The sequence below is a fragment of the Castor canadensis genome, chromosome 7, assembly GCF_047511655.1.
Source record: "Castor canadensis chromosome 7, mCasCan1.hap1v2, whole genome shotgun sequence".
Lineage (NCBI taxonomy): Eukaryota > Metazoa > Chordata > Mammalia > Rodentia > Castoridae > Castor > Castor canadensis.
In genome coordinates, this window is record NC_133392.1 from 13,376,895 (window position 1) to 13,448,983 (window position 72,089).

A 72,089-nucleotide genomic window follows, 5' to 3' on the forward strand; every position below is an offset into this window, starting at 1 on the left:
GGGGTATTGTTAAAGAGCATTGAAGGTCAACATGTTCCTTAACAGTGTCTTCAACATGTATCATGATAGTGTGGGCATGAACGTTAGAAGACATGCATACAAACTTACAGTGTTCAATTTATATCCTCTTCAAGGCACTCACTCAACCTTTCCTCACTCTAGACATGACTCAAGGAACTTGGAATGGGAAGGCAGCTTGTTCTTCTATTTAAACAGAGGTGAGACAAGAAGGTCAGGGGTGAGACAGGAAGGGAGGGGCATGTAGTTTGATATGTTCCTCAACCCCCCTCTGAAGACCTAACACCACCAGCAGGAGCAAGGATCATCTTGGGTAACTGGTCACAAGCCAGCAGAGTGAGGAATTCTTTGTCATTATCTGCTGTGGCTACTTCCATAAGTCCTTATCTCCACCAGTATGGTGGTCCCCTGTCCAGGTGGATATCTCTTTCTCTTGGCATGGTCAAGAGTTTCTTAGAGACTCATTCTCTGCAACAGTTCATGCCTTCTGAGACTTTTCTTGGTGTAGTGTTGCCCTGCTGTAGCTCCTTCTTCATAGAGAGCCACAGGAACCCTGGAGGCATAAAAAATGATAACAAAACATTGTATTGGAATTAAATACACTGCTAAAATACGTGACACAAAACCAGTAAGTGGTCATTTTCATTTTTCCCCTTCCATGCAATACATTGTTGGTGACATTGCCTTATAATTAAGAGTGAAAATATAAGAATATTATATAAGTGTACTATTTTTAAGTATGTAGAAAAAGGTTCGCAAACATTTATACTTTGCTGTGTTTTTTGTCTTTTTTTCTTTTGTGGCACTGGGGATCCAAAACCTTACACATGCTAGGCAAGTGCTTGACTATTGAGCTACCCCCAAGCCCACATTCATACTTCAAAACTAAAAACTAACTCACTGGTATTTCATTAAACTATAAACTGATGTAAATTTATCATCAAGTTCTTTAAAATTCTAGTCAAGACCAATAAGGAATGAAATGTTGAAACCAGAGTGATATTCTATTTTGACTTTTTTGTTGTTGCCTCTCAATAATTTTTAATTTGTTGTTTTAAAAGTAGATGCTTAATTATTGATGCAGTTTGATTCTATTTAAGGTGTGAAATTTGTATGTGCCAACGCAAAAGGGGGATATTCCTCTTAACATTTTCCATAACATGTCTTAAAGACTTTGCTATTTGGGGGAGATCCAAAGAGCAGAGTGAGAAATATTTATAGCATCTGAGTATAATAAAAACTGTAATCATGAACTAACAATACATTAAACTGATAGGACATAGTTTACATTAGATCATAGGAATGAATATCAAAAATACAGGCAATATTTTTGAAAAAACAACCAGCAGTGAAAAATTTATTTATAATACAAACCAGACACTCCAAAATAATTTGTGGTTTACTTAATTCTTACCGTTCATCCTATACTCTTTTGAATAGGCTGAAGGAAGGCACCCAAGTAACTACTTCAGCTGTTTTTGATTTTGATTCTGAATTTTCTGTGAGATGAAAACTCTAGTCTATATAACAAAAAGATGGCATGTCGGTTTTAGAAATTTAGATTTTTTTCTTCAATGTAGATACATATTAAAAAGAAATGTATTACAATAAATTGCTATATTTCCAAATTGTCTTATTGTTTCTGGGCAAATAATAATTTCATTTAAATTCTGAAAAAAGGAATATCACATTGCATCTTATGTGTTCTGCAATGTGCACTTGCAGGAAATCATTACAGTAACAAAACCAGCTGCATGTAATGGAAAGCAAATGATTTACAATGTTACTATGAGAAACTACTTTATTTCATATTATCATAAAAAGAACAGAGCTGAATATTTGCATGACAAACAGAAGAATCCAGAAATTCCAAATGTAACTCAGTGTTTTTTTTTTAATTTAAATAGCTATTAATGCTGCAAGGTGATCTGAAAAGACTCTGATACAGAAAATCTTAGCAATTACAATTTGCAAAGTCATTATTAGTCCAACAATTGAAAGAAGAAAATCTGTGAACATTAATGGGATATAGGAAGAAATACTTGGAGTAATGTGTGCATTTGTCATAAACAGCTATGTTATAAAGTCTTCCATTTTGTGATTTTGAACTTTCTCTTACACTGAGAAGTAGAATGCATTTTTGTTCCTATGTGAGGCTTGACCCTGAAATTTGAATGACACCAAAAGCCTTCGATGTTTGCATTTTAATATGTTTTATATATTTATCGATCTTCACATATGCCTTCCAACAGTGCAGTCCAAGGGAACTGGGCCCCTTCATATTCCTACTCGACCAGAAAACTCCTTCTCTGCTGACGCGGAGCCCCAGATCTCTCCCTCCACCCAGGCACAGTCACAGGTCATGGAACTTGAGCAACTGTGATGGCTTGCCTCAAGAAAAAGTTGATCTGAGCCCATGAGACTCCTTCTCAGCCACGTAAGTGAAAGCTAAAAGCTGAAAGTCAATGCCAGAAGGAGTCCTGGCAAGAAGAGGGAGTGTTAAGATGAACAGAATGGGAACAGGGAAGAGCTGGGGGGTAGAGAGGAGACAAGGAGTACCCAATGACAGCGAATAGGTAGTGATACAGGGAAGAGAAGAACCTGAGACACAGCAGTGGTGGATTGCTCATGCCAGCCATGAACTCCTGCTGCCAAGAGCCCCCAAGCTCCAGCTCTGGGCTCCAAGATATATAGCCCAGGATTGGCTCTTAGGCTTAATAACCGTGAAATTCTGTGTCTCTAATTTTTCTCTACATATATCAATATAACAAAACCATTCTAAACAAATTAACTGCTCTGAGTCTAAAGTTCTGTAGCCAAAGAACCCATAATTATATACATATGTATAAAAATCAAACATATTAATTATATGTAGTCTATATATAACTGTAATAATATGTTGTATTATTATATAATTATGTATTTGTGAATTATATTATAATATAGTAGCATACAATATATTTATATATTTATAATAATATATAATGCTAAACATATACAAATTACATATAGCATTTATGTTGCATATTATACCCTATGTTTATAAAATTAACATTCTTATATATGTCACTAGATCAGAGAAAGGTTCCAGGATACAAATATTTATGCCTGAAGACCCAAGCTTTTTTTAAGAGCTATCAAATTAGTGTTGCTTTAGCAGTCATGTTTCTTAGAGAAGCAACTAATTCAAGTTACCTAATAAATTTTATGGTGGGTACATTGGATGAATATAAAGCATATTTTAAACATAATTGAAAAAATATACTAAACGAGCATAGTAAACCAGCTTTTGGTTTCTGTCTTCATTATTTATTGCCACATGTCTTAATGACACCACACCATAATACACCAAATACTACAACAAAGTGGGTCATCGCTCTGAACCTGGGGACTCTTCTAAGATGTCTTTGTTTTATAAATTTAAATGTCAATTTTACCAATGGATGAAAAATAACGACCATATAGGATGGGAACTAAAAATTGGCCCTGGTCATAGGTAGGTGTATAATGGTAAAGACAAAAATCTGATTGGGTGTGTTCAAGAGACAATGGTACAGACGGTAAGTATACACAAGTCTTTCAAGAAGTTTTGCTCTAAAAAGAAGCGGAGAAGTATCTGGATGGGATGCATGATCAAGTAAGTTTTTCTCTCTCTCTTTTTTAAATACGAGAAATATTAGAGGATATTGGTTGTGTTGATGAGATTGATCCAGAGAGGAAAGCATGTGAACCTGTAGGATGGAGAAAGGATAATGGCAGATGTAAACTCCTGGAGAAGACAGAGAAGGATGAGATCCAGAACCTGTGTAGAGGAACTGTCCTCAGACAGGAACAAAGAGGTGAATTGGGGCAACTTCATGAAATATAGTTCTATTATTGCTCCCCACATTTGCATTACGTTTGCAAGCATCCTCACCACGAATCATTTTCCCTGTAGGTACAATCTACCAAGACCCTAGACCTGTTTTCCACATGTATACTGTTGTAGGTCATTCAATCCACATGCAGTTCACTAGAGACATCACATCAAGTTTACATTAATGCAGTTGTGACATTTAGTCCTAACGAATCATCAAACACAGAAGAGGGACCCACCACCACCTCATGACATCATGGGAAAGCCCTCAAATTGCTGGGTGTGGCCATCTCTCCACCACTTACAATATATTCTCCCTCATGATGGGGATAACAGTTCAGGCCACATACCAAGGTCACAGATAAGATAGACAAGAAAATGTAACTATTTTTTTGTTACCTAACACAATCTCTATTTTGATTCATTTCTACTCCTATCAAAATTTATCCAGAAAATGTCAATTTGGATAAGTTGAATCATTTCTTGATTTAAACTATGATTTATTTTGGTGGCACTGGGGTTTGAACTCAGGACTTTGTGCTTTGCTTTACCCAATTGAGCGATGGTCTCAGTCCTTTTTTGCTTTAGTTATTTTTCAGGTAGAGTCTCACACTTTTTTTCCCAGTCTGGCATTGGACTGCGATCCTCTTACTGTGTCTGTCCTATAAACATTAATAGAAATAATGGTTTGGGTAAGAATTTTCTCCTTCTTGTCCTTTTCTCTAGGGCAAAACTAAGATTTAAGGGCAGGACTGAAGTCAAGGTCCCAGGGAGAAGCCCAGGCAGGCTTATGGCTGTCAGCGTCTGCTCCCACTAGCAACCAATTGTGAGAAGCAATGTGTGGAGCTACCACCATGGTTATTCCCTGATCCTTAATCCATGGACTCTGAATCTTCCCAGTCTCCATCTGGAGGATATTTTAGGTCAATCAGCCCTTCTTGACCATTTCCATACCCACTGGGAGACAGAATTTTCAGAAGTTCTCTATGCCTTTTTGATAGCAGACCCTGTGTGCTTGAGTCCTCCTTGTCCCTACCTGCTACTCTACTGCTGCTATGCTTGCCTGAAGCCAATATGATGCATCAGATTGGGGAGCTGTGGGACTTAGCTCCCTTTCAAGGTCCCTCCTGGGAAAGCAACATATGGGGACATCTGCTTAGGATGCTCACATCTATCTGGAGTCTCCCATCAATTTACCCAGTCCTCACACTCCACAGTGCTGGGTAAGAGGTGTGTGTTCAGTAGAAACATCTTGGAGACATTTCACTTGTCCATCCTTCTTGACCTTCTGCATGAAAGTCCTTCCTCTCACCAGTGACATCTTTGTCTAGCCTACCTCTTGTGTCACTTGTATTCCTCCCACATTAAGTACTACATAAACTTTGACTTTTGTTACCTCTTCCCCTATTGTCTACTTTGATTATTTTTTTTTTTTGGTGGCACAGGGATTTGAACTCAGGGTCTCACACTTGCTCAGAAGGTGCTCTTACCACTTAAGCCACCAGCTTATTGTCTACTTTGAGATGGGAAAGCTAAGAATTGAGTCTTTTGTATATCTAGGTTTCTCTGGAGTGGTTAAGTGTGGCTTTCCTAGCTGTTGCCTGGAACTAGGTGGAAGGTCACAAAGTGAATTGCAATTACTAGCAATTAGAAATTCGTAAGTTCTTATTAAGATATTACTAATCTTCCAACCACATGAGTTTGGTAAGGCATGTTTTTCCAAGAAGGCACTGAGTTTGCCCTTGCATAGTAAATTTAAATTTTCCCTGCTTTAATGCAATATATTTTTTGTTCTACAATTGTAAATCAGTTTTGGCCCTCACATGTACTTATCTATGTAGCTATTCTTTGCAAGTGCCATGCCTTATAAAGTTAAGCTGGCTTTTTGAATGATGGGAGACTAGAATTGTCCTGCTTTTAAATCTGTTCAACTCTTATCATTTTAAGCAAACAATGATGCTAGAGAAAAAAGTGTGAATGCCAATATATACACATTTAATAGATACAAGCCTAAAACTATGATAAAATTTCACATTTGTGAAATTCTTTACTGTTTACAAAAGGCTTTTGCAGCTGGGCACTGGTGGTCATGCCTGTAATCCTAGCAACATAGGAGGTAGAGATCAAGGGGATCAAGGTTTGAAACCAGCCCGGGCAAATAGTTCACAAGACCCTATCTTGAAAAAAGCCCTTCACAAAAATAGGGCTGGTAGAGTGACTCAAGATGAAGGCCCTGAGTTCAAGCCCCAGTACTGCAAAACAAAACCAAAAACAATACAAAAGACTTTTGCACACATTATTTTAAAAAAAGATTTTTGCATACATTATTTTTAAAAAAAAGCCTTTTGCATACATTTGTGCTCTACTCTTCAGCAAATGTCTAATGAGGTCTTGTGTGAGCTTTGGTCTCCTGAATGAAAACCCAACATATTTCCACAAGGACAGTCTATTAGCAATTTTTTTTCTTTTGTCATGAAAGCAGAAGAGTTCAGTGATGCCCTCAATGACTCTTTTTCCATGTTCAAGGTTCAGTGGCACATTTCATCCCCCCTGTCATTTTTGGATGCCAAACACCACAGTAAAGATTGCTGCTTACCTGAGAAGTCATGAGTTGTGAAATAGATCGATTCTCTTTTGCTTGTTTCTGTGGTTTCTCTAAAGCAGTGTTAGGCCCTCGCATCATGTCAAGAATGCTCTGATAATGCTTAAAGCCAATTGAAGTTCAAGAGTTGTTCAAAGGATGCAGAGGACCTGCTGTCTAAGTGTCCTGCCACATTCCGGTGGGAGCACTGCCTGAGGATGGTCCTGTGCTTACTTTTGCCTATCCAGAGAGTCCACGGTTATTCCAATAGGTAGAAAATGATTATAACTCAGGTTCAGGATGGTCTTTCTCTAACTTGTAGGTGCTGAAGGTGACCTAACCCAAAACAGGTAAAAGATAAGCACATACATCTAAGCCAAAAATACTTTTGTTATCAGATATTCAGATAGACTAAGACATTGTTTAGACCTATTGAAAATTGCATTCAGAGAAAGGGCTTAAAATTGATCATGGAACAAGGAGAGTTTGATCTATCTCTCACTATGCCATTTTCCCCTCGAGGCTTCATACAAAACACATAAAATACAACAAATAAGACTAAATATGACAAATGCTTTAAAATTCCTTTTCTTTGTTTAATGTAGATCAAATAAGTAAAAATGCAGGAAGGACCAGATCTCATGTAGGGGAGAAACATCACCACCAAATGTTTTTTGCCAGAAGCCCACCAGTTTAATGCTCTACAAATGAACATATATTCCAGAAACATTATCTCAGAATGTTATATATTCCAGAACATTCCAGAAATATAATGAAAATCTCTCATTACCTGTTTAAAGAAATCCCATTCTGGATTTTAACTATGCATAAAAAATAACAAAAGTTTACAAAGCATGAGGATGACAAGTTTATGTGACTCTGATAATCATATCTTTTAGTGATAATAATTAAGATTCTCTAGTCCTCTTCAACTTTCACTTAAATCTGCACAAGTAGCAAGGTTCCAGAAGATTTCAGAAAGACTCATGATGAGACAATTGAAATTTGAAGACAAACACCTATGCATTCACAAACTCTTCTCCCAAGACAACCTCCTCTGCTTGTCAGTAAATATAATGAAAGAACTCTGAGAATTTTGGAGTTTGAAAGGGGTCACTGAGGAACAGACAGGTAGACTGTGGCTTGCCAGGTCTGTAGTTCTTTGGTTTGTAGAGTTAGGATTAGAACTCAGATTTTTTGATGCATGGGCCCATAGCTCTTCTACACTATCACTCACAAGCCTCAAAAAGAGGTATCATTGGGAGGTACCATCTCAACCAATAGTTGGTTGTGGTAGCACACACCTGTCATTCTAGCTATGATGGGAAGCATAAAAAAGGAGGATCCAGTCTCAGGCCAGGTAGAAAGTGAGACATGATTTCTGAAATAGCCAGACCAAAAGGGCTATAGCATGGCTCAAACACCTGCCTAGCAAGGGTAAAGACCTGAGTTCAACCCCCAGTACTGCCAAAAAAAAAAAAAAACTCTGCGCATGTACAGAGACTTAAATTGTATGTCTATGCCCCATTGTTTATGATAGTTGAAAAATTGGAAACAATTTAAAGTTTCTTTGGAAGAACAAAGGATTAAATGGGGCTTATTCATGTTATCCAATACCATATAACAGTTAAAGAAAATAAATTCCTGCTCTATGCATTAATATGCATTGATTTTGTTGCATGAACAAAAAATCCTACAACATAATAGTATGATACCATAAACAAGAAATGGCAAGACAGCCACATGAAACATTCTTATGTGCAAATATGAATTCTGTTCCACAAATTCTTACTCTCCTCAGTTCAAACAAGCTACAGATAATATGAATAGAAATTCTGTTTATTATACAAGTGAAAAGTTTAAGGCGTTTCAAAATCACTTGCATTTGCATGTAATTTCCTCCCAATCTTGAGCGGTTGGTGTCAATTTCCTCATGCAGGGCCTATTAATAAAAGTTATATTTACTTCCTCGCTGAGATAATTAATTACTTTCATTTGGGAGAGAGAACACTCAGGACATCTTGAGTATATTTTTTTCTTCTGAATTAGAGGATCCTTCATTAATAAGTTACATAAAAAGGAAATCTGCTTTAGTATATTTTCTGAATTCAATTAGATAATTACAATGCACTTTGCTTCTTTGTATTGTGGATATACTACTTAGAATCACTAAATGTTGGAGGATGCTTTAGTAGCTGCTATTATAGACTCTTATTTTATAGATGGCCCCAAGAAGAAAAATTACTTCCCTAATGACACATAGCTAGTAATAGGCAAATGTAGGATTAAGACCCAGCCTGCTGACTAAGAGCTTTCTAGACTACATACCACATTACTGCTCATGCGTCACAGCCTGCATCCTCAGGTTGCCCAATCCCAGTAGACAAATTAATCAGCCCAATGATGAAAACAAAATAAAACAATTGCTTAAATCCCTCAATACAAGTTTGTTGCTATCATAACTTCAGATAAGTTGCTGAGTACGTTTTTACTTTTTGATTGGCTCTGTAGAGATTGATCTATGTGTCTCCAACATAACTCTGGGTCTTTGCCAGATGAATAGGTGTATGAGACTACTATGCATTTCAGTTGGGAGAGGAGTGCATGTATCTGAAGTCTTAAAATTGTAATGATACCTTGGGAAAGCTTCTTGCTGACCTTATGTTTCTACATCTCCATCTGGAAAATAACATCCATTACATAATATGGGAGCATTAGCACTCTTGACCCAGTGGGCTGTTTAAACATTGTCCTATCAGAGATGTACAAGGCATGGTTTTAGAGAGGCTGCTATTCAACAGGAAAATCTTCCACAGCTTGGAATAAATCCCCTTTTGGGACTTTACTGAGAGGGCCCATTACTTAGCGAATGCTTTTATCTGTGAAATCTTTCTCTCTTGGGGAGTCATGTTGACTACTTTAACTTTCTGGTCAAACTATTTCATTGCCACAAGTATTATAACAGTTTAAAATTAGAATTTTCATCATTTTCCTTCAATAGAATGTGTTTTCCCAAGCCCTTGATTTTGGAATTGTGCCAACTATTTCTGGACATATCATTACTAATAAGATAATAAAAAAAATAGTGGTTGTCTTTGGTTCTGGCATGTTATCCTTATGCACACACTGCTTTTTCCTTTCAAAATACTGCCCACAGATATCTTAAAATTAGAAAAAATAATTTTTAAAGCTGTAAGACAAAAAATATTTTGGCAGAACCAGTTTGATCTCAGGTCTTATGTAATTGCCATTATTATTATTATTATTATTACAACTATGAACCAACCATATACTTGGCCCAACTGACATGTTTTTATTCTCCTAATGTAATAAAAAAAAAGCAACATTCTAGGAAATTACTTCTGTTCTATAATGTAATTCCAGATTCTATTTAGCTTATTTGGTGTTTTTTTTTTATTTGCTTCCCCCATGGGCAAAAAATATGCCGTTTTTCTTATTCTGGCTTAAAAACATTAAGTCATAACTTCTGATCTTGCCAGTTAGTAAGTCTAAACAATTTTGGCTGTAGTCAGGTTGTGGGGCAACTCAAAAGAACATATAGGTGTGACAGGAAGAGAAGTTAAGTTAGAGACTCCAGTTGTTCAGCTCTTGCCTTCAGAGTATTCTTTGGATTGTGTTAGAGTCTGTTACTGCATTTCCGTGAATGGCTGCTGCCAGCTTCTACCCTAGAGATGGCTATATTTCAGAGATGAGTGAAATGATACTTGTAAACAAGTTTATAATCATTAATAAAGCTTACCAAACAATTTAAGCTCTTTAGCAACACACATCCACTCTTATAATTAATTGCCTATTGTTTATTTAATTACAACATTTAATAGAGACATGAAGTCTTTAAAAATGCAATTTATAAAACTTTTAAACTTTATTAAATTGGATTTCATGATGCTTATTTTATTTTTTCAAGTTTCAGGTGTCAAATTATTTCTCCCTAGAGATCCTGATGAAATTCCACCACTGACTGTTTCATTGTACTCTTTAAAAATCCCTAAGAATATTTTTCTTTCAAGTTGACAACTGCCCACTCTGGGATCCAGATGCTGTATGTGCAGTGCAATGTTTTTTGCTCTGCTTTCCACACATGGCCTTTTCCTATGCTGTCTCCCAGGGATGAAAAATTCTGCCTTAACAGGAGAGTTTTAAACGTGGCCTGAAAATCATAAATACAATACTGAATAGTTTCTGGCCATCTTAAGTTGAAAAACAGTGCACTCACAGCTATCATATTGTTTTACTTTAAAAATTAAGCAGGTAGAGGGAGAAAAGACATTAACGATTCAGTAAGTTAGCTAGCTTGCCTACTGAATGCTTAGCTCAATGAAAGCTCAACCTGATATACAAAATAGTTCAAAGAACTTAGAACTTCCCTGGGAAGACAAGACATGGATGCAAATAAAGGCAACAGAAACAGTAAAAGAAATAGAGGGGGAAAGGGAGACTGTGCTGAGAAGTCCTTGTGTCATCTCCTGATAGTCTTCCAACCCTTTCTGAGAGCACAGGGGTGTTCTGAGGTGGACCCCATGGTCGTGGCAGCGTTGGAGACACAATGGAGACCTGTTTTACCCTTGTAAAATCGGAGGCCTAGGAAGGGGAAATGACTTGACTAAGGTCACACAGACTGATGGCAGCAGAGGTGATCAAAACAAGGTCTTGTGACGCCAGGCCAGCTACTCCTGTGGTCTTTACTAACTCCTGTGTTAGTGTTGGCCTTTTTATCAGCTTCCTCCTCCCTTCTTCTGTGTGAAGGATGCCATTTGTTGTCAGATGATAGGCTCATGTCTTTTCCAAAAGGATGGGTAAGGGCTGGAAAAGAAACCGTGTTTCTGTTACTAAAGAGGGCCGATGTGTTGCATCCCCATTTGTGGATGTGCCCAAGCACCAGGCATCCAAGGCCCAGCAAGGACAGATGCCCTTCCCTTGGCCACTGAAATTGGGGTCTCCCTCCTTCAGGCGGTCTGCCGGGCCTTGCGACCTCCTCAGGTGCAGTCTCCAGCCCTCCCCAGGGCTCGCATGTTCCCAGGCCTCAGTAGCAGCCCTAGAAACCCGTAGAAGCTCCTGGCTTAGGTATCCAGCGCTGCGCGCCCCCGTCGTCACGGCAACCAGGGAGGCGCTGACCCCTGACCCCGCCCGGCCCCGCCCCTCGCGCTGCCGAGATCAACATGGAGAAGGCCAACCCGGAAGTGCCGCGGCCGCCGCTCGCCCGGTACTAGGAGCCCCGTCCCGGCCAGGCCGAGCCCCGCGCCCGCTGCTCTGCGACTCAAGGCCTGCCCCGTGTCCCGCCGGCGCCCGTGCGGCGCGTCCCCCGCCCCGGGCCACTCCACCCGCGGGTGACCCGGCCCCGCCCGGGGGGAGGGGGAGGGAGGAGCCGAATTGAGGTGGGGGGAGGCGGGAAGCTTGGCGAGAGCGAGCGAGGCCGCGCGAGCCGCCGGCGGTTCGTATTAGCGGGGTCGGAGGAGGAGCCGGGTCAGGCCCGCGGGTGGAGCGGCGCGGAGGCCGGGGGACAGCGTCGGGCGGGGCGTCCTCCCACCTCCGCAGCCGTCGGCCCGGCCCGGCGGGCGGCCAGGCCTCACCTGCCATCCCCTAGGCCGCGGAGGGAACCGCCCGCCCGCCCGCCAGCCATCGAGGCCGATCTCCCCCCCCCCCGCCCCGCCCGGGGCCGGCGGGCGCCGGGACGGTGGAGACGCGGGTCCGCGCGGACGCTGGACGGCGCGGCCAGGTGATGTGGGCCCCGGTGCTGGTGCAGAGGAAGGGGACCCCCAGAGCAGCCGCGCCCCCGGGCTGTCCGCCGGAGGCCTTTTGACCTCCGCCCCCGGGACGTTGGGCGGCCGAGGGTGCCTGGCTCCGCGCACGATGCTGTGATTAGGGAACCCGGTTGTCCCTGCGGGCGGGGCACTGCCTGCGCTCCTGAACGCGGTGAGGAGCCGAGGGCCAGGATGATGCTGTCCGAGCAAGCCCAAAAGTGGTTTCCAACCCACGTGCAGGTCACAGTGCTCCAAGCCAAAGATCTGAAGCCGAAAGGCAAAAGTGGCACCAATGACACATACACTATAATTCAGCTGGGCAAGGAGAAATACTCCACGTCTGTAGCCGAGAAAACCCTTGAGCCGGTCTGGAAGGAAGAGGCCTCCTTTGAGCTGCCTGGCTTGCTCATGCAGGGGAACCCAGAAAAGTACATTCTCTTCCTGATAGTTATGCACAGGTCCCTGGTGGGGCTGGATAAATTTTTAGGGCAGGTGGCAATCAATCTCAATGACATCTTTGAGGACAAACAAAGAAGGAAAACAGAGTAAGTTATGCAATTCATTTTGAATTTGGGGGAGCTTAACTATGGTATTTATGGATTTGCTGTTTTTGGAAGTTGTATTCTTGGGGTATTGGTTTTTGGCCTGAAATATGACCCATTGGTAAGCACCCTTATTTGCATGACTCGGAAGTAAAAAAAGCCCTTGGGATGAGACATTTTTCTCAGTGGACTGATAACAATCTATTATTTGCTCGTTTTTGTCTATTAAATAATAGAATATTTTGCACTGGGTTTTAAGACAACCTTTCACTTTTTATAAGAAGCCTGGATCTCAGTGTTAACCAACTAAAACTACTATAAGCAGAAGTTATGATCTTTAAACATTGTAGTTTTCCCTGAGATGGGAAATCAGAATTAAATCTGCCAATGTAATGTTTATATGTATGTTGAACTCTGTGGCTGTCAAAAAATAAATCACCAAGTTTAAACTTGATGTTTCATTTCAGCATAATAAACCCAGTTGGCCTTTATTTTAGCTCAACCATTATTCAGGGTCAGTACATCTTGATTCAGTAGAGAGTTGTTAAAAGAAAAAAACAAAGTTTTGAGAGTACCCACAAACAACCTCAGTCTTGAACCCACTAAGGTTGTCTTTTGAATTTGCAGGATAGTGGAGCTGTTGTTTCCTTCAGAATGAGTTCAGCAAAGCTAGTGTGTTTAGGCCATAGTAACTGCTGCAGGATTGGAGACTGTGATGAAAGTCTTGTGATGAAGCGATTTAATGACTTCGTCAATGAAAACATGGCCCTTTTAGTATGACTTTGAAGCTTGAGTTGGGTGTATTTTAATTAAAACGATCATAATACAAATGAACACTAGGATGTTATGTCTTAATTGAAAAAATTGTGTGTTTTTAGAGCTAGATTTACTCAGCCCAGCCTTCAACTTCAGTTTTTCCAGTCTGAGAGAATGTTAAGATCTTTGAAATTTATGGGAGAAAAATGGGTCGAACTTGTAAGAGGACTTCAAATTCCAAAATAACTGTGATGTTTTCTTTCAGTCATAACTGAATTTAATTTACCTTTTAAAACGTTTTTACAAGGATAATTTTCCTTAAGCTTATTTTTTTTATGTTTTAAAATAATTCTTGCTTTTTTCTGTGCATTTTTGCCAGCAGACTTGTCTTGATTGACTTTTTTTGTTCATTTTGTTTTGAGTCAGATCTTTACCTAACATTTAATATATGTAGGGTAAAAGGGTTGAGAGATAAGAAATACTGGGAGTATGAGAGGAAGAATGGTAAATATTTAAAATAATTGAGGAAGAAAATATTTTAAAAGGGAAGAAAATTTTTTTTAAAAAAAGTGTAAAATTGCATACTTAGCAATGATTTTAGTAATGGAGCTGTTTGATCCTTAAAACGTGGCATTCAGTTTTCTCTGAAGGGTTCTTCATCAAATTTAAAAGGAAAAAAATGAATATTTACCAAACAATTCATTTCAAACTGTCAGTTTTGGGCAACTTAGTATATACTGTGTAGAGTATTTTGAGTGTAAACTTTTAAGTATTTTGTAGCTTCAGATTTTTTCCTGTGCTTTAATAATACTTTTAATATTAATGAATAATATATCACAGGCCTCCTTAAACCCAAAGACTCAGAGGACAAAATAACCTTTTAAAGTTTCTTCTTGTTTTATTCCTGTCTTTGGCAGCATCACAATTATAGTAAATTTGGCAATGAGCAATGCTCTAATATTGTAGTGTCTATATAAAATTGATTAGAACTTTTGGGGGGAGAAATGCTTTGAAACGTTATCAGCAGGGCTTGTGATGTTACGGAATTCAGAGTGGTTTTCATATGCCGTTAAACCCTTCACATTTTCTTTGTGGACAAACAGGCACCACATATTTGATGAGGTATCTTTATTGGTAATATTTCTAGATTTTTAATATATTTAATAGCTTCCTTTTCCAGCACAGCTGTGCATGTGGCACAGTAAGAGACAGACTCACCACCAGTGTATTGCAACAAAGATATTTAATATTCTGCACATTGCTAAACCTCGTCAGCATATTTATTCCCAAGTGCTTTTTAGAGGCGGGCATGAGTGATGAAGGCTACCAGCTGATCTAGAAGTCCCATGAAACTGCTGGGTGTGACACTTTTTACTTTTTGACACTGAAGACGACAAGTATTTATATCTTGTCATCCAGTTGTGTCATGAAAGGCAAAGAAGTGTGATTGTTGAAACTACTATTTTATTTATTGTTATACATTGAAAAAATACATTTTTTTCTTCTAAGGAAATGGGAAAAAAGGGCCTGAGCTGGAATCCTTTGAGTGGAAAGAACTTCTGTGTCTCGCCCTGTAATGGATGTCTGGGTTGGTTCTGGCAGGAGATTTAAGGAAATAATACAATGTTTAATAATACAATGGTAAAATCATTTATGCTATTATGTAATAGCCATTGATTTTTTTTACAACAGAAGTACGTGATGTTGATTTTTTTTTTCAATGCTTAATGAAAAGTAGTAACAATCAGAGTCCCTGGAGTTAGGTATGACTCACACATGTAGATTTTAGGACTTTTGTGTGGGTCTCTGTGGTGCACCTGCCTCCTGGCCTCTGGCACTCTTTCTGCCAGTCTTGTCCCATTTCTGACCACACAGCACCAATTGCTTGGGAATTGTTCCCACATGTGTGGTGGTTTTTGAACATGGACCTGTGCCCACTAAAAATTGAACAGAGGCCATATACAGTTTAAATCAGCACTCCAGAGGTGAAAAAGAATCAGCATTAATCCAGTAAGCCCCGAATGCTGTGTCTTCCTTTTATCTTTTTGAAGCCTGGGAAAACAGATGCTGTCTCAGGAATGATTCTTGAAGGTCTCATTAAGACTTCCCACTTATATCAGTTTCAAAACAAAGCAGTTAATGTTACTTGTCATGCCTACTTTCGAAACTAGTGTATTTGTTAGCATTCTTTGTAGTTGTTTTTGTTTTTGGTTGGGGATAGAAAAATACACTATATTTACAGTTTGCACTCAAACTCAAGGGTTGCTTTACTTTGGTCTTTTGAGTTCCTGAGTACAAAAGAAAACAGTACATGACATACATGCACCAAGTTGTAGCTTGGTTTTTAAAAGAATACTGTTCTAGAAATAAAAATGGAGTGAACATTTATTTAGCGCAAGGCAAACTGCCTTCAAGGAGCTTAAACTCTAGCATTACAAAATCTGTGTCATCTTCCTTTTTGCATCTCGTGTCTCCTGAATAAATCCAGTATCCTGTAATGTGTGCAGGCACGTGGTTAACCTTATTAACAGACGTGGTTCATCAAATATGGCAGAGCTTCTGTTTTTCTGCAGATGTTATTCTTTAGGTTTAGATTTTTCCTTACTTTAATTTGACATTGGAAGTTACATTGGGAAACCATGCCTCAGTTTCTTCATCTGTGAAATAATGATGTTAAAATAGATGATTTTATTTGATCTTATTTCATAAATTCTGTGAATTTTGACTCTCTTCACCCCTTCCATTTTTGGAGTTATTGGTATATTCTCAGATTTGCTGCAATTTGTTATATATAGGGAATCCTAGATGCTTGTTTTGTTTGTTTAGGGCATACTTCTTGCAAAGTGTATTCACCTATTTTCTGTATAATGTCACATTGTATTTCTCCTGCCATTGAAAATGGGAGGATTTGTTTCCCAAATCTGTGAGGTAATTACTAGACATATAACTTTGTTTTATTTCCAGACATTTGGAGAGCTCAATTTTATATTGGTCAAGGTTCTCTATTCCACAGTTTATTGCTGTCATTTTTTATTTCTAGCCCCAGTTCAGATTTCACTGCCTACCTTATATAAGGGATTTTCTCAGTTTAGGGTCTCAGAGTAACATTCCCTGTTATAAAATATTCTATTCTAAGAAATGGCTTGTTTTGGTACCTGCATATGTTGATTGAATTGTTCCAATTTAATCAAGAAAACATTCCTTTTGCATGCTACTTGTTTGGATCTGGGATCTGTATTATGTGCCAGTTCTCTATCCTTCCTAGAAAAGCCTGTGAGCCAGTCTTCCACTTGATATATAGTAAATGCAATCTTCTCTTGTCGTATCCAGTTGGTAACAATGAAAGAAAGAACTAATGTAAAATTAAATCAGTGTTCCTTTGTAGCTAAGAAAATTTGTTATACTCTGTTAGAGCTATATTTAAATAATACCATGTCTGCAAGAGTGGATCTCCTGCTTCATTGCTAAGTAATATGAAAACACTAAGGAAGCTCTTCTAGACTTGATTTTGCTGTTTCTTTTGGCTGTTTGCCCTGTCAGATGACCACTTGTGACACCAACAATTGGAGAATTTCCCATAGATAAAAATACTGTAAACAGAACCAAAATAACTTTGCTTCTCGTACATCATTTAAAAATGGGCTCTGTGATACACTGAAGTTTGGTACATCGGTAGTCCTTTTTGTTTGGTAGCATTGCAGTAGCAGTAGTAAGTGAGGCAAATAGATTCTGACAGAAGTATTTGAGCCTTTTTTTCCTCTTTGAAAACTTCGCAAGATTTGTTGTCCCTTCTTGTGATTTACTCATTTGGCATATATTATTCAGGAAAAGACTCTTCCATTTTATATGAATCTAAATTATATCATTTGCAGTTTTAATTAGCAAACTGTATGTAGTAGTCTCTAATGTTAACATATCTTTTAAATAGTATTTTGGAATGGGACTAAGTATTATTTTATTAAAATTAATCATTTGTCATTTTATAGACTCAGAAATAATTTGAATTGATGAATTCTTTCAATCTTTGCCTCACTGTCTTTTAATGCTACAAGTGCCCTTAGGTCATGAGTCCTATGAGGGAGAGATTATCTAAAAACCTTTTCATGCTGGACAAATTCCAGTGTATTTAATAGAAACTGATCAGTTTTTAAGTTAAACAGTGACTTAAGCATGTCTGGTTAGGTTCTCATTTGGTGCTGGATTGCCTCTGTGTGTGGCAGCTTCACCTAAAAAGCTACTGGTATATAACAAAGCTTGATGTTTTCTCTTCATGTTACAACAGATTTTTTTCTTCTCTTTAAGGTGGTTTAGGTTAGAATCCAAACAAGGAAAAAGAGTCAAAAACAGGGGTGAGATAAAGGTCAATATTCAATTTATGAGGAACAATATGACAGCGAGTATGTTTGACTTATCAATGAAGGACAAAACAAGATCTCCTTTTGCAAAATTAAAAGATAAGATGAAAGGTAGAAAAAATGACGGGACATTTTCTGATACTTCTTCTGCGATCATTTCAAGTACTCCCATGCCTGATGCCAATATTGAATTTTCAAGTGGAACCCAGATGAAACCCAAACCAAAAAAGCCTTTTCTCTTGGGTCCTCAGCGGCTCTCTTCCGCGCACTCAATGTCTGATTTAACTGGGTCCCACATTTCTTCTGAGAAACTGAAGTCTGGTGCCATAGGTCAAACATATCTTCTCAGTCGCCAGGTAGATTCCTTTGGAGCAGTGCCAGAAAGTGGTAAGTGTCACCTCCTTTCTTGTTGTACCCTCAGTTGCTTCAACAGCCCTTTTGTTCTTATAGTCTAAGTTCTAAAGTTAGACAATAAAAATTGTGGTTTCTTGGTAGTATTTTCTACAGGTAGTCACTTACCAAACATTGATTAAGTGCCTCCTATACTCCAAATTGATGGGTTTATTGAAGGCAATACTTGTCTGCATTTGGATTTTTATTATTAGACGATCATAAAACGAGTCCCAGTCTCCTTTCATGGTCTTGCCTCCCCGCCTCCTTTTTTTTTTTACTGCTGTTTCTCCTGTCTCAAAAGGCTGAAGTCTAAATGGACATCCCATTTTATCCTAAACTCCCGTCCAAAAACTTTTATATTTAGAAGGAAGAAAGGAAATTTAATGCTAATGATGAAAAAAAAGTCTTTTGAGAATTTCCAGCATTATCATGCCAGTAGATCCTCTAGTTTTGACATTGTAGTTTTTTATGTGGTGGTTTGTAAGCTGAGTAATTACTAATTGTCGAATGGTACACTAATTGTTAGTAGCATAGATACTTCAGACTGCTATACCTTACCATTTTAAGGTTGTTTTCCTTGATTATTTTTAAGGTTAAAACCTTTAAATTGCTATCATTCTAAAAGCAGCAGAATGCACACAGAATGTGTCAAAACAGTGTGCTGTGATGTGTCACTGATTACGTACTAACCACAAAATTGTTTGTAGGAAGTCTCAAGTCTCCACATAGAAGAACACTGAGTTTTGATACTTCTAAAATGAACCAGCCTGACAGCGTTGTGGATGAAGGTGAATCCTCTTTTGGAAGACAGAATGACCCATTTACAAATGTGACTGCTTCTTTACCCCAAAAATTTGCAACACTGCCAAGGAAGAAAAATCCATTTGAAGAAAGCGGTGAATCATGGGATGGCAGCATGAGTTTATTTTCAAAATCAGTTGAAGTAAGAAAAGAAAATAAAAGAGAGAAAAGAGAGAAAGTGAGCCTGTTTGAAAGAGTGACTGGGAAAAAAGATAGCAGAAGAGTTGACAAGCTTAACAACGGGGGATCCGATAGTCCTTGTGATTTGAAATCACCCAATGCGTTTAGTGAAAATCGGCAGGACTATTTTGATTATGAGTCAACTAATCCGTTTACAGCAAAATTCAGGGCTTCAAATACAATGCCATCTTCAAGGTAAGCTTAATATAGGAGAAGTTGTGCCATTTGGGAAAAGCTGGTGCTTGAAAAAAGCATAAGCTATTCCTGCTAAGTGCAGGAATATGTTAAAGTCCTTTTACCTGAGAAAAGTTATTATTTTTAAATAATTAATTATAGAGCCAAATAGTGTTGCATACATGCTTGGAATTGAACTGATCTTGGAAGGATAAAAGATTCCTATTCTCTACCCTGCTTTATTCCCATTTATGTAAGCCATATGGGAGGAAATAGCATAGCTTTTGATGAGATCTGGTAAGAGTGAATAACCCATGGTGTTATTCAGGTCAGAAATATGTTTCTAGATACTTTCCAGGGATCAATTCATAGGCTATCTGGAGAGGTTGAGTAGACTAATAGCAGCCCATGGACTATTCTTTAACACATACTCCCTTAAGCAGTAATGATTTCATAATAGATGTTAACTATTCTCATTAAATGGCTGATGAGAAAGATTTTTGATTTGTGAATGTTTACTGGAATTCACTCACCCTGTAAATTAATCAAAGGGATCTATATGACAATTTGTAGTTTTCAGAATAAACACTATGATAAAGGTTAGATTTCCAAACCCATCTTCATTTATACTGGCACTTACCTTCTTAATAGAAGTTGGACCTGAGTACATTGGAATATAGTTTACAGTTGTGGAGCTTGTAGAAGTCAGTGGTGGAAGATCCAGTTAAGTCTCAAGCAAAGACTAAGGTGAATGCTATGAAATCCTAGGTAATTATCATGGAGGAGCATGGTAGAATGTTTGCCATGGAATGGGAGCTTTTCCTTTAGTCAGTAATATAAAATGAATAGACCTGAATGGGAATCCTAGCTTAGTAGTGCTATGACCTCTGTAAACCGCAGAATCTTCATCTTTGAAACAAAGCTGTAGGATTAGGTAAGGATAAATAGTACGTGTAATTCATAGCACAACACCAGGTCCCCAATACAGAACCCATAAATGGTGACTGCTTATAGGTCGAATATCCCTAATCCAAAAATCTAAAATCTGAAGTGCTTTTCCTTAAGAAATACTTAAGTATTGATATTTTAATGATAGAACTCTTTGAGTTTTGGATTTTGGAGTCTTGAAAGACTTTGAATTTTTGAGCTAGGAATACTCAGAATGTAAGGTTTATGCAAATATCCCAAAGTCTAGAAAACTCTGAAACCTGAAACACCTTGAATCTTAAGCATTTTGAGTAAGGGATACTCAGCCTGTATTATGTTTTATTTGTTTTCATGCCATTTTATTAAAAAACAGTACTTTGTTTTGTCCCACTATAAAGAGAAAAAGTTGTGTTAGCAGTCACCTTTTTAGGCTTTGGTCTTTCATGTCTCTCTTGTATGTCTTCTTTGACATATTAAAAAAAAAAACCCTGCATTTAAAATTTTTGGAGGGAAGTGCACATTTCTCTTGTTTTCTTTTACCAATAAATGAGTATTTGCTATGATTTTAGAAACGTTCCATTTTTATAACTGTACTCTAGAGAAACAAATTTTTATCATATGGTATCTATTTTATTGAAGAATTTATAGTTTTGATGTGCTATTCTAAAATATATTGGTATTTCACATAGTGTACTTCACATATTTCATTAGATCTTAAATTACAGGGGTAAATAGAAACATATTTGCTGTTTCCCCCTTTGCTGAACTTTTTTTGCAGAAGATTGTTGGAAACAACTCGGAGATAACTTAGAGATTGAGTAATTTAGGTAATTTTAGAGTCAAGGAAGAGCAACACAATGGGAAATAGTTGGAAAATAATGTTTTAAAAGTATGTCAGCGTATGAAAAAGTAAGTGTCCTCAAATCTTTAATTGCCTGTGCACACGTGCCGCCATGGGCTTGAGAAGTGTGTGTGGCCCATTGGTAGACTTAGACTTAGTTCTGGGTTACTTCAATATGGTGCTATTGTTATCAAAATTAGACCTATTTCATGATTATGTATAAAATGTAAGTGTTCGTGATAGTTGTTTTTTTAACTATAAGACATTTTTCTTCATATTTATGAGGTGCCAGATTTGTAAATTCTTGTGTCACAAACCATCTTTGGGGTAAATGTAAAACAGCAATAAAGGGGTAACTAATTTAGTGTAAAAAGAAGACACGAATGTAAATAGACCTAGGCAAGGTGCCATTCATGTTTTCAGCAAGTAGCTTTGTCATGGGTGGAATTTGGGAGGATATGGTCAAGATAGTCTTTATGTAGCAATGTCTAGCATTCGGATTTATCTTCCAAATACAACTGCTAGTTATATGGGACTTTTAAAATTTTTCACTTAACATCCAAACCGAATATACTTTTGAAGCTGTAGACTCATCACTAGGATACGTGTTGTGAGTTATTTTCCCATCAGTGCTAAACATATTATTTCTAGTGTCTTCTGGGCACTTGTGACTAGCGTTTGTGAAAATTCCGAACAGACTAAAATATGTAGCTGTGGAAATGGATGTTGTTTATCTCCATTGCAGGTCAGTGGAAAGTATATTATTACCCTGTAGGTGAATAATCTGTGGTTCAAACTAGAGATTTTCTTTATGATCCAAATTTTAAATGTATCAAGGCACATTCTGTTAGAAGTCAGGATTTTTATTTTTCATATATGTGAAGTTCACCTGAAGAAATCATGTTGAAAATCACAGAGTATACTTACACTTCATTTTGCTTCTGTTTTTGGAATAGTTCCCACAGCCTTGTGGAAAACTGCTAGAGGAAATTAGGCTTTATGTTGGGTTCCTTCAAGGAAGAGAGGGGCTCTTTGAAACACTTTTCCCAAAGTTACCAGTTCAGTGTTCTCACTCTTAGCCTCTGCTTCTTTGAAACCTTTCCTAGGGAGAGGTAGTAATCTCCTGAGCCTGTAGCATTTTATTGCATAAATAAGTCATATCTTCTGTGAGCCTCCTGTTGTTAACTTACTAATGGCTTACATCACTTCTCTCCCACTGTCGTGATCCATTTGAGGGTAGGGCCTGCATTTCATTCATCCCTTTGCCCTTCATCTCCAATGTGATGCGTGGTAGGCAACAGGTGTTAGAAATTTTGAACAAATGAACACAGGAGAGCAGGTAAATTTCCTAAAATGTTACTTTCATTCTGTCAGTCTCCTGCTTCCAGCTCAGTGTGGGCTATGAAGATCTTTCTAATGGACTGGAAAAAAAATCCATAAAATTAAATGTGTGTATTTTAATGTGCAACAAACATTGTTAAAAGTCTGAGTAGCTGGTCATGGTGGTACTTTGCCTTAGCACTTGGGAGGCTAAGGCAAAGTAGCTCAGTGATAGAAGCATGTGTGAGGCTCTGGGTTCAATTTCCTAATACTGGGGAAAAAAATTGAAGTGAGTTTTACAGTGTTATTAAAATTTAGTATTTATAGTGTAAATGGCATATTTCTAGAGTCTGTTGAATTCTGTATTAGGGTAGATATCTTCTGTAATAAACAACTCCAGATCTCTGGTTTATCACACAGTAAAAGGTTATTGCTCACTGTTGTCACAAAACAGTTTATGGAGATGAGAATGGAAAAAGTGGGTGCTCTGCCCCATGCAGCCCATGCAGCCTCTCAGGAACAGCCTCCAGGGTTAGTGCAGCAGGGTAAGCAAGGAGGACCAACCTGCCCTTGCAGTGCTGTCTGTTACTTCCACCTAGGTCCTATGGGCCAGAGCACAGCATGTCCAACCCCACTGCATCCAGTTAGGAGATGGGGTAGCTATGCACCCAGAAGGAAATGGAATTGGGTTTAGTATGCAGCATGTGTGTGCCTTGAACACATCTCAGCTGTCTCCTGAAAGGCATCTGCAGAACTAGTGCACGTGCACAAGGAAGTATAGTTGGGAGTTGTCATTTTTAGGAAAATGTCAGTTTATTATTGGTATTGAAGTGTTTGTATTTTGAAATTGCTGCTACTCTTGTTTTTTTTCTTCCTTTTTTTTTTGTGGTACTGGGGTTTGAACTCAGGGCCTCATGCCTGCTAGGCAGGTGCTCTACCACTTGAACCACTCCTGCCAGCACTGTTTTGTGTTGGGTATTTTCAAGATAAGGTCTCATGAACCATTTGCCCAGCCTGACTTTGAACTGTGATCCTCCTGATTTCTGCCTCCGAAGTGCCTAAAATTGCAGTTGTGAACCACCAGCACCTGGCTACTGTTGCGTATTTATTGATAAAGAAAAAAAATCACAGGTAGGTTAGCATCATTAGCATAAGAAATTTTATCTTCATCGCTTATTAACTGACTTATCAACTAATTTGTTGAATGTTTTTTCCCCTAACTTGAAAGCAATGCTTTTTTGTATCAGCAGAATATTATTATTTAAAAAAATTTTTTTTTTTTTTTTTTTGGTGGTACTAGGGATTGAACTCAGGGCCTTATGAGCCATGTTCCCAGGCTTTTTAGTTTTTCAAATAGGGTCTCACACTTTTGCTCAGGCTGCCATGATTGTGATCCTCTTAACCTCTATTTTCCAAGTAGCTGGGTCTCACTATACCCAGCAGAGTATTATTTTCTAAAACCAAATATGCTTAGATGTTTGTTTTATCGTTTTTAAAATAATTTATTTACTACAAATAATTTTCTGACAAATTACAAATAATTTGAAAAATGGAAATGGATAGGATATGTGTTAGGTATGTTCACTGAGCCAGTTTTGTTGTTGTTCTTGTTTTTGAGACAAGGTCTTAACTATATAGACTAGGCTGTCCTGGAACTTGATGTGTAGCTTGATGGGATGAACTCAAGGTCCTCCTCTCTCAGCCTCTTGAGTGCTGGAATAACAGATGAGCCTCACTGTGGCTGACCTTTTTCTTTGGACTTTTACAGAAATAGCATGCTGACCCCAGCACTAGCTAAATGGAGAGGTCATTTGGAAGAAGAGCAGAGCTATAAAATAGGAGGAGCCTGGGTCTCTGAACTCATGTGGAAGGGCACTGGACCAGGAACAACCAGGTGGACATTGCCTGAAAGATTCTCTAAATATTAAGTTGCTGAGAGTTTTGCATGTATTTATTATAGCACTTGAAATTATTTATCTTACTAAGCAAGGCAAATGACCCATCACGCCTTCTGTTCTGTTTAAGAAAGCCTAGATAAAAGTGTTTACGAACTGCTGGCTTACAGCACCAAATCCAAACTTTTCCTGAATTTTAAGGCTTATCATATTTTTAAGTTTCTCTTACCTACTTTCTTTCATCTTTTCTTTTGCTATTCCTCACTGATGTAAGTAAATTTCGTTAGTGCACCCCTCTATCTTGATGGGCTTGTAAACTGTGCTGTCTTCCTTCCTGGGCTCAGTTATAGGGTAAATGCTTAACTTGTCTCTGAGTGTCATGAGTCTGCCTACCCTTGAAGCTAAAAATTCCTATGCGTTCTTGAGTCATAATTTGTATTTCTTGTCTTTGGATTTCTGCTGATAGAGAAGACATAATTGCTACATGATGTTTGAGGTGTTCAGGCCTTACAGCCTTCCCCTTGAGCTGTACAAGTGTCAAAATGGCTATGCTGAATCTTCATCCTTGGGGCCCCTCAGCAGCACCTAGATCAGTGTATCACTTCAGTGCTGACTATTATGGGCTCCTGGAGAGTTTTGAAACTATAGTTTGTTTGGACCTCAGTTTAGGTGCAATTGGACTCTTTAGTGACTATGTCCTGAAAGGAAAATCAAAATTTTAAAAACTTCTTACTGATGATCAGTCAGGTTGAAAATGTGCTGGTCGAAATTGCATGGCCTGTTTCATGAACATTCAGTAGGTTCTTTTTGATGACTGAGGATCAGGAGTAGTGTTGTTAGTCTCACATTGGAACAGATATAGTCCCATTAGCTTTGTTTAGAGGACTAGACTCTAAATGAGACTGAAGACACACTTAAGAAGGCATCTTGGCTAAAACAGATGCAGAGAGGACAAAGAGATTTAATCTGGCTGAATCTAGGCACGAGTCACATAGGTTATAGTAGGCATTGAAGAGGAGGCAGAAATATCTGTTTAATACTTAAAATATCTGTGGATGAATTGGTTCCCAGGATTGAGTTAAAACCTGGCCATCAAAAGTGGTGAATGACACTTAAAAACATGCTTATACCCACATATGGTGGTGCACATCTGTAATCCCAGATACTTGGGGGTGGAGGCAGGAGGATTATGAGTTTGAGGCCAGCCTTGGCAAAGTTAGGGAGACCCTATCTCAAAAAGAAAAGGTCTGGTAGTGTAGCTCAAGTGGTAGAGTTGCAGGCACAAGGCCCTGGGTTCAATCCCCCATACTGCTAAAGGAGGCAAAAAAAACTCGTATTTATATATTACCCATAATCAATTGAGAGAAACCCTATTACATATATTTTTCATTTGGATCTCCATCTTGGTAAGGGAATTCATTAACATAAAGAGAAAATTGCTGCATGTATCTTACTCTGAAAAATTGAAAACTTTAGTAATATAACCCTACTTTGTGTGATCAGCTAACATAGGTTAGAAGAACAGCCGATCATAGAGCAAGAACTACTGGGAGACAGTTTTTGCCAGAGCACTTGTTTCAGGAACATCAGTCCATTTGTGACTTTCACAAGCAGTGTTCTTTTTTTCATTAGTTTCTGCTTTGCTGCAGTTGTGAATACACGTGGCATGCTCTTAGTTGTTCTAGGATAACTTAAAGGTGTGTTTTATATTATTCCTGGAATTACTGATTTTATTAGATCATATATTCCCATTTGTCATATTGAGCCTACTTTCTTAGCTGGTGAACTTAGGCTAAATGTTTTTAGGGCATACAGAAATAGTATCTAAGAGTAAGGCCTCATATTCATCACTAATATTTTATAACTTTGCACAGCAGTATGGCCTTTGCTTTCAAGAACAGGTTGAGCACCCTCCCTTCCTTCCTCCCTCCCTTCTTTTTTTCCTTCTTTAGCTGGTCACTTTCTGTCTATGATTGTGTCACATTTTTCTTAGACACTATAAAAAACTGGTCACCCAGAATGTGTATTTAAGTGTGTTTCTAATTTTCAGAAATTACCATAGACTTACTAGCAGTACCCTTTAGTTGGAAGTTGTGTAGCATTCATAAAAATGGACTTGTTATTGTAAGCTTACATCTTGTTTTGAAAAAGTAAACATGATCCTGAAGAAAAAAAATCTTATTCATAGTTTTTAAACCTTCATTTTGTAATGTCCCTTATAGATATTTTTTTCCCTGAATCAGTTTAGAGCTCAATCTTTGTCGTCATAAACCTTTCTGTGAATAAGGTTTATTTTAATAGCAATATTTACTTTAGTTCATATTTGTCTAAAGATTATTTGCCTGTTATTCATGGTAGGCCATAAATCTTTTACACGGCTGAAAATCTGTAGCCTCATTTATGAGACTGAAAACACAAACTTTTGAGATGAATTTGAGCCTTTAATCCATTAGTGCCCAGGGATTTGCAGAATGTCTCCACTGTAACAGTGACTGGGAACAAGAAATATGTCATGTGATTAGCTCCCATCACACTAACTAGAACTTTGGTGTTTGACTCCCCAGAGACTACTTGAAACTTTTTTACCCTTTGTCATCCTAATGCTCATTATAATAGATCTCATTAATTGGGGCATCTCCCAATGGGTTAATTTGCAGATACCAACCATGCCATCCTTTTGCTAACTCACTAATGCAAATTGATATTTATAGTCTCCAAAATTGAAAACAAAAAAACCTTCTGTAGCTCTGTAACAAAAAAGGCAAACTTTGCGAAGTTTTTTTTTTTTTTTAGCCTAGAAATTGAGATATAGAAAGATTGTGTTTGAGAGAAGAAAACACGCCAAAAACCCCACAAAAACTACTGCAGGCTAATAAACTGATGTGAAAATTTCTCAATTTACAGCACTTGACAGGTGCTAAAAGAAAAGCATCTTTAATTTTAATGTGTTGTTAGGACCTCTTTAGAGAGACTGTACAAGTTATTAACAAGGTCCTCTGAGACAGGAGACGGGTAATTAACAAGACCTATGGAGATATAGTTTAGGTAATTAACGAGCTCTTAGGTACTGGACACAGGATAACACATAAGGAGTCCAATAGTTAAAGAGAGCAGGTTGTTACGATATGATCAAGTACAAGATAGAGTGCGTTTAGTCCTCTGGAGGTTTCTGATAGGGAAGCATTAAGATTATATTCCAATGACCCCAGTGTGCTAATTTTTACAAATCAATAATAAGCTTTTTGGTTTAAGGTAGAGTTTGAGAGAATTATTTCTTTGTGAAACCAAGAAGCAAAGGAGCTTGTTATATGTAGACTCATAGATTTTATTAATTGCTATTGATGAACTGTATATTTTGAGAAAAATATGTTAGAAACACATAAATTGTGTGATTCCCAGTTGTTTAAAACATTGGTTGTTCAGCATGGCCTGTTGGCTAAAATTGCTCATTCTGGATTAACCTTTCTCCATTGTTGGCTTTAAAATGGTCAGGACTGAGGCCAGAAAGGAGACCACCCTGGTCTAGTTTGGTTTTTACATATCAGCCAGTTTCCTCCAGTCAGGCTCCCATGCTGCCTCAACTCTGAGAGTTGATATTTCCAGTTATTGATACCCAGTCTAGTTATTTCCTGCTAATTTCAATATTGCTGCGGTATAAGTCTTTTTGGTTCAGAAAACTCCCATATTCGGTAAGCATTTCTTATTAAAATGTTACGCTTTGAAGGTTAGGAATGTAAAGAAGGCCCTTGAGAGACTCCTAACTCTTCCCATGTCCTCTGTCTTAGCCTGGCTACACCAGTCTAGTCCAGGGTGATTTTTTTCTTCCCTGAATTTCAACTCTAATAATCAAATGATATTTTCATTATTATTTTTGAATATTTACCATATACAAGGAAACTGGATTATTAAGATAACAAATCCTGCTGTTTGAGCTTATAGAAAAATGTGTGTAAATACTGATCTTCGTTTTATGCTTGCGCATTGTTCTGCTGTTGGATGGGTGGGGCAATAGTGTTGGGGGGTGGTAAGGAGAAGAGCAAAATTATTCTAATGATGTGTCTTAGATTTGATGAGATAAATGCAGCATTTTAAGAAAACTTTTATTTAGTACAATAATGTCAGGTGAGTAGTGGAATTTTAGTGTTGATGAAGAGGTTTGAGGGTTTTTTTTCCCATAAAGTACTATCTATCTAGTTTATTTCAGATTTTTGTTTTAGAGAGTAGGAATTATGTGTTTTGAGTTCAGACAACAAATTAGTATAAAAACAGTAATAGTTCTTGAAAGTTTTGTTTTTTAAACTAACAAATTTTGGTTTCTTTGAACACAAAGCAAATTTCAATAACTGCTTATGGACGTGTGTACAAAGTATCTTCATTGTAGCATTGTAATTACCTTACATGTTTCTTGCCAGGGGTTTTGGTTTTTCCAAATCTTACCTTCTTGGGCTCCTTCTGCTTGCTTCTCTCCAGGAGAATCACCTGCATTTCTTACACAGTGGGCACTCACTGCAGTGCATACAACTTCTCCAGGCCTCCTGGAGTTGCCAGGACAGTGTTGCCAACTCAGGCCACTGGGAACACATCACCTGTGATTACTTGTTTTTCATGACAGTACAGCTTTACCTTTTGAAATAAAGGTAGAGTTTCTGTGTATTTAATTTGTGGTAATAGTTACCTGTAGTCAGTGTGTTTCAAATAGCTGCTGGTGGTATAAAATAAAACAGTTAATTTGATAATGAAATAATTTTTACATGCATTTAATTGGTTTCAAGGAATATTATGATCCAGATATTTGAAATTTGTGTCCTTGTACCTACATTTTAAGGATGAATTTCATTCGTACTGAATATAATGTAGTACTGTACAACTACAAATAATTAAAATATTTTAATGTAGTAAATAAAATGTTTTAATACATTTTATATACTTATTTTAAGCTTAGAAATCTTCCTAATAAAAATACTAATATCACTTGAATAACAATTTCTTGAATCAGGTTGGCTTTTTTAGAGTAGTAAAACAATTCAGATTGCCAGTTTTTCTTTATGGTTTAACAGACATGTTTAGAGCTCCACTGTGACTGAGAGTGCAGATTGAAGGAGTGATTTGTAGAGTGCTAAATCCTAGCCCCTCAGCTATGGAAAGTGGTACATAAGAACTGAGCCATAATCAGCACAGAGTGGGTGGGGCATGGAGTTTGCTGTGGAAAGGCAGAGGAAGGAACAGTTCAGTCTACTGGGAATTGGGAAATGTTTCTTCAAGGAAGAAGTCTTTGAACTTGATCTTGACCATTGAATATGATTTTATAAGTTGGGAAATCAGTTTTAGTAAATAGCAAGAAAGCTCATCTAAACAGTGATCAGAGAGCCAGGCATGGTGGTCACCTGTCCAGCACTCTGGGGGTGCTGAGGTTGTGAGTTTAAGGCGAGCCTGGGAAAGACCCTGTTTCAAAAAAAAAAAAAAATGAGAACAGCACAACAAAAAAAAGTAGTTAGCTATGCTTTGAAGGAGTATTTTATAAACAGTGACTATATACTATTATATCAGTAGCTCTTTACTAAGAACCGAGTAATTTCACCATTTCTTTTCTAGTTGGAGCTAGCACGCTATGTCCCATGGCGTTCCCTGCCCGGTGGATTCCTCAGGAAGCGTGTTTGCTGCTGTAGGCTATGATGCGCCAATTACCAGGTGCCTTGCAGCAGCTCAGCATTAAGTGTAATGAACTCTTTGTTCTGGAGCCTGGTATGGGAGTGCGGTGTTCACTTAATCATGTATGTGTTTATGAGAGGCACACAGTGTTTCATATAGATTTTTTTAATCTTCAAGGAAATTAATTGCCCAAAATTAATAAAAATGACACACATACTGAACATAATTTAAGTTTTGATTCAGAAATATACTTGATTCAGTTCTTTAATGCAGTATTTTACAATGCAATATGGAAATGTAAGTATATTAGTAGAATATTGTGATGGATGTATAGAATAGGAATTGAGAGTTCAGATGTAGGAGTCAGGTCTCGGTTTGAGTCTGCTGAGTAGCTGAAGGACCTTCTCATCAGCCTTTCAAAGCCTCATTCTGTCAGCTGTGAAATGGGGATGGCAGCCTTGGTAGAGAGGAGGTTAAATCACGTGATTATGCACAGAAGTGCTGAGAGTCGTGTTTGCTGCATGGTGTGCCTGCAAGTGGCACACAACAGCTGTGTCACACTCAACGACTGCTTTAGATAGAGTTTTCTCAAGTAATAATATCTTCTCAACTTAAAAAAATTAGAATTTGTTCAAGAAGGCTATTCAAGTTAGCACAGAAGGAAAGATAAATGCTGTTTTTTGAGAACTTTTTGGAACATTTCAGAGTCTTTGGGAAAAGGGTATCTGCCTTAGAAAATTCACACAAGCACTGGTTTCTCTTCTAACCAGGATCTGAAGGTGGACTCTCTCATTTTTTTGTCAGCAAAAGTATCCTTTTTGTTAATTTGTTTTTCACCAAATGTAAGATTCTGTTCAAGTAGTTCCTGGACTCAAGCTTAAAGTAATATTAATTGTATTATTAATGTTCTCTCATTTTGTGTTTTTGAGAAAATATTTTTACTTAACAGAAAAAAATATACAGCCAAAATTTGATTGTTAAATATGCTTGAATTGTCATCAGGTTATTTCATAGAACAATATCTCTTGCCCTTGCAGAAATGGACAGGCTCTTATACCATCTCCAAGGCTGCTGCCTTTGACTACTGGACAGTGTATATAAGGTGGCATTCTAAAACAGAGACACTTGTTTTCAAACTTCATAACAAAGGATGGAAGTTTTTTCCCTTATTTGGTTATATGTTGTTGTCCTTTACCATATAAGAATTCTGTTGAGGTCTGGGGGTGTGGCTCAAGTGCAAGGCCCAGTATCGCCAAAATAAATAAATAAATAAAAAACAAAAAGAATTTGTTGCTACTGTGATACAAAACAAAGGATGCATGCAAAGTCTCTCTTTAAGGCCATAGACAGTTAGGAAGAAAATATGTAAGAATTTTCCTAATTGGTAGTATGTTGGTAAGTGATAAAAATTACGGACAGTTAGGCTGGGCTTGATAGTGGATGCCTGTAAGTAACCCCAGCACTTGGGAGGTGGAAGCAGGAAGATTGTGAGTTTAAGGCCAGCCTGGGCTATATAGCAAGATTGTGTCAGACAAACAAACAAAAAACTGCAGGAGGTTAGGTAGGTAGGGTTAGGCATAATGGAAAGGTAGAATTAGCAAAGTCTCACAGGATGGATGTGTGAAAAGAGAAAAGAAGGGCTTTTGTGAAGGGAAAAAATTAATGTTTTAAAACTCCTGGGGACATGTGTGAAACTGTTAAAGATTGGAGGTGGTAGTGGGGATAGGAACTAGACAGAGCAGAGTGACACATCTGCACGTACGTCTAGAGGAGGTGGAGGCTTCCGCGTAGGATTGGTGTGCTGGAGTACTGTCTTAGGAAAACAGCAGGCAGCCTCTGTTGCACACAAGTTACCTAAATAGGAAAAGATGCAGGGACTCAGAGGAAGGTACCAGTGGGGCTGCATTTCTGAGTGTGATTTGAGATGCAGGATGGAACTTTCTGCAGTAGAAAGTAACCTTAATTATAAAACTTGTAGGGGCAGAACAGTGGAAAGATTATTGTGTTATAAGAAATTTATAGCTACCAAAATGTATTAAAACTACAATCTTCAAATTAGTGGAGGCTGCATTTTTACTGTTCTTGAATAGTTCTTTTTGTTCTCGAGGAAACATTTAGAAAAAGCTGAGAGGTATGGCACAATCTACAATTTTCAGTAAGATTGTCTATTGGTGGAGTGGGGCCTGCAGAGTGTATTTTAGCAAAGGAACGTATTCTTCTCCAGTAGAACTACAATTCTGTAACCCCACTGAAACAGACTCATGATCATTAAGTGTGTTTCAAGGCTGGGCTTCTCACCCCAGCTTTCATAAAGAAACCAGCCTAAAGGCCTGAAGCTTTTATCACCCCAAGAAGTCTGGCTGCTGTGGATACCCCTCTTGAAAATTGCAGAGGGCTAGGACTGAGGACATGGGTGCTAACTAGCCAAGGTCCTTACCTTAGGTTGTTCTGGAGTACCTGAGGCCTCCTGGGGACCAGGGGACACTGTGACTTCTCTTCCAAGGCATGGCTTTGTCTCAGGCAAAGACAGCCAGCTTGGGGCATCTTGGCCATGGGTGTTGGAGGCCCTCTGGCCTTTTTCAGTTGACTCCGGAGTGTCCCAGGGTTGCCTGGCCTCCCCCTCTGAGAACAGTTACCTCTGCCCAGATTGTCCTCACACTTCCTCACAGAATCGCAGGTTAAGGCTGCTGGGTTGGACTTGATCTTGTAGAGAGATGCAGTGATGCTGGTTCTGGTACCTGGTTCTCATCATCCCTTCCCAGTTTTACTGTTTTGCTTCGAAAATTAAAATCCCCTCTCCCCCAAAACGATGATATGTGGCAGATAGTAGGCCAGGGCCTCCTTAGAGCAAAAGATAAACACAGCACAGGTTCTCCTAGTGCTGAGAAGATTATTTTTATATCAGAGACACGATTGTATTGTAGAGTAAAATGCAAACCTTCAAAGGAATTGTGTGCATGTTGGTGAATTTATTCTCTTGTGAGAGGTAAAGCTTGAGAAGCTTAGTTTTAGAAGAGTGGAGTTGGGGATCCATTCGGATCTCAATGTTGAAGGAGTTTTAGAAAAATATTCCATTGGGATCCGTTTGGAGTTAGGGCTTATGTCTGGAAATTTGTGAATTACTTGATTGGTTATCTTTGAAATAACTATTTCTCTTTTTTTAATAGAAGAAAATAGTTAAATTTATTTTATTTTATTTTATTTTTTTTGGTGGGACTGGGGTTTGAACTCAGGGCTTCATGCTTGCAAAGCAGACCCTTTAGTGCTTAAGCCTTCCCTCTGGTCAGTTTGCTCTGGTTGTTTTGGAAATGGAGTCTCATGAACTCTGCCTGCACTGGCCTTGAACCGTGATCTTCCCGATCTCAGCCTCTTAAGTAGCTAGGATTATAGATGTGAACCACTGGTACCCAGCTAGTTAAAGTTGATTAAATACTATATTCTTGATGAAACAAGCCTTCATTTCATAGATATCCTTAAATCCTTCAAATTTTAGGACTTTTTCCAGCAACATGCTACCATTTATTATAGAAAAGTTGCCAGGTCTGGATTTGCTTTCCATGATCTTTGGTGTCACTGACCACAATTTTTAATTGTCTTGCCTCTGAGATTTCATAAAAGGCATCCTATGAGAATATTAATAAGTAAATTACTGTTAATCCCCATAGACATTTATGTATTAGTTCTGTTTTGTCATCTGACTGTTCAGTTCATGCCCAGCCCCAGAAGAGAGAATATAGTATTTTACTCATGCTATCATTAATTTGACTTTGCTCTGAATTCTTTGCCAAAGGAAGAATAATATGAAGTTTCACTTTGTTTCTCAGTACTGTTTGCCTCTGCGATATATAAATAATTAGCATAACTGAAATGTGCACTGGTGAAATCTCTTTTTGGCCACTCTATTATTTTAGGGCTTTGGAAGGATTATTAGAGAACTTTTTTTTTAAACCCCATTTATGTGTAACCTGTGTGGAATAAGAAATAGGAAAATAACTGTTTTTAGGATTTCCCATAAGAAGCTCACACTAATCTGTATTGTGATCAAATACCTAAGCTGGTTGGTATCCTGAATCAGCTGACTAGCGGAGTTGATTTTATTGGCAGACAGTCCATTTGAAAATTTGTTTCAGTTCTTACTGGCAGTTGTAAATATTGGAATAATTCTTCCCATCTTAAAAAGAACTGAAAAACATTGCATTAACATACTCTCAGATCTGTATACAAGTAATCTTTGTCATTAAGGAAAAACTATTTTTTTCTGCTCTTATAGGAATTGCTGTCTGGTTGGTGGGACGTGTATTGACTTACCATTGATTTTTCAGTCAGCAATTATCCCAGTTTTTACCAGTTTTATGAAGTATGAGTATTTAGTTATTCATCATCCATTTTTTTTTATGTACCAGTCATGCTGTAGACACAGTGTGAGATGCGAGGACTGATAAAAATTAATGATCTGTGCTCCTTCCTTCTGATGGCTTCCAGTGACAAAGGATGGAAAGCCCTGGTGGGGGGGGATGGATGGATACAGACATGGCAAACTTTTGTACCTTATATTTGAATCACACTTGTCCTACAAGACATTTCCGCACTGATTTCTTTTAACCCTCTTCTAGTCTTCATTCTTTGAAATTTAAAAATATAAAATTTATAGCAGTTAAATAGGTTGTACCCAGGTACTGAGCCTAGTACTTTGAAAACTAGGCTACAAGGTTTGCCATTTGTCATTATGCAGGAGGAAATTAGAGATCTGAAAGGTTTTGACAGTTGAGGCTAGACTTGAGCTTGAGAATGCTGTCGTCAGCTATGCCTGTGCTAGATTGGACAAGGAGGGTTAGGCAGACTGTTAGCAGGTGTGGCAAGATTGGGGTGGGGGTATTTGGTCTTGTGATCAGAAAGGTAGTAGTGCAGATGAGCAGTGAGGACATAATGAGAGATCCTTCCTGAAGCTGAATTTGTGATTTCTGAGACATGGAAACTGGAGACTGGGTTGCAGGGTGTCTCCAGTGTTTCACTTTGAATGCTCAAAAGTGAGCACTGGTTGTACAAGAGGGAGGAAAATAACCAGACAGAGCTATCTAAAAGGCAAGATGATGCTTGGTTTGGGACACATTCACTTTGACGTACACATTTGTAAGCCTGGTATCATAAAGGATAAAGAGACTGTGGTGGTGGCTGTTGAGGTAACGGAGAAATGAAGTCACCATAGTAGAGCAGAGAAAGATCTGAAAACAACTTTAAGAAGCAACTAACATTTCCCTCTACCTTGAAAAGAGGAAGGTGGTAAGAAAAAGGAGTAATTGGGAATGCAGGAGATGATTCAGGTTGCCAGATAGCATAGGAAAAAAGTGTCAGGAAGAAGGAACAGTCAGTGGGTGACATGGAGCTGAGAGGCTGAGGAGAGTGAGGCGTCACCCTTGTAAAAGTAGGTTGTCAGTGACCCTTGTCCAAAAAGCAGTGAGTGTTGGTGGGGGAATATGTTGGGAGATCACAGAAGGTCTGTGAGCCAGGGACTTGGGTTTGAGATTGGCAAAGCCAAAGTGCTAGAATATCACAGAGATATATCACAGATATGTATATGCTCTGATGGGAGACAGCTCAGATGAGAGAGGCCTTATAGGAGGGGGATGGGAAGGGGAGGGGGAGTGATCAGAGGGGACTTTGAGTGTAGATGAGACTTTACAGTGAGTTTCTGTACCCTTCCTTATTGATTACTGTTCTTTGGAAACCTGCTCAGAGAAATTCTTTTTTGTGAAATGTGTTAAGATTGTAAGGCAGGGTAAATACAAGGTGGTAGTCACTTTAGTTATACCACTTCAAAATCTGCAGGAACAATGAATCTTTAAGAATAAAATCCTAAATTGAAAATAATTTTGAACTTAAAGAACTCTAGTCTCCTGTGAATTTGAAAAGTGTTGTTCAATGCAGGCCAGGAAATTTTTTGTGGCTTGCAGTGAATTATCATTTACAAAATAGGAGAAGAAAAAAACGAAGTTATAGTTATAGGGCATAAGCCAGAAATTAAAGGGAAAATTTAGGAAGTATAGATAATTCATGTGAATAATTGTGATACACTGTTTTCCTTTGGTTCCCTCTCTCTCTCCCTTCATCCCTCCTTTCCTTTTACCTCCCTCCTTTCTCCTTCCCTCCCTTCTTTCTAATAAGAAACAGAACAGACCTTTATCTTGAGTCATTTCAAATTATTAAGTGAGTAGTTAATGTGTGTTCTTCTATCAATTGAGTCCCAACAGGAAATAAATGGATACTCAAAGGAAACACTCAAAATGGATAGTTGATGAGAGGTTTGTGGGAGGTTTGGTCAGGATTAGGACATCAGGAAGGGATAGTGTAGCACCAGGGCCCACCAGTGTCTGGAAGGTACCTCCATGGGCTTAGGTGTAAGGAATAGCTGTAGTGGCAGTGGGGCCTGTAAGTAGGGATGTGGCCCAGGGGGAGGGACTGAGGAGGTGACTGGGTAGAGCTGGCTTAATTCACACTTGCCTCTCCTCCTCTCAGCTCTCCAGTCTCTCATGGGTACATTCTAGTGGCAGAGCCTGAGGAAGCCAGTGGGCAAGGGAACCCAGGTGATGCACTGTCCAGAAGTCAGCCACCTGTGGTGCAAGGAGGGGCAGAGTGGAACAGCACAGGCAAGCAGGAAAGAATGCACACAGTTATGGGTTATGGTTATTTTAAGTCCTGCTAATTTTCACCCATTCTTCTGTGTTTTTAAGGCAAAGTCTAAGACTTATCTAAATCACTGCTGGTTGGAAGAACTCAGGAAATTGCACTGGGTTCCCACCAAGGAACTCACAGTGGGACTGCACAGTTTGGAGTCCCTCTGGGGATAAAGAAAGTATATGGCTAAGTAAGAGCTTGGACTGTGGAATTGTTCTGTCTTTCTCTGCAACTTGATTCTGCTACTTAACAGTTATGTTACTTAGGTGAACTTCTTAACGTCTCTGCATCCGTTTCTTTATCTATGAGTGGAAATTTAAAAGCATTCACTTCATAGGATTCTATTCTTACAAGGATTGAGTTAAAGTGCTCAGAAAGGTGCCTGTGATCTTCATTAAATACTAGTGTCATTTTTCTGTACTTCATTGTAAATAATGTATTGATGAATGGTAAAGGGGGTATTTCTCATTTCAGACTCATTAAAAATTTAATGTTACAGTTTCCAGTGTGTACCACTTTCCACCTGCCTTTGTATTGAAGTGAAGCCCCAGGTCTCTAGAGCCCTCTCCCTCTGACAAGATCAATAGGATGCTGTCCTTTGAAAATAAGTACTGTCAGTTCTCCTTTGAAGCTTTAAAAGTTCTACTTATTTCTCATACACGATGATACACAATAAGGAGTTGGCCAGTGCTTGTGAAAGTTATTCCTCCCGGCCCCACCTCCCTTCCTGTCCTCCTCCTTGCCAGGTGACACTCCTCTGGAATCATATCTTAAATACAAAATGGGTCAAGCTCTAAGCCATAATGGATTTTGCTTTGTAATTTCAGCAGGAATATGTTTGGAAAGAGACATGGAAGGTACAGTGATACTCCAGTCAGACTTGCTTTTAAATGTCTTCTGAAGAGCTAAAGATTTAGCATCCTGGAGGCAGGAGGGCGATTGGTTTGCATATTAGGAGCACTGTTAACCACTGTAGTAGAGATCTGTTCTTATGTGGGTTTTTTGTCTTTAGAAGCACTTTATACTTTCTCATTCTGAATAGGCTCATTCCCTTCTTACTCTGAAAGAATGTACATGTGTTTAAAAAAGAAAAACACTTCGACCACTACCAAATGCCCTAGTGATCACTGCAATGGTCAGTTTCATCATTTCATAAAGATGGGTTTGGTTTTCTGAACTATGTATGAAAGACTAGTCTATAGCACAGATTGGAGGAAAAATTCAGTCTCTCACCAATTTACTTCTTATTTCTTTACTCACTATTTATTCTAACCTCAAGATAAATTAATAAGTGATATTATTGAAGAGATACTAATGATTCCTAGAAGTATAATATTTGATAGCTTAATAGTTCGATGTTTCAAATTTTAGAATTGTAATTACTTGGGAAAATTCTTTAAAATTTGCAAATATCACAATATAAAAATATTGAGGCCTTTGCCTAAAAACTTCAGAATGTTAAGGTTAAAACATTTTATTAGTTTAAAATATTTTTCAGCATATTAATTTGAAATATTTTTTATTGGTTATTTTAAAATCTTCTCCCAGCTCGAAATGTTTTTGGTTCTAAAATTAAATTTCTGAAATTCTGGAATTTCAATGTATATAGCCTTCTTTTGCAGTGCAGGCATGCCTAAATGTATTTAGGCATCCTCCTTAACATGTCACAACTCAGTTGAGCAGTCAGACTGTATCACTTGATATCTTGTCTGACATGAGGACAGCAGTACAAAAAGAAAGATATCACAAATTGGTGCCACACTTCAATAAATAGAGACATTTTATTTTTCACCAAGCTAATTCAGTCCAGTTCAGTTAACTCTTTTTTTTCCCCGTAAAGATAGATCAAAAAAGGCAGCCATGAATGACTGAGTTGGTCATGTGTTTGACACGTCAGTGTGTGTGCATAAAGCAGACCACAAGGCAGGGCTTGGCCTTTGGATTCCAGACAATAGCCAGTGAGAGCGCCTCAGTCAGAGTGTACTGTGCGGAGCTGGGATCTCAGCTCCTTCACACGCCCAGGTACAATGGGAAGGGGCTGGGGTGTGCCACACTGCACATGCCTCCCCTCGCAGGGCAGCCTTAAAAATCCTCAGATGTTTTGCAGGCAGTCAGTGAGTTCCATTTGAGCTCCATTGGCGAAAGTGACTGTATACTTCCTATTGTTAGTTTTGTCGTTTTGATAAAATCTTTGTTCTAAATGCCTGTTTCTTAAAAAACCTTTAATAGTGTAACATCATATTATAAGCGGGCGTACATAGTAATACATACTTCTATTTCTTAGTTCAGTGATTTCTTCCTGAGAAAAATACTGAAGTGTATTTAGTCATAATATTTTCATTCTCAAGGATGTAGTGGAGCAGCTTATACCCCCAAATATGAAATGTTTGCTAAACACGAGGAAAGGTTAATAACCTTGTCAAAAAACTGCCTTTTGTTCCATGGATTGGGTCTGAGGTCCTAAGGTTGGACTTAGGAACTCCTTGCCCCCCTGTAGCTGGTGTTCTGTTTGCTAAACACGAGGAAAGGTTAACCTTGTCAAAAAACTGCCTTTTGTTCCATGGATTGGGTCTGAGGTCCTAAGGTTGGACTTAGGAACTCCTTGCCCCCCTGTAGCTGGTGTTCGTATCTCCTGTGGCCTGAAGTGACACCGCCATGCCTATGTCTACAGAGCCCTCCTCTAGCTGGCTATATCTGTTATTCATGTAATCTCAAATCCTGTCTTTTCTATGATGTAGGCCTTCCTTACTGAATTGCTGAAAGAGAGCCTTGCTTTTCTCCATGTGCTTTTAAGAATTAAATCAAGTCTGCTTGGTGCAAATGCAGCTTTACATCAGGATGAGGTGACACTGGCAGACTAATCTGTATGGTCCATAGTCAGGGCTTCCTCAGGGCAGCCAGTGCTCAGGAAGATCTGTCTTTGGAGTACAGGACTAGAGCTGGGTGTCACCATGAGAGGTCAGATTCCAGAGAAGGACAGGCCTACCAGTTACCAGCAGAGGGACCATGGGCAAGTTGCTTGACTTCTCTGTAACTTGCTCCCTTATGCTTAAAATGACAGTATGGGACTGTGTGACACCTCCCCCCAAAAGACTGAGTTAATTTTGGTAAAGTGCTTAAAGCAGTGTCTAGCACAGGTTAAGTGCTACATGTTTATTAAATGAGTTAACGTGGAATCACGTTCTATCTGCTAGTCATTGTTCTGAGTGATTCCACGTTAACTCATTTAATCCTCACAGCAGTTAGATGTTTTAGATACTTTTGGCAACCTTGTTTTATAGGTGAAGGAACCAGGACACAGTCAAAGTGAAGTAACTCCCTTAGAGTCACACAGCAAGTGCAAGGCAGGACCAGAATTTGAATTCATACCACCTGGCTGCAGGACCCTCAGCCCCTTCTGTGCTCCTGAGCACCTTGGTATACTGTCAAACCTAAATGTAAGTCATTTTGTCCTTGAGAATACCTCAGTCAGATGGAGAGGAATGTGGCAGAATGTGTTTCTTGAATGGGGCAAGGAGAGATTGGTCCCTGAGGACCCTTCATTCCACTACTGTGGGTTGAGAAGTGGAGATGATGGAAGTCACACTGCTCCTAGGGCACTGCAGACCAAGGGAGAGTTTGTGATAATGGCTTTTTGGAATTTGTTTTTGTCATTGTTTTCTTCTCAGTCACTCTTTGTCAGACTCTTGAGGCTTAGCTGGTGCAGGGACTAGTCCAGGGCTATGCAGAAAGTCATAAGGATGGTGAGAGGCAGGCAGTGTGGGAGTGTGGCAGCCACATAAGCCTCAGTGGCACAATGTAGGTTTCACTCTTGTTTTCCGGGTTACCCACCTCTACTGCAATACTAAGTTTTTCCACAGTGGCTCTACCTAGGAAAAGTCAGCTGCCAGTTCTTGGGAAGTCATTTCTACAAATCTTAGTTGTAACAAGTGAACCTTTGACTATATGGGAAATTCTCTTGATATGGTTGTATGTGTACATATGCCTTGTAGATTTTGCAGCTTAGGATGTGATATGATATGTACCCGTAATTATAAATATGTTCCAGACAGGATATCCGGTGTCCATACTTTCTGTCACACAGTCAAGACTTTTAAAAGTGATTTTCTTAAATCTTCAAAGGATTCTAGTTATTTTGTTGATAATACGCAGATAATGAAAAAATAATATACTTATAGTTTAGTCTGTGTGTGTGTGCATGCATGTGTAATAAAAAGACTGCTAAGACAGTAATGCTTTGTAGCGGTTCTAAGGGTAATAGTCTCAAGTGTTGGGAAAAAATTAAGCTTGAAGAGGACCGATGAAATATTTACTCATCAGATGGCTTTGAAGTTGAGCATTTCTTGGGCTGTAGGCCCCTTCCTAATGGACATGTTTCAAAGAAGAAAATGGTTGTAGTGTTCAGCTGTGATGTTTCTTATTCTCATGGAGGAAATCTGTTTTGTTTTGGTCTATTTCAGTCTGGTATTTAAATCTTGAAAGCTAGGTACTTAGAAATCTCATTAATGACAGAACTGGTTTCTACCACTCTAAATTCATTCTCATTGATAGGGTAATGTTTGAAAGTCAGTTTTTCCCAATACCGCTAATTTTAAACAGAGTGGCTTAACTCTTTCATTCTATAGTCTTTCCAAACCTAAGGTTCCTTAATTCTCCATAGTGTTATATAGAAATGCCTGAGGTGAGTGTATATATGTAAAATGCATAACATATTATAAAAACTAGCTTTATAAGCTCTCTTACTGAGTAAAACCACTGTGCTTAAAGATGTTCAGAAACTATTTATTTAGATATATGATTCTTTCATTCTGTTGTTAACTGGAGAATTTTCCTTCAGAGTTTACAGTTATACATGTGTTAAGAAAATAGAGTAAATACTGTTTGTCCTTCTGTAGCTCATCTGAGTAAGTTATGGCTTCAGAAATTTTTATTCAATGTTGGTTAAAATTTTTCTATTTTTGTGTTTCCTCCCATATGGACTATGACACACTTTTAACGGTTATGTTTTTGTTTTATTACTTAGTTTTCCTATGAATCCGACAAGCAATGAAGACCTCAGGAAAATCCCGGTAAGTTTTTGAGGGGTCAGAGAACAAGCCTGCTGCCGTCTCTCTGGCACACATTCCTAAAAATGCCTCCTTCCCCTTGAAAGTGTAAGTTACAGAAGAATTAGAGACTGGCCTGGTAGTTTGAGAAGAAGGAAAGAAAGTGAAATTCAGACTTTGCCTTTAATATACAAGAGTATGGCTTCTGATACGATCAGTGAAAGTTCAAGCAAGCATAGATACAGTTGAAGCCAAACTAGGATGCATATTTTGTTTGCAGATTGTTGTGAAACCAACAGGAGAGCTATATGTCAAAGTCAGCATTATAGTTATGAAATAAGAACATGTGCAGAAGATCCATGCTTTTGGTTGTTGCTGGGAGAAGGACTGAAGAAAGAATAAAGCTGTTAACATTTAATAATAGCAAAAGCATTTCTAGCAAGAGACCCAGGTAGCCAGGAAAGTATTTGAAAAAACAAGTACTTGACATGTATCTTCCAAGTCAGAACAAAACCAAATATATCCATGATTGTCAGCAACCAGTTAAGCTAAATGGACTTAAATTTTTGCAAGGATTATTTAGATATATGAACTTCATTTTATTGTTTTCTAAAGTCCAATGCTGGATTTCAAGAGTTCCCCTGCATCGGCAGTCAATTCTAGATGTATTAAACCTAGGGAATAAGTCACTTTACAGAAATATGGGCAAATATTCTTGGTAGAGAACTAAATTCTCACTGACTAACAGAAATAGAGCCTTTATTTCAAGAGGCTGATGGTTGCTGTTCCAACCATCTGTCCTTAATGTGTGTGATCCAGATGTATAATAAGAATTTTTTAAGTGATTTTAAATCACAATTTTCTAGGATGTGATATTGCTTAAAGAAGTTGAAGTGGGGTTAAAGTTTATTTTAGAAAATTATTTTAAGTGTAGTTATCTATCTTTAAAATTATAGAAAACATTCTAGAAGCACAGGACTTTATGCTGTGTCTTTGCTGTTTTATGTAAATGATTCATAAGTTTTGATGTTTCATAAATACTCAAGTCTTTATAATATGGCAGTCTGGCAAGAAATGTCAGAATATATGAAGTCAGCCTTTGATCAGATAGTAAAATGAATTCTGTCAGGCTGCTACTTAATCTCAAACAAAATGCAACATCAAAAAATCGATTTAACATGTAGCTATTGTTTATTAAGTAACCTTAATTACAATTTCTATGTGCTTGTAAATGTACTTTTCCGAATCTTGTAGTTTATTGCTTTAAAAGCATCCTTAGAATTCTTTAAAGAAATAAAACGTGAAAATTGTTTTAGCTAAAGGATTTAAAGGTGATAAAAGAATCCTTGATGTGTGATTATTTTTCTGTGGAATACCAACTATTCTAAACGACAGTTAAAGGATTACTAGGTGTTGTTAATTTACTGCAAGATACAATTAAGAGGAGAAAGCTCATCCTCTCACTGATTGTCATTGAGGAAAAGTATTTGAACAATTTTTATGTTGAAGATTATAAGATGTTTGAAGTAATTTACATGAAGTTCTCCAGTAATAGCCATCCACCAAGTTATTTTCTCCTCTTCTGGACGTAGTATTTTGTAATTAAGTTTGTATGTCGTCTGTGCTGGTGCCAACACCTGTCGGTGAAGGCGCGGTGTTTAAGCAGGAGCAGTAGCCAGTTGAAAGGGCAGTGTGAGCTCTTTAAGGCCTAATTAAGAACTGAAAGGGAGATGAAGGGAGGAGGACAAAAGATGTGAAAGTAGCTGAGATGATATTCCCAGAGCAAAGTTCCTCATTAGAACAATAATGAGATGATCGGAGAATGCCAAGCCTTCATCTCCTCTCTCTCCCCCCGGCTGCCTTGGATGTCAGCTAGTACCCCACCAATATTTGTTACCAGGACAACCTTTCTTTAAATCTTCAGTTATTTGGAGTCCCGATAATTTGCTTTTGTTCAAATTTAAATATTGTAAAAAATGCATATTTCCTAGTTTAAAAGTCTACATTATGTGTAAAGTAAAAATAGATTGCTAGTAATTCTCAGTCTTATGCAAAACTCTTGTAAAATTCCGATTAAAAACTTCATGTAATAATTCTGTTGTTTCCTCACCCAATCCCCATTTTCTTGTATCTGCATATGGACCCTTTTTTTTTTTTTTCCTTAGTAGAGGTGGAGTAGGAATGAGAAAGGATAGGTTGTGAAAGAGAAAGAAAGAATTTACATTAAATTTCAAAATAGGACGACATCTTAAAAACATATGTGCTGTCATCTGTATGCAGTGCTGTGGGGAAAAGTATCGCGTTCTTAGGGCTCATTCTAGGTTGCATTTGGTCTTTACCAGTTTGGAGATTCCTTAATTTTCAGTTTTTCCAAGAACAGTAGAAAATGTATCATTTGAAAAGAACACCATGCTTAAAGAGTTTTCCTTTTTAAGCAAATTAATTTTTGTAACCAGGAAATATTTTAATTTTCTATTGTTTATACTAGTTAATACTAATCTTTAGTATTTTCTTTGAAGTTATAAACAGAAGGATATATATATTTATTGAGCAATCTGTCAATTTAAGAGTCTCATCTAAAATTAGAAGGTTTACATGGTTTTCAAATATTGAATAAAATCTGGAACTAAGTCTGAAGCTGTTTTTAATTATTTTATATTCTTTTCCACAATATAGTTTATAGTACATGTGTTTCTAAGATGTTTTTCCTCCCAGAAACTTGACGCTGAAATTTGGGGTAAATTTTTCACCTAAAAGGACAAAGTGGAATTTTACTGAAACGAAAAGAAATATATTTCTAGGAAGTCTTTACACATTAGTACTAGGTCATTGTGAGGGAAAAAAAATAAGGCAAATAATACATCTGTGTATTTTAAATTTGGCTATCAAATGGTGAACAGTATTCCGAAATAACACATGACCTTAAGAGATTAGTATGATTTATCTCATGACATTAAACTACTTATGTCAAAGTGAGGAAGTTTGTATATCTTTCATTCTTAGTTTCTGTTTAGTAAAATGTTAAAAATTTAAGTACATTAACCAGTATTACTGATACAGAATTCAATATAACAGTATAAATGATTTTAACTATATGTCATCACTTAATTAGTTTGAAGAAATCAGTTCATTTATGTATAATTTCATTAAGATTGTAGAGTGGAACCAATGCTGTTATTAGAAAAGCATAAAGCAGTCAACCAATCGTAACATATCTCATCTAGTTCAATTTCATTAATCCCTGCAACTCTCACAAGATCTCCCAGTTTTCAGTAAACATTTTATTAGAAAAATGAAACCTTATTAGTTGGACTTCATTACTTCTAAAAATTCAGCTCAGATTTTAGACTTGAAAGGGACTGGGGGAAGCTTCTCATTCATCAGATAAGGAAAGTGAGACCTACCTTGATTTCTGCCTCAAGTTTATCCAACATCACTTGGGTTCAAGTACAAGCTTCAGCTTATATTTGACAGATTTAAAAAAAATACGTATCTGTATGGTATATCTTGTCTTTATGCTAGAAGAGTACTTAATATAATAAATGCTTTATGAGAATATGATTAAGAACAATATGCTACATACATCTAAACTACCAATGACCAATTAAATAAGAGCCTGTGTATAAATTTAATCTGAAAGAGAACAAAAGGTAAAATTATTTTTAGGGGCAAAGTTAATATTAACTCAAAGTTACATTTTTTCCCAGTTTCTAATGCCAAAATAAAATAAGTTGTTTTTAACAATAAACTTGCTTCCCTTTAGTGTGCTCTCTATTCGTGCCTGTTAGCTCCTCCTAACACTTCAGCAGCCTGAGGCTAATCTCAGCTGTGACCTACTCTTGCCATTTAAATTTTCTCCAAATATAGCTTCAGTCATATTGTTTGTTTAGAAACCTTCAATGGTTTCTTATTTCCTACAGAAAAGTTCTAAAATCTCCTGACAGCATTCAAAGTCCCGGGTGGTGTACTTGGAACCTACCGTTTCAGCCTCCCTGCTCCCTGTCTGTTCCTTGTTCTCCAGCATGCTTCACTGCTGGCCTGTTACTGCCACTGTGCCTTGAACCTTGTTTTCTAGGTTCAAGCAGGCAGACCCCACAGCTTGAAATGGCCACTGTGCATTGTGCCTGCAGTCTCTGAGGCTTAGTGTCTGACTGTCTTCTCCACAAAGTCCAGTGTCCTAGGGAATGGAGGAATGTCTTCAGTCCTGAGTTTTGTTTATCCTGGAGAAAGGAGCAGGCTTCAGTGACGCAAGCACTAAAGTGGTACCTGTACTCTTGTTTCTGTTTCTCCTGTGTTGCTAACGGCATGGTGCCTTGGGGTGGAGGGCAGGTGAACAGTTCAACTTTGGCTTTGCGGATGAAAAGTTCTCCACACAACATGATCAAAGCAGACACTGAGAACGGGGAAAGACATTTCGTTCCTATGGACAAAGGTCTTTTTCTACATTTACCAGTCCCAATTTCGCATCCTCCACTGAACAGATTAGATTCTTTCACTCCTTAGGAGCAAGAAAACCAGTCTCCTCAGTATTTCATTTGGTTTTCCTTAAAACCAAATGGAAACGTTTTGAACAAAAGTGCTGAAAATTATTTTAAGTTATTGGGTTTAGTGATAGAACTATGTTTCAAAGGCATAAAATTGCTACTTTATATTTGGGCATTTTACATAATGAAAACTCTCAGTGCTGCACAATAGCAATAAGGGACAATGTCACAGTGCCTCTCTTCATTTCTGAGAGGTATTCTCCCTAGATTTTGATGTAACATTAATATTAGTGTTCTTTGTAATAAAAATGAATTTAATCAATACCCTTTTCTTTCTTTTTTGGTTATATTTATACTTTTGTTTTTAAAAGGATTTTTCTCAGTAGAACAAGGTTAAGTAAATAAATGAAATGTGAGAGAATGCAGATATGCTAACCATAAGTATTAACATGGTTGTTATTGAACTCTGAGTTTCCTGATAAGCAGGGCAAAAAGGGAAATAAGGTTAATTAGATAGGTATTTTTTGTAGGAGGAGGAGGAGAAGTTCTGCCTACCTCTAAATTAAAACAGAAGTTACTCCCAGGAAGCTTTTTATAAGAATGTTCATTGATTTAATTCTGAGTGCCTTCACTTCATTTCATAGCAAATTGAAGGAACAAATTGAGTATTGTTGCTTCTTATAGCTGTCTTCACTAAATAAAGCAAAGCACAACATTAAATCGCCATCAGTGGTAGTGGTTCCATGAGGTTTGATGTACCAGTGTGCATTGTGTAGGTTTAAATAACTCCCTTTAGTTCCTCCAAGTTAATTCATAGTGGTCTTTAGTCTTAACCTATCTTTCTAAATCATGAAGCATTTCATCTCTCTCTCTCTCTCTCTCTCTCTCTCTGTTTCTCTCTCTCTCTCTCTCTCTCTCGGGATTGAGCCCGAAGCCTTGTGCGAGCTAGACAAGCAGTCTACCATTGCGTTACACCTTCAGCCCTCATCTCTTAATTTAGTTTTAAATTTTATGGTCAGTCTCTGACACTAGGAAGTTGTTCACAGCATAAAAAGAGATTTAGAACTTAGAGCTGTAATCAAGACTTTGGTGCATCTGTCCTTGTTCCTGCCCAGAGCTGTCACCTTAGTTCTAGCTGAGGATGGAGGAAAACTTTATCAGCATTAGAAAAACCAGAAGTTGATGTTCCGAATAATCCCTAATGTCTATGTCTGGTATCCTGTCTGCTGACATGACAGCCTGTACCCTGTTGCAGGACAGCAATCCTTTCGACGCCACGGCAGGGTTCCGGAGCCTGACCTACGAAGAGGTACTGCAGGAGCTGGTGAAACACAAAGAACTGCTTCGGAGAAAGGATACCCACATCCGGGAGCTGGAAGACTACATCGACAACCTCCTGGTCAGGGTGATGGAGGAGACACCCAGCATTCTCAGAGTGCCATACGAACCGTCCCGGAAAGCTGGCAAGTTCTCCAATAGCTAGAGAAGCCCAGAGCACTGCTGTCGTCATTGGAAAGAAGGCATGAGAGAAAGAAGAGAAGTACAAACTTGTTACTGGAAGACCATGCATCAGGTTTCCTTGCATACTCTCCTTCATTGTAAAAAGTTGTTTTACCTGTACATAGTAGCAGGGACTATCAAGGGTGACCTTTGAAGTGAGCAAAATACTCTAAACTTCTAAAGTGAAAATGGGTCAGGGTCTTGATGAATAAGCTGTTCTGTAGGATTCACTTGGGTGCTGGTCCACCAATCTGCCATAGGCCCAAAAATACCTTCAGAAGTCCACAAGTTATTCCTCAGGAGTAGAGTTTTCATAAAGCAGAGTTGATACTGTGGCTGGATTCTGAGAAGTCAGTTTGTAGACATACTTAGCTTCAGGAATACTGCTCATTATTATAAACACTGCTAAAATAGTTCATGTTTTATATACAAGTGTATGTACATGAATGTAAGTATTCATGTAACTCTGTATATAAAATATGTGCACATACCTCATATATATGTGTGCTTAGTACAGTTAAAAACAACTGGTTGCCTCTGCGTTTAGGGTACCAGCTAGTTCCTTAGTTTAAAAATGTCAGCTTGCTCTGTGGATGTGGAAGTCATCATACTACCATTGCCCTGGTTAGCAGGAGCTGCTTCAGATCACTCTTGACTCTGTGAACCTTGATTTCCAAGTGAGCTCTTCTGTATGATTTCAGCATCAAATTTTTACTATTTTTCCAAAACTCATGATCTGAGGCCTCCTTCTCACCCCTGGGATCAAAGCCAAGGCCTGTATATACTACGCAAGTGCTCTACCATTGAGATGCATCCCCTACCCTCCTAACATCCTTTTTAAAAGAATAACAAATTTTAGGAAACTTCATTAACTTCACAGTTGCATGAGTTTCTTTCAGTCAGTTTTTACCTAACATTTAAGTTTTATTTAAGGTATAAACAGAAGATAAGCTAATGGCGATTTGTTTTGTTGAAATTCTGCATGCCTTTAAATCATTAACAAAGAAAATATTATATTTGAAAGAGAAGAAAAGTTATATCTGAAAATAATTTGGGGTGAAAAAAACGTAGTTGATCGTCTGGTGCCTGATAACCCAAAGCAGTGGTTAAATACTAGGAATGAAGAATTAGGCTTGGTTTCAAGTTTCATAAATAATGGAACAGATGGTTGCTTTTGGTTCTGAACAGAAATAAAACTTAACTACAGAAGTGCGTTCTAGCATGATGTTGTGTACTACTCTACGTCCACCGTTTAAAAGTGAGCTCTGTTTGAAGTCTCCTCCCCCAAAACGTTGATTCCTTCCATGGCTTAGCTTTATGTACTTGTACAAAATCGTCCTGAAATTTAAGTTGAAAACAATAATATAAAATGTTGCTGATCTTCTGCTTTTTTTTTAACCTTAAAATCTAAAATACTTAATATGAAACACAGTGGTGGTATGTCTTTCTAAATTTAAAATGAGACGTTCCTCTCCATGTGGAGATACTGTCTTCCCTAATTCTTTAATAAACTGCATTTTCTGATATTTATCACTAGCTAGACGTCATCAAAAGTTTAACCAGATATTTATAACAATATTATAAATTAGAGTAGACCAAACTTAGGTTCTTAAACTAAAATTCCTTGTTATCTGTGTTTTCTGAGTTTCTTTAGTTTTCCTGTGACAGCATGTATTTTGAAATTGTGAACATTTCCCAAATGCAAAAATATAAATACTTTTCTAAGGTTAAGAAACAGCGAAGGAAAACTATCTTTTATCAATTTTCCCTCCACTTATAAGAAAGTTCTGAAGTAAACTTCAAAATTAGTATAGGGTTTTATTGTCGCACTCTTCCACTCATAATTAAAGTTCTGAAATAAACTTCAAAATTAGTATAGGGTTTTATTGTTGCAGTTTTATTGCCTTGGTAATTATTATTTTTTACACGATGCCATTTTAAATTCACACTTACTAAATGTTACAAAATTCTTCGCGTTTTATCTTACAGTATTATTGAGGCTGTTCGTAAACTTTTTAAAACACCAAAAATCCATGTGTCTTCAGTATTATGGCAGATATCTGTAGATATTGTAATATGCTTTAGCCAAATTCATTCTTTCTTAGAAAGAGCCACAGTGTCAGTTTCTTTCTGGGGATATGTTTCCATAAATAAAGCTCAAATACTGCTATTCTTTTTTATGAGGATGTTTTTTTAAGGAGCAGTTCTTTGCTCTATAAAAATTGTTAAGGAGTAGACTTATCCATATATAAGTGATTGGCTGTAACTGAATCAATATTTTAATCTTCAGAATCCGAGGCAAAGCTTGTATTTGGAACTAAGTCTACACTTAACCACTGCTTGAGAATGTTCTGTTCTGATGCTGAATTTTTACTCCTGACCTAGAGTAAACTTATTACATATTTTCACCATCAGTGGATACAACAAAGTAAAACAGATTCCCAAGTAAAACATATCAGTGTTTTCTGTGTTTGAGCAGAAGTGCAAACAGTAGTTTTAATTCCTGGCATTGTGGAGAAAAGGCCAAAAAAGATCACCTTAGTTTATTTTTTTCCAAAACATAACTCTTAAGTAGTCTAATGGTTTACTGCTAGCAGCTTAAAAATGGAAATAAAATACATGTGCTCACTAAATAATGCATAGTAAATAGATTTATATGCAGATTTGACTCCCGCTTTTATACCTAAAAATGCATGCTTAAAACCATTTCCACCAAGATTTCTTAAAATTAGAGAATCAGTATTTATCTCAAGCCTGTTACACTAACGCCCTTCTGTTACAAAATTAAACTATTCCTGCCCTTGTTTTAAAAACAGTATTGTATTATAGCCGGTTCTCCTCCCTGGGCTGAAGTCAGAACTGAAAGTATTAATGATGCCACTCTACCACTGAGGCCTCAGGTTTCACTTGTTGAATGCCAGGGTCATTATTTAGGATTGTATATTGTTTAGCCCATTCATAAATAGTGTTTATTGGTATTGCTTTTTGCTGCTATGTTCTGCATTGAACCTAGTTTTGCCCTCCTTCCATAAGTGTAGTATTATTCATAGATTATACATAACTACATCTATTGCTTTTGGCAGTAAATCAGAATTTAGTTGTAATTTTCCAGCTGTGAAAATGTTGCCTTGTACTTAAAAGAGTTTCATGAATGGAAACCTAAGTAAAAACTAAGCTCATTAGTGACAGACCTGCTTTTTTCACATCCTTCCTTCACCATCGTCCCCACCCCATGCACCTCTGTCTTCTACCCCCATAAGGGTGCTTATTCTTCAACAGGGAGAATCTTTAAAAAAAAAAAAAAAGAGCTGCTATGTTTACTGTTTCTATAGTAACCGTAAAACTGGAGCTTTCATTTTCCTCTGTAGCTTTTTAGAAAAAACAACCTACCTTGGATTTGTAAAGCAAGCAGAAACTTTTTGATGTTCATGTACTCACGTGTCCTGTAGATAGATAGGCGTCACCTGTGTGTGTAAGTGAATTAGAAAGCATGTGGGTTTGCTTGATGTCTTTGGAGTAAGAGGGAGAGGATCACACTTCTGGCTCCTGGGGTAGATGTGAGGGTCTGTCAGCACACATCGAAAGCCCCCATTTTCACAGATTTATAACTTTAATAATCCACATTCACTCATTGGAAGTATTTAATATGCAATAGGTAGCACCTTAACTAATTAATCTGCATATGAAGGGTTTTCTGATGTATTTAATAAGAAGTGTAGAAGCTCTTCAAGCATTAAACTAGAGTTGACGTTTTATTTCATTTATTTTCTCTGTCAAAAAATACACTCTTACAATGGAATTGAAGTCTGTTAACTAGTGATATATTTTGGGCCTATTTAATCTCCGAGGCTTCCAGATGGTACAAAAAAAAAAAATGCTGCAGATCTAGAAATGTTTATGTTTAGCAGGTATTGGAATGATATAAGCATTTAGAATTGAAGAGTATTGCACTTACCTTCTTAAGTAAATGCTCTAGTAACTCGTATACATTTTTGCAGGTACAAACTGAAGTATGTAAACATTATATAATGTGACGATTATATAATTTATGTAATCTGATGCATGAATCAGAATTTTGTATATGATTATTAATTTATTATAGTTGATTAAAGTGTTTAAACTGAATTCAGTTGTCAGAACTTTTTATTGCAGATAAAACTGTTGCCATCACGCATTTGTACACGAGTCCTCATTGTCTCTTAATAAATGCCTAGAATGCTCTTCATTTGCTGTGTTATCGCAATTATTCTGTGCGGCCGGCAAGCTTACTTCACTGTGAAAACTCACGCAGAGAGTAGTTTCTGAGAACCCTGGATGAACCTTTTGCCGTGAATTCGGAATGCCCTCTGCATGTAAGGCATGCCCTCAGAGGGCTGGAGTTTGTGCTACAAAATGACATTCGAGTATTTACATTCAGACTAAGGCCTATGCCAAGTGCTTTCTGCTTCTGCATTCGTTTATTTATTCTTCACAGTAACCCTGCAACCTAAAGAGTGGGAGGAAATTTAAATGTAGAAAACTTACTTGTGAGACCTGGGGACGTATAGAGTGGGGTTGACAAACCCATAGTCTTTCTCAGTACTTACCCTCCAGCATGTGTCAGAGGTCACTAGCTGAGCACATGACCAGTCCCCTCATCATGGCAGCCCAAGCATGTACCTGTGCATGTGAGATGCCATCTGAGCGAAGCCTGGCTCTCGTGTGCACATATGCATGAATGTGTAGGTGGCAGTTGTATCATTCTAGGTTATAAGATGGACCATATGTGCTCTTAGATGTCATACTCACTCAGAATGATATATTTTCTCTAGAAGTAGAGAAACCTACCCCCAGCACACATTTCTTTGTTGTCTGCTGAGACAAAGTTATTTTGGGAAATTTGTTCTGCTATAACAGCCATTTTAATGTTTGTTTAAATTAGCTTGTGATCTAAGGGCTCAACATTTTACATTTTTCCTCAGATACTTTCACATGGTAACACAATTTCATGTTTTCATGTTTTTATGGTGATAGTTAATATAGTTAGGAACCAGTATTCTTACAAATGTATAATTACGTGAACTGAGTTGTTTTTTTTTTTCCTTACATGAGTTTTCAATTCTTTTGTGTTGTGGTCAAACTGAGGTTGAAGTATTGTTTGCTACTCGTGTTACTACCAAAGTTTGTATGTAATTTTTAAAATAAATTAGAATAGTAAAGACTGTTGCTACTATGCTGTTATTCACATTCTGTTACGATCGGGCGAGTGACAAGAAAGCACGTGAGATGACAGGTTGCATGCATACCAGTGGACATTCCCAGTGCTACACCTTGGTGCAGGGATCACACATGCACACATTATAGCAGCAACTCATGGTGTGGTCAGCTCAGACGTCAACGAATAGGGTTGTGGGGACAGTGGCAATCTTAAGCTCATTGTCCACTGGAAGGGAGCCACAGCTATTCAGCTCCAGCTCATCATGGCCATGTGGAAGTGAATGCAATGCCACAGCCGCTAAACCAGTTTCCTAGAGAAACTGACAAGTACAAATTTTTGTGTGAAATACTATTTCCAAGTGTTGGCAACTAATGTATTTCTTAAATAAAAAACTCCCCGAGAGCTACTAGTTTGCAGCCTCCTTCTTAGTGAAAGAGTATTTCTGATAGGCCATTGACCACCATCATCATTACTTTCAGGTTGATGTATTCAGAATATGAGGATGGTTTACTTCAGCCACAAATGGTTTTTGTGTGTAATCAAGCACTGAGTTGGTGGAGGGGCACGTGGAACACGTGATAATATCACATGTGATATTGGGGTGCAGGTAATGGGCGACTATTTAACAGTTGTAAAATTTCAGTTACACAGATGAAGTTCATCTGAAGAACAGTATCATGCCTAGATAGCAGTGCTGTATTGTGCACTTAAGTTTTTATAAAAGTGTGGACTTCATGTGAAATGTTAACACAATAAAACACATTTTTTAAGTTAAAAAATACAAAATGACTTTTCTTTAGTATGCCTATTCCAGAGCCTGTCTGTGCTGTTGTTGTTGCTTTTAAGAAAGAAAACAGTATGGGTTACCTAAAATGCTCTGATGCTGAGAGAATGTTATCTGTTTAGAATGTTATCTTGGACGTGATACTTAGTCTCTCTGTGATAGATGTGACTTTTTTTCTATCCTGTTTAAGGCGCTCTTACTTTTTTGGTAAAAATTGTTTAAAAATTATTAGTGTTTCAAAGATGAGGTCATTTGTTCTACTATGTTTAGGGCAAATTGCATGTGGTAGATGACAGTTTTCTGTAAAGGAAAAGGAGTGTATTTCTGTGATTTTAGGCATAGTAGCACCCCTTTATCCACAGGGTATATGTTCCAAGACCCCACTACACACCTGAAACCTCATATAGTACCAACTGCTATATCTTCTATAGCTACACACCTATGGTGAAGTTTAACTTATACATTAGGCACAGTCAGTGATTAAAAACAATAATGCAGACCAAATGTAACAATATACTTTAATAAAATTGCCAGCATCATGACTCATGTTTTGGAGTCATCAAGTAAAACAACAGTGACTTGAACACAAGCACTTAGTACTGTGACAGCTGATCTGATAACTCAGACCACTACCATGTGACTAACGGGTGAGCAACACATACACAGAGGGACACCTGGAAAAAGGGATGATTCTCATCCCCAGCAGGATGGAGTGGACTGGTAGGACATTTCATCACACTGCTTAGGATGATGTGCCATTTAAGACTTACGAATTGGTTTCTTCTGGAATTCTTCCACTTAATATTTTTGAATCGTAATTTGGTTTTGCCCTTAGTTATAAGGGTAATTTTATTTAATTAAAATTAAAATTCTACCATACTTTTTGGTCCCAGCCAGATCAGGGCATATGGTTGCTTTAGGTCACTGGTTCTCCAAGTGTTGCCCCCAGAGCTGCACCTAGGAATTTCTTAGACTGAATTCTCACGCCCTATCCAACCTCACAGAGCCCTTCATGGAGATAAAAGATAGTACCACAGCAAAGGAAATAGAGATTGCAGCCCCATGGGTGATGTGTCAGGATGAAGTCAAGACTATACACCTTAGCCTTATCATGCACCTTGAGGTATCAAATGAAGCCAACTTGTGACTACGTGGAGATTCTACTTATTGGGCACTTTCTAATTTTGCAATGGCAGTTATCCTATTTGTCAAATTACCTGTTCATAAAATGCTTATTTTTTGTCACAATCAAAACTGGGTTGGAGTCTCATTTCTATGAAATACAGAATGAGATGTAGAAGTTTTGTGAGTCTGGCATTCACTATTAAATGACTGGGAAAAGGTTACTGTGCACTGGATTATAATTTACGGGTGACATGAAGGAAAACCACCAGATAGAGATATTACTAGTCTTGTTCACGAAGAGGTGGTCATGTTGGCAACGTGAACAGTGGGAGATGGGTCCAGAGATTCCTGAGCACTGGCAAAAGTGAACTGGGATTCTTTGCTTACTGTGTTTGTTGTTTCAGTCACACAAACCCTTAAGGATAAACTACAATGCCAAACACTGGATTAGCCTGTTGTAACTTAGTATTAGAGAACTAGAGTAGATAACAAAAAAGCAAATCTAATTCACAATCTTCTATTTGAACCTATAGTTTGAACCTCTTTCAGAAAAATTTTGCTTAACAAAATAAGCCAGGCTAAAATGTTTTTTCTCATATGTGGAATCTATATTAAAAAAAAAAGGTATCGTAGTAGAGGGGTGACTATTCAAGAAGAGGAAAGGGACCAGCAAGATGGGGGAGGGAAAACATGAGAAGGTAATGGGGTTGAATGTAATCAAAGTACATTATATGCAAGTATGAAAATGCTGAAATTAATATTAATAAAAACTGGGAGAAAAAATTTGCTTAAGATAAGAGTAACAAAATTGACTTATGAAGATCATTTCCTTTCTTCATTATGAAGAAGGCGTTAGGGGAAAAAGGTAGAGAAAGTCACAGGAGTTAGGTGGAGAGCAGTAGGTCCGACTCACTGGGAAACTACTGGTCAACTGGGATTAATTTAGGTTATAGTCTGTGAGGCCCTCCAGGACAGGCATCTCTTTTAAAGACATAATTCATTTGTCATGAACAGTTGACTAACCCAATAGTTGCATTTAATGTTTTTGTGTTCACATTTAAAGATTTTTATTAATGTGCTATTGAACATCTTTCATGATTTATAAGCTGTAAGATATTTTAATCATTGACTCATTTGTTTACCAGGCTTATTCACTTAATGCTATATAGTAATGTAGCACTTGAGACCATCTGTTAGGAATATTTGAATAATATGCACACTGTGAAGATACATGTATAGCAAACGAAGCACAAAACACATGAAATATTCAGGAAGAGTTTGTGATGCAGACAATGCATGTATTTTAATTTGTAAAAAATGTGATCTTTCCAAAAACGATGCTCTCTTATTCTAAGCAAGTGGTTTCACTGAGACAACATCAAAATATTTTAACTTTGTGAGCCGATTTTAAATAAAAACACTGATGTTAATACGAATTGGAGTTGTTCTGGTAAGAGTTCCTCATGACTTGGAGTCATTGTCGAACCACAGCAGCTGGGCAGGGATCACAAAGAGTGCACTGTTTCACGAAGGAAGGAGGGAGACTGTGACCAGGGGATGATGGGTGTCCTAGGGTCATCCTTGGGGATAAGTGTTTGGAGGTAGCACCAGGTGTCCTGTGTAGTCTTGGAAATAGCTGAGTGCAGTGACTCACTATGGAATCCTAGGCGTTGAAGGGTTCTTTAATCCTGGTGGAGGTTAAGACTAGATGCTTACTTCTTTCCTCTGAATTAGGAGAAGGTGGAGGGCAATTAACACCATGTGTGAGTGCCCGAGCAAGGGACACCTGGAATCTTAGGCTTACCCACTTTACGGTCATGAGTGAGTCGAGGGAGCCTTCCTCCACCCCTGTGGATGAGCTGTAACCTGTCAGGATCAAGAATGCCCTGTATAGCTATCCTTATCTCAACCAGCAAAACCCCTTGTTCCTTCCTATTATTGCTTATACTCTCTCTACAACAAAATTAGAGATAAGGGCAAAATAGTTTCTGCTGGGTATTGAGGGGGGGAGCGGGAGGGGGTGGAGTGGGTGGTAAGGGAGGGGGTGGGGGCAGGGGGGAGAAATAAACCAAGCCTTGTATACACATATGAATAATAAAAGAAAAATGAAAAAAAAAAAAAAAAAAGGTGCTGAAAACACCACCAACAGGTGTTGGCGAGGATGCGGGGAAAAAGGAACCCTCTTACGCTGTTGGTGGGAATGTAGACTAGTACAACCACTCTGGAAAAAAATTTGGAGGCTACTTAAAAAGCTGGACATCGATCTACCATTTGATCCAGCAATACCACTCTTGGGGATATACCCAAAAGACTGTTACTCCAGAGGCACCTGCACATCCATGTTTATTGCGGCACTATTCACAATAGCCAAGTTATGGAAACAGCCAAGATGCCCCAGCACTGACGAATGGATTAAGGAAATGTGGTATCTATACACAATGGAATTTTATGCAGCCATGAAGAAGAACGAAATGTTATCATTCGCTGGTAAATGGATGGAATTGGAGAACATCATTCTGAGTGAGGTTAGCCTGGCCCAAAAGACCAAAAATCATATGTTCTCCCTCATATGCGGACATTAGATCAAGGGCAAACACAACAATGGGATTGGACTATGAGCACATGATAAAAGCGAGAGCACACAAGGAAGGGGTGAGGATAGGTAAGACACCTAAAAAATTAGCTAGCATTTGTTGCCCTTAACGCAGAGAAACTAAAGCAGATACCTTAAAGCAACTGAGGCCAATAGGAAAAGGGGAACAGGTACTAGAGAAAAGGTTAGATCAAAAAGAATTAACCTAGAAGGTAACACCCACGCACAGGAAATCAATGTGAGTCAACGCCCTGTATAGCTTTCCTTATCTCAACCAGCAAAAACCCTTGTTCCTTCCTATTATTGCTTATACTCTCTCTACAACAAAATTAGAAATAAGGGCAAAATAGATTCTGCTGGGTATTGGGGGCGGGGAGAGAGGGGGTGGAGTGGGTGGTAAGGGAGGGGGTGGGGGCAGGGGGGAGAAATGAACCAAGCCTTGTATGCACATATGAATAATAAAAGAAAAAAAAAAAAAGAATGTGCTGAAACAGTACATGCAAGGGACAGCTTGGGTCTACCAGACCACGCGTCCCTCTAACCAGTCAGAATTGTTCAGTGTTAGTATCACCTTCAGTGTTGTCTTCCCCAACTGCTTTGACCCCTTGTGTTTTGAAGCCCAAACCAGATTCCCCCTTGGAATTAAATTTAGCCAGTTTTTTTACAAATACCTTTCTGTTGTCTTTACACTTGGGTCTTCCTATTTGTGGGGCAAATTGATGCACTGAACAGGCTCTGCCTAAGTTGTCAATTCTTCAGTTTTGTGTCTGGCATTTGCTAGTGACTAAATGATTTTCCATGTGCATGTCTAAATAGCAAATTTACCCCTACCTTTAGTATTTTCATAGCCCTATTTCTTTGTCTTGACTCATTTCTGTCATCATTTTGAACTGTGTGCATTTTTGTAACTCATCTCAAATCTTTTGTGCAGTAGGGCTTCATGGGAATAAATTTTTTAAGCCCCGGATTGCTCTCAATTTTGCTCGTTCCACTCTGCTTGGATTCACCCATCTGATCTTTGCTGACCTCCAGCAAATTCCCATCCTATGCACTTACTGGTCTTTATTTCTGGGTCTAATAGTTATTTTATAAAAATACACCTAAGAATTTCCTGCAAAGGGTTTTGCGCTTTAGCCATTGTATCCCCGACACAGACACTTCATGCAGCGTCTGTAGTATTTTACTCAATACTGCATGTTGGATAAATGACAAATTTAATTCTATTAAGATCCATACAGCTGTTAGGAAAATCTGTTTTAAACAGTGATGTTATCTTATGAGGGAGCACTCTTTGAAATGAATAAAGATAAAAGTGTTTAACAGGCAGTGGGATTTGGAGCAAGAAGACAAATGATTGCTGTAAAAACATTGCCAGAGTAAACTACAAATAGGCAGAAAAAGGTACTCATTTAAAATTATAGTCAGTTTACCAAAACTGGATGAGTATACTTAGTCACTTCTTCATTCTTTCCTTTATTTTGGTGAGGGCTTATATCCCACCATAAGGAGCTGTTTCGATGTGCCCTGCTTAAATGCACACATTCTGAATAGAAGAAAATACCTGCTCACCTTTGCTTACCAACTTCTTACAGGTCGCATGGCACATTCCAGGTCCTCAGTAAATGTATGTTTGAGAAGGGAAGGGAGGAAAAGAGCGTAGTGCTGTTTTTTCTGAAATGCCGTGTAAAAAGGTCTTACTTTTTTTGTTGTTGTTTGTGGTTTGGATAGCACCATGCTGAGATATTAATTATCTGCACTTTAAAATATCACAACCATGGTTCTTACAAAAAAAACACTTGCCATTGTCCTTGATGAAGGGAGGAGCTCCGATTCTAATTTGACTTATATTTGTAATTAATGAGAAAGCAAGAAACCTTGAGTGGTCTCCAATTGAAACGGGAAAGTCTTATAGAAACTTTAGACATAAAAAAGTTTAATTATATCATGATGCAAAGTGTATTGTTTTCTTGAGAACAATAAGCAAGACAGACTTTTTGGACTGAAGTGCTTTATTTAATATACATGTCTTTCATTGAATAGTCAGGAAGAATGAGTCCTGCTAAAACCTCAGTGCTGAGTGGTAAATGGACCTCTTTTTGAGTGTTAATAATCAAGAATTTCTGCAGTGTGTGGAAGGTGACGAGACTTCCTTTGGCTCTCCTGTCCATCCTGCAGTCTAATCCAACATCTATCTGTCCATTTATCCTCCCATCCATTCTTCACTCCACTCCACAAATATGTATTGAAAAGGTGCTGTGTGCAAGGCATTGTTCTAAACACTAACGATGCAGAATTGATTGAGATGGGCAAAAAAAAGAAAAAAAAAATAGAGCCATGATGAAGTCTACCAAGAGCTCATGAAGTCTATGCTCCCTATCACACCCCTGATTTTTAAGGAGTCATTTTGAGTCTTGTAAATCCTACTCCAGTGAAACTAACCAGTTAAATTCTCTTGAGTTAATCACAGAAGCTCCAACTGGTGGACCTTGAGTGCTACACCCTAGTGAGGCTGGGACTTCCTGTCAGCTCTTCAATGCTGATCCTAGATACTGGATTAAGGACAGGAAGAACCCCTAGCATGAAGAACTATGAGGAACAAACATGCAACTTTTCCATCACTCTCTTGTTCCATGCCTTTAATTTCGAAAGAAAAAAAAGCATAATTCAACTCTGGGAAATATTTCTAAGCAAGATTGAGAAGGCATTGAATTATCTCCCTTATAGAGACAATTCTTGAATAATTTATGTAATACTGTCAATTGGCTTGTGACCTTTATTTTGCCTGGCAGAGAACTCACGTCACTCTTCACTTGAAATTGCAACCATATCATTTAGGCATGAAAGGTGAATGAAAATAAATTTCATTTAAGAAAAATTCCTTCATGTTTATGATGCATGAATTCTTTGCTTTGGAAAAAAAGTACCAAATCGCTAAATAGATTAAGAGTTGTAATATAAAAAGGATTTCTTAAGAGTAGCTTCCAAATTAAATAATACTAACTGAAATTTCTTTTATACACGAAACTAATGATGCTTGGTTCTGCCTTTTTACTGAGAATTACCTTCATAAAATGAAAAAAGTACTTTCAAAAAATGAAAAACAAACATCAAATGAGTGGGAAAAGACGAATCAATAAATATTCTTGTGGCAATTGAATATCATCTGGAAAAAAATATAAATTTGAATCCATTCCTCAGTCCTCATGGCAAAATAGATTCGATGTGGATTAAACTTTTAAACAAAATTTGAAGAGTGCCAAATAAAATGTGGTTTTGTCTCTTCATAATCTCTGAATAGAGACCTGTCTACTCACGTCACAAAACCTAAATTCTATAAAGAATACATAAATTTTAAAGATTTGAACATAGAAGATACTATAGCCAAAGTCAACAGGGAAAGGACAAAACAGGGGAGAGACTGCAACACATGTTAGACAAAGTCTAATTTTTCTTCTACGTAAAGAGCTCTCTTACACCTGTAATAAAGAGGCAAACCATTAGGAGGATATTCACAAAACAAGCGGGCGAGAAAAGAAAAAAATCAAAATAGACTTCTAAGTGTTTTCAACTTAGAAAAGCAAAGTGTTTACCAATCAATCATGTGAATGTAGAACTGCCTGGATGAAGGAAAACAGATTCTTATTTGGAGAGTAAATTGAGATAAATTCTTTGGAGGCCAATTTCACAATGTTTATTAATATCTTAACTGCATATCCCTTTGGCCCACAATTTTATTCCAGGAATTTGTCTTACAAATATCCTGAAACGTACACAAACACGCACTTGCAACGTTACTGATAAGAAAAAGAAACTGGAGAAAAGCAGCCAGTGAAACAGTTTTGTTATCTAGGTGAATACTGTGCAGCAAGTAGAAAGCATGAGATGTGTGTTTAAGCCAAGGTGCCGTGGTACCTAAGACACTTGTTGAGGAAGAAAACGGCAGCAGAAAAGTATATGGAGGGTGCTCCCGTAATTTGCACTGTAAAGAATGCATTTGCTGGAACATTCCAGGAAAGACAGACGAGACTGATGGCTATTTCTGAAGATTAGGACCAGACATCTGCACAGGAGATAGACTGACTTTTCCCAACCCCTCTTTTTAAATTTGTTTTACTTTTTCACAATTTGCAGGTGCCATTTTCAGAACTAAATATTTCTTTTGGTCAATTTCAGGACAACTTGACTATTATCTGGTCTCTTTCTGTATATAATTTGGGGTCTGTAATTTGGGGAAAAAAAATAGAGCCTCAAGTAAACCACTGCTCTGCAGAGATGAGGGACTCACATGTGGTCAAGAATTGGAGTCCAGCCCAGTGTAGTGACTTACATCTATAATCCCAGCACTTGGAAGGCTGAGGTAGGAGGATTTCCAGCTCAAGGCCAGTCTGGACTACACATCAAGACTCTGTCTCAAACAAACAAACAGAAGAAGAAGAAGAAGAAAAAAAAAAGGAATGTGGTTCCTCTATTCATGATTGTGTGTTTTCTACCTTGTATCTGGCATCCAGAACCCATGAGCCCAAACCAGAGCACAGACTCCCACGCACCAAGGCTGTCCGTGGAGACTGATGGTGTGTCTGCTGCAGAGCCACAGAACAAGGTGGTGGTCCTCGTTGGCTCCAAGGTGTCTCTGATAAACTCTCTCTCAATGGAGTTCAGCCGAGGAATTTTTTTTTTTAATTTTCTGTATGATTTTCTGATAGACAACAAAGTTCTAGAATTCAGTTTAACAGAACTGTGCCTGGAATCTTAGCATCAGATTCAAGGTTCCCTATGTGATCAGGTGGATAATAACTATTTTCATGACCAGACTGTGACCAAAATAGCTTGTAAATCTTTTGGGAAAGAAGCCATGGGAGTATTATACATTATACTAAAAAGAAAGGGCCTCATGCTAGTCTACCGGGACCTTCTATTACACAGGTGACATAGACACTCTTAACGTGTGGCTTCCTTCTGGGGAAAGCCAGTATCTTTCAGCTAAAGTTTTTGCCAGAGATACTTAATTTTATCTAATCATGATAAAACAATCATACAACACCAGAAGGTGGTATGTCCTAACAATGTACCTTCCAATCTTCAAAGTTATGAAAAACAAGCAACCAGTGAGGTTTAGAAATTAGGCTACAGAGACATAAACAAATGCAACACACAGATATCACTGGATTCTGAAGTAGGAAAAAAAGACATTTGGGGGACATTTGAGGAAATCAAATATGAACTCGATGCTAGGTACGCTGGGGTTCATGGAATAATCTTAGAAACTGCGTGTTAAAGCATTTAGGACTGACCTAATACTTGCAACTTATATCGGGGTGAAAGAGTACAGCCAGGAAACTAAAACGCACAGCACAATGGGAGCAATTTGTGGTCTAGGTGACAGTATAGATACAGAGTGAGTTCTTGTTTCGACTCTTTTATGAGTTTGAAATTTTCAAAATGAAAGAGTAAGGAGAAAAAAATCTGATTTGGCTTTCACAAAATCATAATGTTAGCAAACATAGAGCCAAATAAATCAGACAAAAGACGAGAAAGGCTTTTCAGGTTAGGTGCCTATCATGTCTGAGACCCCTGATGGGCCTTGTCACACTGGTCCCCGGGGGCTGTTTTCATGAGGGCTCCCAGGTGCCTTGTTTTTCTCAACCTTTGCCCCTGACCCCGTCTCATTCACTCCCCAGGTGTTTCTGCTTGCAGGTCTCACCGCCCCCCTCCCCTGCCCTGTCTAATTAAACTGAAGTGGTGCCACCTGGCCAGTCTTCCTTCCTGGGCCTCTCCGGGTGCCTTTCTACCCCTTTCCCCTCTGGGATTGTCATGGGCTCTTGTCAGCATCTTTGGCCTTGCCTGCCCTCCTTTCCTTGTGCCTGTGGATCCCAGGTGTCCAGTCCTCAGCTGTCCAGTCCTTAATGGCTGATGGCCTTTTCAGATGGCAGGAAGTCCTGGCTGAAGGCCTTTCTTTGCCTTTCCAGACACAGAATCCAAATGCGGGGTGTCCTGTGGGGTTCTCAGTCTTTGCCCTGCTTTCTCCAACAAGGTCACGGTCTTGGTGTGTTGCCACAGCCTCCATCATCTGTATTCCTGCCCTTATCACCAGGCTTTGACTTCACTGTCACACTCAGAATTAATGTGAAACATGCCTTGTCACTGCTCTGGGATCCCCAGGACCCACCAATGTTCTCCAAACAAATCCTAAACTGCAGAAGCCCATGTAGTGATTACTGTCCTGGCCCGCTCAAGCGAAGAAGCAAGCGCTCAGAGATGGATTCTCATCTGGGCTTTCCAGACTGGAGCTGTGATTTGTCCAATGGAGTTGGACTTAGTACAGTGAGTCTAGTATAAGATATATTGAGAAGAAGACATCCAGACACTGGAAAGTTGTGATCCACGGACAGTCACACTTTGGTCTGTGGGAAACTGATTCCAGGACTTCCCTTGTGTACCACATCCCTCAGACATTCAAGTCCCTAAAATGCAATGCCATAGTGTTTGCATATGATCTATATACCCCTCTGTATACTTAAATCACTTCTAGATTATTTATAATGCCTAATAAAATAGAATTGATATAATTGCTATGTAAATGGTTGCTCTTCTACATGATTTAGGAACTAACAACACGAAAAAAATCTGTACATGTTCAGTACAGATGCAGTCTTAAACAATAGTTTTCAGTCCAAAGTTGGTTGGAATGAATCCATACAGCCAACTGTATGCTAAGAACCATATATTAAACAAAACGAATGTTAATTTCCCTAGGTATGTCGATGTTTATGTCAGATAATAGCCTTATTCTAAGAAATTGAATGGTTAAACATTTAGGAGTGAAGTGTTCTGATGTTTGCAACTTATAGTCAACTGGTTTTAAAAAGAGTATAGAGCTAGGAAGCTAAAGCAAATGTAGCAAATTGCAGTCTTGGTGAAGTTAGGGTGTGTTACACTCTACACTGTATCTCAGCTGACGGAAGGACTTAGGAGCTCAGCAAATTAGCATAATATGGCAAATGCTGGAATCTGGCTACCACCCACAGTACCTTCTTCTTTTGATCCTTGGATAGTCCTCTCTACTTTTTCTAACATTGGAGAAGCAGACATTAGTAAAGATATATGGAGGGCCACCAGTGTAATGTTGACCCAATTTCTAAACTCGTTTGCTTCTATTTCTATTTGGTAGAATGAGGAAGTAGGTTGGGGTCAGGCATACTTGAGCTCTAATGTCTTTGCCAGCCAATATATATTAGAAAATACCCTTCAAACATGGAGAGGAGGTCTTCACATCTTTCACGATTATAGCAGTTCAGTTTCTAGCAATTGAACCTGACCGGAACCCAAGACTCAAATAATATCAAAAGGACGGTGTGAAAAATCAAAGGCTTGCACATGGGGAGACACCTGCACGAGGTCTTCCTCGTTGATCTCACTGCCCTCAGCAGATGCCCCACGTTGCCCTGCCTGCTGTTTGCATTCTGCACTGCACAGCCACATCCGGTTTCATCACCTCTCACTAAGTGTTTGATGATAGTACCTTTGATCTGAGCCCAAATCACCAAATCAAAGCAATCATTTGTTTAATATTTGTCACACATCCGGAAATTCTGAAACCCAACACAGTGTAAAAGGCACAACTTTAACTAGGATTTTTCTTCCCAGCCAATTAAGGCCATTAAGAAGTTTCCCAATTTAAATATTTGCCTAAGTGTAGAATTACTGAGTTTCACACACACACACACACACACACACACACACACACACACACAAGTCATGGTGGAAGACAGAAGGGAATGCAAATGAACGTATACATAAAAGTATGATAGAGTAATTCCTTTGACATTGGCAGTTTATCCATAGAAGGTGGGTTTTAAAGATGGAATGGATGCTGCAGTTAGTTGGACAGACAATGGTGTGTTCTGTGAATTCTAGCCCAAGTGAAGCCCACATAGAATAATATATAAAACAGATTTTTGAAAACACTTTTGTCCTATATTACTAAATTTTCCCTCCGGTGTTTGTATCTTTCCATGGAAAGGCAAAAATTGCCACTCCTAGAAGGGAAAGCATTTGGGAGAATTCCAGCTTTCTCTGCCTCCCTCTCAGAAGGAGCATGGCTCACCTGATTGCCTGATTCAGGAAGGGATGGAGTACGGTGGCTCTAGGAAAGCCTGTCCACAGGGTGCCCACATTGTGTGTGTCAGGAGCTCAGGAGACAGGCTCCACCTGTGTAGGGGGACTACTTGTTGGCCAGAGATGAGTGTGACTAGAGGGACCAGTTCCATCTAATTCAGGATGAAGGATCCAGATGCCTACGGTGGATGCAGGATGTCAGCAGCCTTGTCCTCGGATCCATCTAAATACAGCTGTTTTTGTCGTCAGTTGCCTGATCCTACATGTGTCTCAGGGAGGGAAGAATGGGGTGTTGTTTATCGTGGCCACTGCAATCCCATAATGATAAACAAACCAACATTTACTGTCAGGAAGCCTTATTCATTCTTAGGAACCAGTCTATGAAAGAGAGTTAGGACTTGGTCTCTATCTCTGGAACCTGCAGGTTAGGATTTTGAAGTTCAATTTCATTAGTTTTAACTGTGCATAAGGTCTGCCTAGTCTCCTTTTGATCTCTTTAGGTGTTATCATTCTGCCTTACAAATAAGTGGCATTGCCTCTCTAATATGGATTCTGTGAGAGTTATTTTGGTCCATTTTGTATTACCGTTGGGCTTTAACTGCTCACATAGAACAAATTTGATTGTGTTTTTATTTAAACCCTCCTAACAAGGGAAACAGGATTAGATTTGATAAAAACGAGTGGCATTCTGAATGTGTTTAAACAAGTTTTCCCCCCTGATAAATAGAACTATTGAGTATCATTTGCAACTACACTGACAAAAACCAAAACCAAAAAAAAAACTGCCATCAGTTCCCCCAAAGAATGCTTACAAGCTCAAGGCAAGTTACAGCTGAATCTTATTAAAGAAATCCATCTTTTCTGGCAAACGACACATAAGAACATTTAAATCTGTGAAGGTTTTCAGTAAATTTATTCAATTCAAAGGAGTTTTCAATACTTTAGCAAATATTGGATTTCACATAATATACGTGGATGTCAGGAGGAGAAACAAGACCACACCCACCTAAGCCAGCCTTCAGGGTGGCAGGCAGCCCTGGGCAAGTCCTGGGTGCGTAATGCTGACAAATTTACTTATCGTTCACAATAATCACTCCTGCTGCTTTGGGGGGAGTTTTTCTTTAAGTACCTAAGTATTAGAGGATTACATTATCCCATACTAAAAAGAAGAAAATCGCTTGTGTAGCAACAAAGCAACATTCACCAAGACTCTGGGATACATGACATTATTCTCCTATTAAACTAGAATAACTATTCTATATCCAGAGTGTTTTTGTCTCAAATTGGGACTGTGACATTTTCTTTTCTAAAAAGCCTTTGGAAAGGTTCATTCTCATAAACTAGGTTTTTGCATTTCTACTTTTGCAACTTTCATTTCTGAACTTGACAAAACACCGAAATAGAAAGTATGCCTTCTTATTTCCACTCAGCAAATATATTGTAGTGATTAGAATACCGAGGTGAACAGACAAAGGAGACAACCAGAAGAAAGGCAGAATCCACCCCGCCCTCCTTGCTAGTGGGCAGGTGGAAGTCACAGAATTCAGCAGATAAAAAGCACTCACTCACTGCTGAGAAGGAAAAGATTTTGGCCCCGCCTCTTGGTATGTAATGAGTCAACTATGATCTGAGGGGAGTCACATGCCTTCCATGGCTCAGGATGAACACAATGAGTTTTTAATGTCTTTTGAGGTATCCAAGAAAAATCATCATGGGAATCCTGGAAGTGCTTACTGGATTCTTAGAGCAATGAAATAGCACTTTCCGTTTGGCAGGAGAGAAGAAGGTGACGATGCCAGGTGTCCTTGGAGATACTCTAAGCACCTTCCTATACTACTGGGGAGCCTGGGAGGCTGCGCTGTGCACAGCAGGCACGTGTACTTAGGACCATGTGTGTTCAGACAGGTCCCAGGAGGACTGGTGCAAGGGTGTTCATAGCAGCAGTGTTTCTCATAGTGGAAGCCACCAGGGAGAGTGGGCAGGCAAAGCACAGTGCAGGCGTACCATACATGCTTTGTTGTGGCTGAGAGTCACAAGATAGATACATACAGCATGATGGACTGACTTGAAAAAAAAAAAAACAACCCATAAACCTGAGCTTTCCCTTCACCCTAAAGCAAGGAAGAGAATAAGATCCATGTGACAGCACCAGGTATGTAAATTAACAATATTTGTGTGCAAAACAACAGAATGTTCTTTACAAGAACACAAGCAAACAGAAGATCCAATCAATTGGAGTGGCTGCCTATGATGGGAGTGAGTGACAGGAGGGAGAGATGTGGATAGCAGGGAATAAAAAAATGATGTAGGTTAAAATGCAGTAAGGAGTCATGCATGGAACAACTGTGACAGTGCACCTCAGGCTGAGTATAAGGAACTGAAGTCTGCACTTCAAATACTGACCCTCCCCCAAATAGAACACACACACATACATGCTTGCACACACATGTGCCTGCTCAAGGAAGAGCTTGCAAATCTTTTTCCCCCCGATGCTTTGGGTGGGGTTAAGGGAGATTTGTAATATTTGGAGGAAACTCACACAGGACCCATTTGAAGGAGAGGAGATCACACCCCAGGGCTTCTGTTTACCAAACCACATGTATGCTCACACACCTAGCAAATAAATGAAATGAGACCTCTTTTCCCATCCCCTCCCCACCTCTCTCCTCTGGGGTGCCTTTGGTAGCTGCATTTGTTATTCAGAACTGTGGTTGGATCTCACAGGAGTAGTCCGGGAGGGACAAGGAGAGGGGAGGGTTGTGCTGACAGCCCGCACTTTCCTAGGGAAGCAACACGGCATGACATTATGCAATGAACCCCTCCTCTCAAGTGACTTCTGGAGAATTCTTTTCTAGAAATGAGTGGTTATCAATACACATTAGCTACACTCAGTGACTCATCTCACAATCCCAGAAACAACCCCATATCCGTCAAAGAATGGTGAGAATGACAGTTCCAAAACAAATCTCTAAGTAGTTACTGCATAAATGCTGTGCTGTCTCTGCCTCCATCAATGAGCCGCAGTAAAACAGGCCAGGAGCTTAGTGACTTTTCCTTCTTTTTATTTGTGGGTATGCAAACAGGCCCCAGCCACTCCTGGGCGATGGATGTCACTGAGCTTCCGTTCTCTCCTTCCTTTTATCAACCTGAGTGACCATTTCCATCTCTGAGCATTGCCCCTTACTGACCTCGTCTTTGGAGGTGAAGATTTGCATTTATCAGGACCCTCAGGGTAGCTTTTATTGATGCTTGGCCTTCTCCACAGTGCCCCTCAAGTCTGTGCTGCAGTCCAGCATTTTAAACTTCACTGGATCTGCTGTCTCGATTTCACTGGTGTCATTACTCACTTTTCTTTCCTCTGGAACCACTGACCTGAACATCTGGCTTCTGACACTTCTGAATGCAACGCTGTCTCCTGGCTTTCCTCTGATTTTATCTTTTCCAGTGGTTTTATCATTTGGAAAGGTGTCAGCGTTACTTCACTTTAATGTTACTCACCACTTAGTGTCTTCAGTGCACCATCGCTGAATTTAGTGCATTAAGGTCTAATTACTGAGCTAAGTGGATTATGATTACATACACTACCGCTTTGTCCTGTGAAATGTCTTTAAGGTGAAAAGTTGCCACATTACCTAGGAAGAAGTTGAAAAAAGGATGTTAACTCGTCAGCTAAAATAATATTCATTTATTCATTCTTTGAGTATTTATCGAACTCCTGTTATATGCTCAGCACTTACTGAGCTTTTACTATGTGCTAAATATCGAGTACATACTGAAGAATGGAATAAACCAAGGCCCTATCCTTGAGGAACTTAGTCTAGGTGGGGACATGGACAATAGAGAAAACAAACCCACTCATCTATAATTTAAAATTGTGGTTAGAGAATTGAGGACACTGCTAGGGTGACATGATTGGGAGTGAGTAGGGGCATCACTTGTGTGGTCAGTGGGATTGTCAGACTGAGCAAATAAGAATACAACATGCCCAGTTAAATTTGAAACTCAGATGCACACTGTATAAGTTCTTGGTCTGAGTATGCACTATTTGGAGCTTAGACATACTAAAAATATATCCAATATTTTCCTGAATTTCTAATTTAACTGGTTGTCCTGTATTTTATCTGCCAATCCAGGTGATCAGGAAAGTCTTTCTGGACAGGTGACATTTGAACTGAGAAATAAAGGAGTAGCACAAGAAGAGAACAGGGAGCTGAAGTTCCCAGAAGTAAGAAGTGAGCACCTCAGGGGAGGAGATGAGGAGCTCTAATAGGGCAGAAAATGTGTCATGCAGGGATTTCTAGGTCATAGAAAATAGGTAGGATTTTATTTGAAATACAGATTCTCCTTGATTTGTGATGGTAGTAAGTCCTGACGAACCTATAGCACATTGGAAATATTTTAAGTCAAAAATGCATTCAATATGCCTCACCTACTGGACCTTGGAGCTTAGCCAAGCCCACCTCAAGCATGTTTAGGACACTCCCACTAGCCTAGAGTTGGACCAAATCAACTATCACAAAGTCTATTTTATAATAAAATGCTAACTATCCCATGCCACTTATTGAATACTGTACTAAGAGTGAAAACAGAATGGCTATATGTGTATATTTTCATACTATTGTTAAGTAGAAAAATCCTGAGGGCTAGAGGTGTGGCTCAAGCAGTAGAATGCACGCTTTGCAAGTGTGAAGCCCTGAGTTCAAACCTTAGTCCTACCAAAAAAGTAGAAAAATCCTAAGTCAAACCATTCAAAGTCAGTGGATCATCTATTTCCCATGAAAAATTTAAAGCATTTTAAGCATGAAAATGGGGTGATAGATCAAATTTTGATGCTAAAATTATGACTCTAGCCACAGCATTAAGAAAAGATTTGAGGTGATTAGACGAGAAGTGGAGAGAAAAGTGTGAAAGGTACCACTGACGTGCAGAGAGCTAACAGCTGTTGGGATGAAGGTGGTGAAGAAGTAGGCAGATCTGAGATGTACTTTTCAGGTAGAATTGATGGCATTTGCTCATGTATTGGATCTAGAAAGCAGTGAACAACAGGAGGAAAACACCTAGCTGAACTTTATTCTTAAATGGAGGGCATGGTGGAAATTAGGGCCATTCCAGAGATGAGTGAGACTGGGGGAGGTGCAAGGAGGGGGGTGGAGGGGTAAGATGATCAAGAGTTCAGAATCAGAAGGGCTGCGGCTGTGCCAACCATGAGCCATCTAGTCACCACCAACAAGGAAGCATGCACAGAGCTCTGGGGGTTATAAATGGCTCAAACCTATAGCTTTTCATTTGGCAAAGTATTTCTTTTAATTTGAGTATTAATTAGTAAATCCCTAAGCTGGAATTATTGAACCTGATTCCCAAAGGGTCCATGCTTGGCATGATGCCTGGGCTCTAGTATCTTGTGTCCTGAGAGATAGTTAACATCTTGTTCTCTTAACTGGTCAAAGGTTCATGTTTGTTTTCTACTGCAAAGTCAGTTTCTCCTGGTCTTCTAACTCACAGACTAGTATTGAGCTGGGGCTTCTCTATCTGGTGATACTGTCCACAAACTAGATTTAAAAAAAAAAAACAAAAAACCCTAGCTGTTTGGTGTGTCAGTTGGGGATATGTTGAACACCTAGTGCCTTTGCCCTGGTGTCATGAACTCCTGGGGTTATGGGTAATGAAAGGCTTCATAATTGAGAAATTGTAATTCCCTCTTGACCTGCAGTTTGACCAAGGGACCCAAATGCAGGTCTTCCATAGATCAGTTACCAAGGTTATGAGACCTGGCATCAAGAGACCAGGGCTCCAATCTGGGTCTTCCCATGAATGCATTCTGTGACCTTGAACGAATTGCACATAAATGAATTAAGCTCCTGAGCCTCATTTTCCCCACAGTGTGGTTGTGTTACATGGAAAATTTTATATTTAATGTGCTTAGCATAGAGCTGAGTGTATGCAGGTGACTCATTATTATCTTCTGGCCGTTACTATCTTTTTTCATCATGAATTATATTACTGAGGGAGTAATATTTGAATGAAAGCACTGAGCTATGGTAATTCTGAGTGAAAGCACAGTGGTGAAGGGCATGGGTGCTAGAGCCAGGCTTCCTGGGTTTGAATCTCAATACTTTCTACCTGTGTGGCCCTAAGTAGCCACTGAGTTTCTCAGACCCTCAGTTTCCTTACCTTTAAAATGGAGTAATTAGATTTTTTTGAGAATTAACTGAGTTAATGTGTAGTAAACCTTTGTCCATGTTTGCTACAGTTACAGGTAGGACCTGCAGGCAGGATACAAGAGAAATTCTATCTAAGTTGGAGCAGCTCTAGAAGACTGGGCCTGTTTCCCAGCGCCAGGATGCTCAGGGAGCCTGTCCAATGCTAGCCATCTGATTCTCCCGTGCCTTTCCACTCTTTCTTTCTCGGAGATTCTAAAATTACACCAAGTGAAATTACACTGAGATCTGTGAAGAGAGAGGTCTTGGCCCTCTGCAATAATCTGTCCTGCAGATGACGGCATGAGCAGTCATGCAGAATGAGAA

At 38.6% G+C, this 72,089-nt stretch overlaps 1 protein-coding gene across 3 annotated transcripts; it reads left to right on the forward strand.

Annotated features, from left to right (window-relative positions):
- The first annotated feature begins 12,147 nt into the window (after positions 1-12,147).
- On the forward strand, positions 12,148-51,976 carry Rab11fip2 (RAB11 family interacting protein 2). Of its 3 annotated transcripts, none has more exons than XM_020183359.2 (5): positions 12,148-12,762; positions 17,818-18,257; positions 18,971-19,439; positions 41,746-41,791; positions 47,490-47,689. In XM_020183359.2, exons 1-5 carry the CDS (start codon positions 12,410-12,412, stop codon positions 47,547-47,549), a joined length of 1,368 nt encoding a protein of 455 aa, XP_020038948.1. In that variant the 5' UTR covers positions 12,148-12,409; the 3' UTR covers positions 47,550-47,689. The 3 variants fall into 3 exon arrangements, with proteins under 3 accessions (XP_020038948.1, XP_073934316.1, XP_020038947.1); XM_074078215.1 differs by lacking the exon at positions 47,490-47,689 and adding an exon at positions 45,843-47,467; XM_020183358.2 differs by having other exon boundaries at positions 12,150-12,762; positions 47,507-51,976.
- The last annotated feature ends 20,113 nt before the right edge of the window (positions 51,977-72,089 follow it).

Bases quoted from the DNA above. Each gene is read 5' to 3' on its own strand.
- Rab11fip2 (XM_020183358.2), top strand. From the start codon at position 12,410: ATGATGCTGTCCGAGCAAGCCCAAAAGTGGTTTCCAACCCACGTGCAG. The intron at 19,440-41,745 runs GTAAGCTTAATA...TTTATTACTTAG, and splicing joins AATACAATGCCATCTTCAAG to TTTTCCTATGAATCCGACAA. The intron at 41,792-47,506 runs GTAAGTTTTTGA...ACCCTGTTGCAG, and splicing joins AAGACCTCAGGAAAATCCCG to GACAGCAATCCTTTCGACGC.